Source organism: Mytilus galloprovincialis, chromosome 10, assembly GCF_965363235.1.
Source record: "Mytilus galloprovincialis chromosome 10, xbMytGall1.hap1.1, whole genome shotgun sequence".
NCBI lineage: Eukaryota > Metazoa > Mollusca > Bivalvia > Mytilida > Mytilidae > Mytilus > Mytilus galloprovincialis.
The window spans coordinates 18,558,915-18,631,003 of record NC_134847.1 but is presented as its reverse complement, the minus strand read 5'-3'; the positions used below and the strand labels follow the sequence as shown (position 1 = coordinate 18,631,003).

The 72,089-nt window shown below is 32.0% G+C and overlaps 4 protein-coding genes and 1 long non-coding RNA gene across 5 annotated transcripts in view; 4 read left to right on the top strand and 1 right to left on the bottom strand.

Annotated features, from left to right (window-relative positions):
* LOC143049965 (poly [ADP-ribose] polymerase 1-like) overlaps nucleotides 1–6,553 on the top strand; it is an 8,880-nt gene extending 2,327 nt beyond the window's left edge. Inside the window, exon 2 of the mRNA XM_076223744.1 lies at nucleotides 6,155–6,553. Within this exon, the coding sequence (XP_076079859.1) occupies nucleotides 6,155–6,441 (287 nt within the window). The 3' untranslated portion in view covers nucleotides 6,442–6,553. The remainder of the gene's footprint in view (nucleotides 1–6,154) is intronic.
* A 15,872-nt stretch (nucleotides 6,554–22,425) lies between these two features.
* Nucleotides 22,426–24,475, top strand: LOC143049022 (uncharacterized). Its single transcript, XR_012970000.1, has 3 exons — nucleotides 22,426–22,485; nucleotides 22,931–23,002; nucleotides 24,108–24,475. It is a non-coding gene; the product is annotated as an uncharacterized LOC143049022 (long non-coding RNA).
* A 3,469-nt stretch (nucleotides 24,476–27,944) lies between these two features.
* Nucleotides 27,945–40,549, top strand: LOC143049964 (uncharacterized). Its single transcript, XM_076223743.1, has 7 exons — nucleotides 27,945–28,085; nucleotides 33,966–34,063; nucleotides 35,045–35,065; nucleotides 36,358–36,609; nucleotides 37,578–37,817; nucleotides 39,335–39,382; nucleotides 39,927–40,549. The coding sequence occupies exons 1-7, from the start codon at nucleotides 28,015–28,017 to the stop codon at nucleotides 40,478–40,480; spliced, it is 1,284 nt and encodes a 427-aa protein (XP_076079858.1). The 5' UTR covers nucleotides 27,945–28,014; the 3' UTR covers nucleotides 40,481–40,549.
* A 1,223-nt stretch (nucleotides 40,550–41,772) lies between these two features.
* LOC143048885 (interleukin enhancer-binding factor 2 homolog) lies at nucleotides 41,773–56,048 on the top strand. The gene is made up of 13 exons (XM_076222754.1): nucleotides 41,773–41,795; nucleotides 44,283–44,348; nucleotides 45,125–45,167; nucleotides 45,802–45,858; nucleotides 46,718–46,846; nucleotides 47,614–47,716; nucleotides 49,902–49,967; nucleotides 51,456–51,572; nucleotides 51,916–51,994; nucleotides 52,944–53,031; nucleotides 54,770–54,831; nucleotides 54,990–55,192; nucleotides 55,903–56,048. Exons 1-13 carry the CDS (start codon nucleotides 41,773–41,775, stop codon nucleotides 56,037–56,039), a joined length of 1,173 nt encoding a protein of 390 aa, XP_076078869.1. The 3' UTR covers nucleotides 56,040–56,048.
* Nucleotides 56,049–63,526: 7,478 nt separating this feature from the next.
* On the bottom strand, nucleotides 63,527–65,599 carry LOC143048884 (uncharacterized). The gene has a single exon (XM_076222753.1). The coding sequence runs from the start codon at nucleotides 65,567–65,569 to the stop codon at nucleotides 63,527–63,529; it is 2,043 nt and encodes a 680-aa protein (XP_076078868.1). The 5' UTR covers nucleotides 65,570–65,599.
* Nucleotides 65,600–72,089: the final 6,490 nt, after the last annotated feature.

Sequence of the window (72,089 nt, the reverse complement as noted above, 5' to 3'; positions counted from 1 at the left end):
AGTGAAAGGGGGCGAATTTGAATGAGAGCGATCATGTTTTAAGGTGGACGGACCCGGATTCCGTTCATTTCCGATTCGTATGGGATTATTGCGGTCCTGTACAAGACGTCATACTGACTGATTTGTTAATTTTCTGTGTGAAAAAATATACCAATTTACAAACGTTCCATGTCTATATAGGCATACTTTTCAGATACAAGTGACCGTGCGTCGGACTATCGGGCTGTCGGATTATAGGACTGTCGGACTATCGGGCTGTCGGATTAAAGGACTGTCGGACTATCGGACTGTCGGATTATGGGACTGTCGGATTATAGGTCTGACCCCTCCCAGGCACTCGTCTTACACCTTTATATAATAAATTCTGAGACCAGTGCCTGTGTGTGTATTCATTAATTAACCGTAAAATGAAGAAAAAAAAAAAATACTACATAAACTCTAATTATACTTGAATGATTTTGGTTTATTCAATTTATATAAATCTGGGTTTAGTTGTCTTTTATTAGAACTTTTGGTTTCTCATGCTTTATCATGTCATAATTGATTTGGCCTTTCACTTTTCCAACTGATTTCGTTTTTGACGAAACCCCGTGTTTATTAGCAATGTTCTCGTTAGAAGGTACGCACACACGCCCGTGCTTTCGATGGACGCTTCCTAAAACACTGGCTAAGTCATAACTTTCCCTCAGCTTTTCAAAAGAAGCAGAAAACATGCTTCTATTTAATATTTTTACCGGACATTCACTTTCGTTTTAATTCAATGTATGTTATGATAAATCTCGAGCAATGCAAACAAAATATGACTAAATGACACACGCTAATTGGATAAACGCAGAGAAGACCGAAATGTTTTCAAAAACACGTGTACCTATTGAGCAACGGGAAAACTCCAACAGGGACCCATTTCAGCTACTTGATGCAGGGATCTATTTTTAGAACGAAAGGAGAGTTCCAATTATAAATATTATAAACATAGATTTACGCGACGACTGTAAACAGATAAGGGTAAATAACGCAAACAGTAGCCAATTAAAGGGTTGAGAACTCATGGTTTGGGCAAATAATTGGGTTTTCCTTTGAAATAATTGGGTTATTGAACCCTGCAATGGGCATTGCATTGGGTTTTTTTTATTATTTTTATTGCGTGATCACGCAAATACGCAGCTTATTTGGAGCTCTGCGGCGTCAAATAAAAAAATTATAATAGCCTTTCAAGATGTCATCATACACGTCAACCTCTGAAAATGGGAAATCATGTCATGACATGACATGACATGTCAAAAAGCGTGTGAAAACGTACGCGTGACGTAGATGCGGACTTGTTAATATGAATGTGGTAATGTTCATAATTTCATACAAATTTGTGAATATAAAAAAACAATATATATTCTACTGTGAACTTTTATTGTATTAAACAGTGGTCTGTTATGTTGCTTTTAAAGCACCACCACTAGGCACATGCATGTATTCAGTTTCAAGTTTAGTTACATTTATTTGGTAACAGCACACAAAACAAATGTAACATAGTCGAGTTCTGATCAGAATTCAGTGTCAATTTCTTTATAATTGAAAAGGCTCTCCCACAGTAGGATTTGATATTTGACTGAATTAGCTTCATCAAGATTTGAAAGAATGTCATAATGTTTTGTTTTTTTTTGGCAATGTAAAATGTCATCTATTATCTCTGCCATTGCTCCCATTGCTATTGCCTGGTTAAAACTGGGTAGTTCATCAGAAGAAAGCTGGTACTATGAGAGCTGATCCAACAGTTTTGTGATATTTTTATCCCCATGGCGTTTCGGCCAACCCACAGAAACAGTTAGGTCATATTCGATTCTTCTTATAAAAAATTGCAGGCCAGGCGTGGATAGTCCCATACAGTCATTTATATATATAAAAAAAGGAGAGGTGTTAACCCAGGAGGAAGGGGGTTCAACCACATGTCCCTATTCAAGTGCATAATATTGATTGTCCAAAAAAAAAGTGGGATTGCAACCTCCACCTTCTTTCAAGAGCCTTACCTATATGATATAAACCTATTGATTAATTGGCCTTTCAAAGTTTCAGTGGCGGATCCAGAACTTTTTATTAGGGTGGCGTGGGCACTCCAGTCATGTTTCAGGGATTCCCTACATAAGCATCAAAATTTTTCCTCCCTGGAACTGCCTATACCTTTGGCTCAACGACTAGAAATCTCAAGAAAACCCATTGTTATTTAATAACATGATTAATACCATATTCATTACTTTAAACAGTTACAGTCCTGTAGTCGCTGTCACATAAAATTGGGACCATGTTATTGGTTGAAAATTTTTAAACCAACAACCTCATTAACTGTGAGAGTGAAAATAATTCAATGAACACAACATACTGTAAATTAAAGTTACCCCTTTCACAGTAATTTTAGCCATATAAAATATGGGGTGCAGATTTTAATAATCAATGGAGGTGCAAATGGTTGAAAAAAATATGTTAAAACGAATTTTGAAAAAAAATCATAACATACAAATTATTTTATTTACTAATCACAGTGCCCATACTAGGGCAGAATAATTACAGTTTAATTTGTATGACTACAAGACATTTGACATAAGACTTAACATGATTTGAATCATTGAGTTAATTAAATCATTGAGCATATCTATATTATTTTACGAGAAGACCTCATTTTGTGTGTCGCTTCTCTTCCTTCCACGATAAATTAATCATCATGCATCTGTGTTCTATAGGTAACATGCATAGTCGCATTTGTCATCCATTCTTATGATTATTCAGATTGAGATAGATATATATTTGGAGAAAAACGACAAAAAAGGAGTCCGTATATTGATTCCGATATCAGACTGACTTTTAGTCATATTTAACATGCACAAGTACAACCAATCGTATGATAGATAACAAAAATGAAAAATAAATAAGCCAATCAGAGCATTCTCCATATCATGGTGTTAAGATCGCAAGAACCACAACTATTATACCTCCTTAGACAGGACAATTATTTTTCGCGTTTATCTACACGTAAACTACGATTATACGGCTTTAATATATAGACTCTCTGTATTCTGTCTACTGTTTTCTTTGAAATGTTTACTATTTAAAAGGGGTCATACCAGTTGCATATAATTGAAATAAGTAAAACATGTGGAAAAAAGAATGTGTTTGTAGTACACGGATGCCACATCGGCACTATATTTACTGATTTTCAAGTTGATTGGACTTCAACTTCATCAAAGACTACCTCGACCAAAAACTTTAACCTGAAACGAGACAGACGGATGGACGAACGAACGAACGAACGCACGGAAGCACAGACTAGAAAACATAATGCCCATAAATGGGCCATACAAATTTATTTTTGAAAGTTAAAGTAGAAATTTGGCAAAAACGAAAGCAGTGATTTGGCTAAAATGAAAGTAGGGTAGAGATTAGAGGGAGGCAAGACCTTTTTCGGGACGTCGGGATTGATTTTTTAAGCTCGGGATTTGGGGATTGATCCTTACGGGATTTCGGGATATGAATTTCTTCAAATTCTGCATCTCGGGTTTCATGTTTTTAAGCCCGGGATTTTTGGATCAGGACCCATCCGACCACCCCTCAAATTAGCCTTAGTCAGTCTTAATCATTTATACAAGATTCATATCCTACCATTGGCATGCTAATAAGGCTCTCAAAAGAAGATGGATTGTCCTAGAAGCATATTTTATTAGACTAACATTATGGTCTATATATAAGTAGTTACATTTATTTCATGTTTGAAGCAGTGCAAATTTTAAATTTAATTTGAATTTTACCAAAAGATGCATTGTAGCAAAAGAGAAGAATAAGGCCTAAATTAATATATTGTTTGTTTCCCCAATCCCGATCCTGCCTAGCAAGGTGTGGGTAGGTAGGTAGGGTAATAATTGTATTTTTCCAAAAAGCTGGAACATAATCGGACGATCCGTCAAGCCTGAAAATCAGAAATGAATAAGAGAATATTTGACTTAGATTTGACAATAAAATTTTATGAGTAGCACCATTTTTGCAGGGTCGGTCGGGATTGGGGAAACAAACAATATTTTATTTTAGGCCTAATTGTGGTCTGAGGCCAGAAACAAGAAATTAATTGAATTTAACAGAAAGGAAACAAATATCGGACTTGGGAAAAAGGGAGAGGGCTTTTGATACCTTTTATGAAATTCTCCATACATAATATCTTTTACAAAAAATCATCCTACAACAGTTCACAAGCTGTATATGCCCGCGATTTCGCGGGTGTGTTCTAATATACATTTAAAAGGGAAAAGAACTGTATTCAAAACTGGTGAATAAAACTCTGCAATATGGATATATTCCACCTGGAACACAAATTTTGTATACAATAATAGAAATATAATAAAGGCCCGTGAAAGTTAAAGGGGGAAAGGTCTAAGGATGCACACCTCTGATGTGGGATTTAACTTTTATCTTTACCTGATTTTTTGGTTAATATGACTAAAAAATGATTGGTGAAGAAAAAATCATGTGTTGGTGCACTTCTTTTTTGCTGTCTCCGGTTAACTTTTACGAAAATCTATTTCTGTAGGTTCAGTATTTTTGTGATTTTACTTTTTTCTCTGAATCTGATGGCCCAAATTTAACCAAACTTTGCCACAATTATCACTAGGGTATCTAGTTTATATAGTGTGTCCAGTGACCCCGCCTGCCAACCAACATGGCTAAAAATAGAACACAGGCCTAATGGGTAAAATGCAGTGTTTGGCTTACATCTCTGAAACTATAGCAATTCTGTCAAAGGGATAAAAATGTTCTGACATTAGGTTAAGATCTGTCCGCCCGGAAATTTTAAGACGAATCCAACAACCAATTGTTGGGTTGCCAGTGATATTGTTGTCTTCTTTCAAAACTACCTCTACCATTTTTTATTAACAAAAATGCATATTTTTTATTGAAATTGGGAAATTTGTATATTTTATTCTAAACACATTTCCTATTTTTTGCTGACCTTTGCTGTCTTTTTTGCACTGTTGTTTCATGTATATTTTGGTTGTCAGACATTTTTAACCTGAAAGTTACTTTTCCGAGAGGGGAAAGAAACAGAAGCAATGATGATACTTAATGCATTGAAAACCACACATGTTACAAACACCATGATGATTCTGATCAGAAAACCGGATCTCAAAAGTGCTTTCTAATATCAAAATAATAACATGAATACGATATTTACAAACATTACTACCAATGCCATCACTGTTTGGGGAAAATGTAAAACTTTTTAGGAGGAATTTAAAGACATTTTTTTTAGTAATTGGGAATTTTCTCTAGGGGTAAAAGCCGAATTTCGGCTGTAATTTGTGGCAAACAATATCACTGGTTGCTGCCCCTGAATTGGTTATTTTAAGGAAATTTTGTAGTTTTTGGTTATCTTGAATATTATTATAGATAGAAATAAACTGTAAACAGCAATAATGTTAGGCAAGTAAGATCTACAAATAAGTAGGCATGACCAAAATTATCAGATTTAGATTTATCTGCCCTGAAATTTTCAGACGAATCTAAAATCTGTTGTGGTTGCTCCCCCTGAGTTAGTAATTTTTTTTGGAAATTTTCATACTTATCTGACAACTTTTCAAAATGTCCATGGTGGTTTTGCGTGCAAGGTGGCTGTCATAGTCCAAAAAAAAAAACTTCAAAAGGGCCTTCAAATACATTTTAATGTTTTTTTTTGTGGCTTCTTCATACTATTACAAGCCTAATGCCATTGTAAATTGATTGTTTTGTTTAGAATTGTGGACAAAATTGCTCTTTAAAAATTTCAATTTGGGAGCCTCCATGGGGGAAATCCCCTGCAAATAGTGACAGTTGGCAGGTATGAATTTTGCATTTTTTTTTTATTATCTTAGATATCTAATACTTATAGTTATGATTTTAACCTTATTTTACATGATTTCCAAAGCATCAGTAAGTACAGGTGAGCGACACAGGCTCTTGAAAACCTCTACTTTTCAATTATTACCTATTTTCATGATTTTGATCTATAAACTTGGAAAAAAATTCTCAGTTTCACATTTATACTTTCTTCATACTTTCACTTGAAAGATGAAGTGGACCAATCTGAATAAATCAAACTAAAATAACTTTCATTAGTTGATATTACAAATTTTTCTTTTCCTAGGTGACCTTAGAATTGGTGTAGTTCATGATACTTGGCCTTGGACCCAATGGTTCCATTTTGATTGTTTTTGGGGAGATGACTTTGAAGAATTTTACAAGAATAATAGAGGTAATGTGATAGGTGTTGATATTGAGGATTTAATGGACGGCTACAGTTCTATAAGTGAGGATGATCAGCAAAAGGCAGTTGAATCTCTTGAAGAATGGATTGATATTTGTAAAGCTTTTTACGGCGGGGATGAGGATGAGGATGAAGATGATGGCAATTCGGTTTGCAACAGAAGTTGAAAATCAGGCTGAAACATCGGGAAATAACGAGAATGGGAATAACAAAAACAAAGAAAATGTACCAAACAATCAAAATTGGAATAAAATACCAGGAAATGACAATAATGGGAATGTCATAAACAAAACAAAATTGCCAAACAACCAAAATGGGAACAAAACACCAGGAAATGACAATAATGGGAATGTCATAAACAAAGAAAATTTGCCAAAGGTCCAAAACGGGAATAAAACTTCTGGGAAGGATGAAAAGAGAGTGTTGATCCTCAAAGGAGTTGCTGAAACTTCAACTGTAAATCAAGGATTGAAAAGAGCGATTGATCCTGTGCCAAAAGTACATGAAAAGAAAATTAGGATCCTGAATTCATTTGTTGGATTTCTTTAGATATCTATAGATGTAAGATTTGACCTGATCTAAAAGTGTTTAAATTTATTTAGTTAATACTTTTTGTCTGTATTATTGACGATGTTGTTCATGTACTAATTCATTTATTTGACTTGACTGGACAGGGTTTTCAACAGCTATATAAATGATTATCTTGTGTTTATATTGTCACAATACTTATATATTTAGCTGCAATGAATATATTTGATCACCAGTTAAATCATGGAAAATTGAATTAATACTATATTTTCCAAGTGTAAGGAGACGAGGATTCTAGAGGTTTAACCATGTGACTTTTCATAACTCAGTTATTCCATGATTTTTTTTATCTATTAATACTAAGGATTTGTATTGTAATATATGTAATCCTTTCTAATACATATGATACATGTATCAATCAGAAAGCTGTGCATATACAAATGTACCATTGGTATACATGTTTTGTATTTATGTAATGAGAATAATTTTCTATTGAAAAAAATTTAATCAAAGGAGAATTTTAAGTTAACTTTTGATTCTTAATCTTTTTTAAAGCATTTCCTCTACAATTAATTCTTGCAGAAGAAAAGGGGAGATAATTTCTAAATTTTTGTCTAGGTGTAAGAAATCTTTTTAAACTGTTATTTATTTTTTACAATTCAATGAATGCTAATAAACAATTGTAGGTTAATTTTCTTAACACAACATACATGTACCTTGATTTATACACCATTTGCACACTCTAACTAGCCATCTTTGTTCAGTGTTTGTGATTTGTGAAAGATGAAGTTCCTGACTTAGGAAATTCAGGCAGGTCCACCAATTCTGAGTGTATTTTGGGTTTCTGATGTCCAACTTAAAAGTTTGTGGTGGTATACTTATTCTTTTTTCAGGCCAGCTGGAATAAGTTTCACAAAAAATTTGCAACTAAAATTGGCCATTATAGCAGTGAGTCTTACTGTTACATGTTTCTAAATGCTTGGAATCAATTTCTGTTGTCACTTTTTTGTGAAACTCATTCCTGGTATTTAGTATGCAGATTCCATTGTATATTCATATCTGAGATGGAACCATATAATTATTGTGAAAATACTCCTCATCTAATTTATACATACATGTATGAAATAAATTGATGGCAAAAATTTTCTGCAAATACTTGCTGAAACACTAGATTTGCAGTCTACATGTTCCTAAATAATGACCAATAATTTGTAGGATATGCATAAAGGTGGTACTGAACACCTTTACTAGAATTAATTGGGCTCATTTAATTTTCATAATATTTGCATAAAATATATACATTGACCCTTAGAAAAAAATGTTTAAATTTCTAAAAATTTGAATTCCAAACTTTACTGGAAAAAAATCATTGAATATATACCAATTTGACAAACATAAATTTTGATCATTTTTTTATGACAGGAGCAACTGCAGCCTAAAGTAAATGGTTGACAAGCTTGTTCAGTACAAGTGGTAGTCATCTTTTCTGGATGAATTTTTCTGTTGTAATCTGATCTAGTGTGGAAAGCTAAATATTTCCTTAAACAATAGAACATGATTTAACATGCAGTTGATTTTTACAGAGTTATCTCCCTGTAGTGTTGCATACCAGTCCTTGATTATAACTTCAAAATTAGTTAATTACCAAAGCCTTTGATTTAAAAAGATGAGAAAAGAAATTGATATACATGATATACTAAGTTGCCAAAATATATTCAGATAATTTAAACTTTCACATTTCAAAAGAGCAGTATATTGGTTTGTAATTTTTTCATAAACCATGTACAATAGTAATCTAATATTAGTGTGTTTTTGATTGTATCATTGGAATGAATGTTGTTGTTTTATACTACAGAATAGACTGTTGCCACATGTCACTTTCAGAGAGCACATGGCTTTGGAAAGATAATATTTTCAGGTACAATGTTATCTGTTGCATTTATGAAATATATATTACATTAGGAATGTAATAAAAAAATGAATTAAAAAGCTTATATATTTATGCAAGGAAATAAGTATTCAGTAACTGTATCAATTTTTCAGTTTCCTAGTTGTATTTTTTTTAATTGTTAAAGTATTATAAATTATTATGATATGATATACAATGTATTTGTTTGTTTTTTATACACCTGCTTTAAAAAAGTGGGATTATACTGTTTTACCTCTGTCTGTCCCTCCATTGGTCAAGCCATTCCATGAATAATTTTCGTTGCATTTACAAGTACATAACAAGGATTTTATTTCAGGGTTTATATAAGTCAGGCTCAGCTTTACCATGTGATGGGTTTTCAGATTCATCACTCAACAAATTCCTATTTACCTTATGCTTTTAGCGGGAAGGAGTATCATATGTGATTAGTGGCTGACAGATTCACTTATTTTTCTTACACTTTTGTTCCATAAACACCAAATTCAAGTTCCTTAATCCTCATTGAATTATGATCAAAATAAGATGTGGTATGAATCCCATTGACACAATAAGACTACTATCCAACAAAGTTCAAATGAAGTAAATATAAACATTCATAGGCAATTATACCTTTTACAATGAGAATAAGTCATACCCTTTAGTCTGCTATGATAGACACAGACATGAAATTTAATATATAAACAAGAAAATTGAGAAAAAATTAACAGCCTAATTTATAACACATGGAATATGACAAAACATAAACCAAGGACAACCACTGAATTATAGGCTCCTGACTTGGGACAGGCACATACATAAAGTAGAGAGGTTAGATTAGTTTGCTGGTGCCAAACTCTCAGCAGCTAACCTGGTATAGTGGTTCAACAGTACAATATATAAGAACAAAATATAAAAAAATCAGTTGAAAAGGGCTTAACTTGACAAATCGATACAAAACAGAAAACCACACAATTACAGGCTCATGATTTGGGATACGTGACAGACTGTTGTAGGGTTAAACTTGTTTGTCTGCCTCCAACCCTCCAACACACCAGGAACAGAATTTACAGCACACCATTATGCCGAACTCCAAACATGTTTTGAAAGGGCTTGGCTCATGAGCTGGACAAAGTATAAAAATATCCTTAGCTAGTTTGTGAAGTTTCACAAAGGAACATTTGAGATCTTGTCACCACTTGATGTCCACCCTCATTTATCAAACACCATTATGCCAAACTCCAAATATGATTTGAAAGGGCTTGGCTTATGAGCTGGACAAAGTATAAAAATATCCCTAGCTAGTTTGTGAAGTTTCACAAAGGAAAATTTGAGATCTTGTCTTCACTTGATGTCCATCCTCATTTATCAAACAATCTTCCCCGAGACAACTTGGCCAAATATTTCTAAAATTCCCTAGGAAACCCATTTTGCCCAAAACAATGTCTATTACATTTTATGTAAAATTGGAAATATATATAAGAAGATGTGGTATCAGTGCCAATGAGACAACTCTCCATTAAAGTCACAATTTGTTAAAGTAAACCATTATAGGTCAAAGTATGGTCTATAACACAGAGCTTTGGTCACACAGAACAGCAATCTATAAGGTATCACAAACCTATTTTGGAGATATTGTGTATTTTTGTAGAAATTTGTCTGATCATTATCTTGATTACTATTATAGATAGAATAAAACTGCATAGTTTTAAGACCAGAACAATGTTACCAGTCCAGATTGCCAACTTGTCAATCGACCCCTTCTAGGAGTAATGGCCCTTGAATTTCTTGTTTTGCATGCAATAACTATGATGGAGAAAACTAATTAGCACAATAAGATCTCTAGATAAGACATCATGACCGAATTGACCCCTTATAGGAGTTGTCTTTTCTTTCATTTCTCTAAAAACTGTTGATTATGAGAAACTAAACCGCAAAAATGTTCAGCATAATAAAAACTAAAAATAAGCGTATATCATCAATTGCCTCCTTATAGACAGAGACATATAGACACATATATTTGTATAAATATCTCTGTTATAGGAGTGAAAATTTCTTTGAAAGACAATTTTATTTACCTTTTTCTGCTTTTTTGTTAGACATTATAAGACAAACAGAAACTGTAATGATAACAAAAACATGTTCGTCACAATAAGATCTACAAATAAGTTAACATGGCTACATATGTGACTTTATGATTTATACGAAATATGTCCTGGAAATAATCTTTTTATCAATCTTTGCGTTTTTGCACAAACTGTGATAGAAAGAAACTGAAAACAGCAAACATTACTTAATCTTCAAATTATTTAATCAACATGACAGAAATCGTCAATTTATACATGTACTGTATAGAGGTTATTGCCCTTTAAAGAATTTCCTATTTATATTTTGTTAAGTTTGTGCTTTTTAGAGAAACGGCTTACAATAGAGCGAAACTTTGATTTTATTTAGCACCATACGAACAGAATAATAGAGTATTCAGGGGCGGATCCAGCCATTTAAAAAAGGAGGGGTCCCAACCCAGGACACAGGGGGTGTTCCAACTATTATAGGTCCCCATTCAAATGCATTGATCGGCCAAAAAAGGGGGTTCCAACCCCTGGATCCGCCACCGGTATTCATGGCTGAAATAGTCAATCAAAACCTAATCGAATTGTTGACCTTGAAATACATGTTATAGCTATTTGCATTATTTGGTAGAGAACATAAGATATAGAGAGAAACTGTAACAATCAAAAATGTTGAGCAAAATGATATCTACAAATGACAAAACTTGTAAATAATCTGCAGGATTTGTTACCTTTGAAAGATTATTTTACCCGCCGAGTTTTTGTAAGACAAATCTATCGAGAAAACCTGTAAACGCAAACACGTTTGTATACATAAAAAATAAGATGTGGTATGATTGCCAATGAGACAACTGTCTACAAGAGACCAAAATGACACAGACATTAACAACTATAGGTCACCGTACGGCCTACAACAATGAGCAAAGCCCATACCGCAGTCAGCTATACAAGGCCCATTATCAATAACTATCGCTTGAAAGAAGTTAAAGTCCCTGAAATTTTTTTTTTTCGCTTTTAATAAAACTTACAAAAAGCAGGGACAGAACCTGTAAAATCAAAAAATCGTTAGCACAATTAGACAGTTATTGCCCTTGACGGGTGGTTTCAACTTTCTATCCAAACTTACAGATAGAAACAGGTTTTTAATTGGTAAAAAAGGAACAGCATTTTAAAATCAGATATACTTGTTCATCTCAATATTTGATAGTTTACAAAATAAAATTATGTCGGATTACCAGAAAATAATAGACACATAAGCAATCTGAACAGACCAATGTGAATTAAAATAATTAAATTCAATAGTGCATCCGAAGTGTTTGTCTGATGGCATTGCTAACACAGTTACTGGCCCCCACTAAACAAGTTTCTAACACGTCTCTGTTTTGCCACGTATCAATCGAAATCGTACCCTGAGAGAAAGGTACAATGTATAACTTTTTTGAACCACAATATTAAAAGTTATAACTGTTTTCTAAATCTCTTGTATACATGTTATTTGCTTATGGGTTTGCTCATTGCTAAAGGTCATAAGGTGGTTTATATTTGCTTAAATCAATGTCACTTTGTACGGTCAGGGTCGCATCCATACAGCCATTTTAAAAAGGGGTTCCTAACATAGAACAAAGGGAGGTTCCAACTACTTGTCCCCATTCAAATGCATTGATCGTCAAAAAGGGGGTGGGTGGATCCCCTTCTTGCATCTGCCACTGCACTGACTCTAATGAATTGTTTTCATTTTCAGTAATACCATATCTCCATATTGTTATGTTCTGTTTATTTGTATGTGAAATAAACCATAAATGAAATAGAAGATATCATGTGTATATCTATTCAACATGTTTAAAAATATTAGATTTTGAAACCAGTAAAAGAGGACCATTCACCACCAAACATGTATGTTCCTGTTCCTTGAGTTTTAATATACACTTTATCCTTGTCTACCAGTTGTAGTACAAGACTATGCGTAGCTGACATCTGCTCGGGTATGGCGGAAGCTTGTGCATGCTTGCCTACAATTACTTTGCCATTGTGAACAATTTCTGTAACGAAGTTAGTGCCTTCATTAGCTAGTATTGGCCAGGAAAAGTAATATAGACCGTCACATGGGGCTACAAAGTGTCCCTTGGAAGAATCATATCCACTACCAGTATTAGTGACAACTGAATCAAAGACCACTACTCCTTTTACATTTTGTTGTGATTTGGAACTCTTAGCTAGAAATCCAACCATTTTGTTATTGTCTAAAAAATAAAATATTATAATTGTTTTGTGAGAATGAAAATTCAAAGTTCAAATGTTTACAACAAAGAGTTTATTTTTAATTTAATAAGTATATAAAAAAGAAGATGTGGTATGATTGCCAATGAGACAACTATCCACAAAAGACCAAAATGACACAGACATTAACAACTATAGGTCACCGTACGGCCTACAACAATGAGCAAAGCCCATACCGCAGTCAGCTATACAAGGCCCATTATCAATAACTATCGCTTGAAAGAAGTTAAAGTCCCTGAAAATTTTTTTTTTCGCTTTTAATAAAACTTACAAAAAGCAGGGAGAGAACCTGTAAAATCAAAAAATCGTTAGCACAATTAGACAGTTATTGCCCTTGACGGGTGGTTTCAACTTTCTATCCAAACTTACAGATAGAAACAGGTTTTTAATTGGTAAAAAAGGAACAGCATTTTAAAATCAGATATACTTGTTCATCTCAATATTTGATAGTTTACAAAATAAAATTATGTCGGATTACCAGAAAATAATAGACACATAAGCAATCTGAACAGACCAATGTGAATTAAAATAATTAAATTCAATAGTGCATCCGAAGTGTTTGTCTGATGGCATTGCTAACACAGTTACTGGCCCCCACTAAACAAGTTTCTAACACGTCTCTGTTTTGCCACGTATCAATCGAAATCGTACCCTGAGAGAAAGGTACAATGTATAACTTTTTTGAACCACAATATTAAAAGTTATAACTGTTTTCTAAATCTCTTGTATACATGTTATTTGCTTATGGGTTTGCTCATTGCTAAAGGTCATAAGGTGGTTTATATTTGCTTAAATCAATGTCACTTTGTACGGTCAGGGTCGCATCCATACAGCCATTTTAAAAAGGGGTTCCTAACATAGAACAAAGGGAGGTTCCAACTACTTGTCCCCATTCAAATGCATTGATCGTCAAAAAGGGGGTGGGTGGATCCCCTTCTTGCATCTGCCACTGCACTGACTCTAATGAATTGTTTTCATTTTCAGTAATACCATATCTCCATATTGTTATGTTCTGTTTATTTGTATGTGAAATAAACCATAAATGAAATAGAAGATATCATGTGTATATCTATTCAACATGTTTAAAAATATTAGATTTTGAAACCAGTAAAAGAGGACCATTCACCACCAAACATGTATGTTCCTGTTCCTTGAGTTTTAATATACACTTTATCCTTGTCTACCAGTTGTAGTACAAGACTATGCGTAGCTGACATCTGCTCGGGTATGGCGGAAGCTTGTGCATGCTTGCCTACAATTACTTTGCCATTGTGAACAATTTCTGTAACGAAGTTAGTGCCTTCATTAGCTAGTATTGGCCAGGAAAAGTAATATAGACCGTCACATGGGGCTACAAAGTGTCCCTTGGAAGAATCATATCCACTACCAGTATTAGTGACAACTGAATCAAAGACCACTACTCCTTTTACATTTTGTTGTGATTTGGAACTCTTAGCTAGAAATCCAACCATTTTGTTATTGTCTAAAAAATAAAATATTATAATTGTTTTGTGAGAATGAAAATTCAAAGTTCAAATGTTTACAACAAAGAGTTTATTTTTAATTTAATAAGTATATAAAAAAGAAGATGTGGTATGATTGCCAATGAGACAACTATCCACAAAAGACCAAAATGACACAGACATTAACAACTATAGGTCATCGTACGGCCTTTAACAATGAGCAAAGCCCATACCGCATAGTGAGCTATAAAAGGCCCCGATAAGACAATGTAAAACAATTCAAACGAGAAAACTAATGGCCTTATTTATGTAAAAAAATGAACGAAACTTGAACAAATATGTAACACATAAACAAACGACAATCAATGAATTACAGGCTCCTGACTTGGGACAGGCACATACATAAATAATGTGGCGGGATTAAACATGTTAGCGGGATCCCAATCCTCCCCCTTATAACCTGGGACAGTGGTATAACAGTACAACATAAGAACGAACTATAAAAATCAGTTGAAAAAGGCTTAACTCATCAGATGGACAAAAATACAAGTGGACGTGGCCCGGTACTTATACATGGTCATTGTACAATTGACTCTGTGCTTAGTAGTAATGGTATATATAACTAATGGCATTGTCTTGTCATTTTATTTTATTTGGGAAAAGATAAAGAAAATATGGATGAAAATTTTACATGTGTTGATTGCATTGTATTAGACATATTTACTTACTTATGTCCTTTGATCCACAGTCACATCTACCATCAGAACTCTCAACCAACTTTAGTTGATATTGGATACTTTTCCAAAGGTTGGCATTTTTAGAACATTGTTTGTGTGCAATGACCGATGCCAAAAGGGCTATCCATGCAATTATTTTGGGTAGACTGAAAACAATAAAAAAAAAAAAAAAAAAAAAAAAAAACACTTTATTTTACGTTAAAAATGAGCCAGCTCTATATTCATGATATAAACAAGTTTCTACATAAAGTAATCAACTCAATGTGTTATACTAATTACTATACTAGACTTGAGAAAAAAATGTTTTCTGAAAAAGAAAAAAATGTGTATAAGCCTTGAAAATATTTCATCACTGCAATACATATATAGATAGTTTTTTTAGCAGACTTGCTTGTCTCAATTTGGTTGGTCAAATAAGAAAAGGAAACAGTTTAAGGACGTAGAAATAAGTCTAACTCAAATTGAGTTATACACTTATCTCAAATCTACATTGTCAGGGTTGAAAAATGATAGTCATGACATTATGATTATATTTATAAAGTACATTATAATTTATAATAATTAAAGACAAGGAAAATTATAACCGTCATACTCTCGATCCAACAATCGCATAAAATAATTTAAAGGAATATGAAATAAAGGGAAACAACGTACATTTCTACGTTGTGATGTTACACTATTGTTTCAGGTAAGGGTGAAAGTTGGTACCTATTAAAAACATTTAAACCCGCTGCATTTGTTTGCACCTGTCCTAATACAGGAACCTGATGTTTAGTTGTTGACGTTTGTTGCTGTGGTTCTCGTTTTTTATATACATTGGTTTTCCGGTTTAAATGGTTTTACATTTTTTGGGCTCAATGTAGTTGCTGTTAGGTGTCAGCCAAGACTCCGTGGTGAACGCCGTAGTTGACCTATCATGGTTTACTTTTAAAAATTGTGAGTTGGATGGAGAGTTGTCTCCTTGGCACTCATACCACATCTTCTTATATCTATTGCAGACTACTACCATTTATTGTTTTCATTATTTTATAAATTTCTAAAATTTCATTCTTACCTCATAGTTTCTTTTGAGTGTCAGTTCAGGTTTTAAAATTGTATTGTTCATTCTTACATTTTCAGGTAATTTTATATAGTGCCATGTACTATGAAACCTTTGCAGAGACACGCAAGTTTCCCATTATTGATATTCAATACTTCTATCTAACCTTTTGGTGCCCTTCTTGGAATTTCATAGTTTTGTTGTTTTGAAAAAAGTCTGTGTATTCTAAAGTACACATTTAGATAGTTTTATTAATAGTTATAGCATGGGAAAGATAAAATTCATGCAACTAATCATGCTGAAGATTAAAGTATAAATTTTTAGATAGATGTGTATATGGCTAATATATAAAAAAGAAGATGTGGTATAAGTGCAAGTCATAATGAATTATTCAAAATAGAAAAGATTACAGTTATATCAACTGTTGGCTATTTATATAAAGATCTTTAGTAACTTCTACTCAATGCTTTAGACCCCTGCAGTAGCGGAGGGAGCATCAACTTTTACCCTTGTATGTCCCATTGTTGGTGTCTGTTCTCTAACTTAAGTTTGACTCAACCAAATGTTATGAAACTTATACACAATGCTTATTACCACAAAACACATATCAAATTTGAATTTTGAATCACTATAACCGTTCAAGAACTATATATTTTTTAAATGAAAAAATTACTACTTCTTCTCAAAGCTGTAGGCCCCTGCAGTAGCGGAGGGATCATTAAGTATTACCCTTGTCCGTCTGTACATACGTCCGTCCTTCCGTCTGTATGTCCCATGGTTGGTTTCTGTTCTCCTTACTTTAGTTTGCCTCAATCAAATGGCATGATACTTTTATATAATACTGATTACCACATAATACAGACCAAGAAGGATATTGGGTGCAGTCACTTCTGTTCTTGAGTCATGCCCCATTATAAACATAAATATTCCATAATTTTTCATTTCCATTTAGTATGAAACTTATAGTACACAATGCTTATTACCACAAAAATACAGATCAATTTAAAATTTTGGTGATGGGTTACAAATGAAAAATTGCTGAATTTTTCGTTTCTGTTCTCTAACTTAAGTTTGCCTCAGACAAATGAGACTCATACACTATACCTTTTACAACAGAACTCAGATCAAGTAAAAATTAAGAGTATCGTCACTTTTATATGCAAGCGGGAGCATCATCTGTGTCCCATGGACACATTGACCATTTATTTTGTGAGTGATGAAAAGAAGCTAGAATTTTCTTTTACATGTAATTCACCTTCGTCTGCATAGATGATACTCTCTAAAAAAATGTATATTGCCTCGAACAAAAGTGTTGAAAGTTTAACATTAGATAAATTTTTTATACAGATTAGACCGTTGGTTTTTCCCGTTTGAATGGTTTTTAATTTACACTGACTTGTAATTTTTGGGGCCCTTTATAGCTTGATGTTCGGTGTGAGTCAAATCTTAGTGTGGAAGGCCGTACCTTGACGTATAATTGTTTACTTTTATAATGTGCTATTTGAATGGAGAGTTGTTTCATTGGCACTCATACCACACCTTCCTATATCTATTAACCAGAATTTAAAACTTTGTAGAGTGATTTATCCAACCTTTCCAATTTGTACCGAGTATTAGGTTAATAATCCAATCTCCAAGGCAACAGTTCTACAGTCCACATGACTTATCACAAGTTTCCTTGCCATTCCAAATTAGTCTGTTTCCCGGCCGTTATTGAAATTCTTGACAATACCTTATTTGTATATTCCAAAGGCATACTGAATGTTCAGTTTACGGAGGGGACCAACCTATTCAAAATTTACATTAAACTTTTCGGGAAAGTATGTTAAAGCAAGAAGAAGGAATAAAATCACGTCTGTGACGTACATCCTGAATCTCAACGTTAGATTCTTATCGTGATCCATGATCGTTCACGGACAAAGTCAATATGGACAAGAGGATTTTTACTAACAGAATGTTCAGGAGTTGGTCCTGCTCGACGAGACTACGGGAAAACTACATAAGGTTATGTAAATTTTATTTATTTTATATTATTATGCTATTGATTTTTTTATATATCTGACAAGAAACTGTATATAACTTACAACTGCTGTCACTTTTATTCTACCAACACTTCTTATAAATATACAAAGCAAACCAACAAGCCTGGTAAACAAAATAAATATACATAGGAACTAGGTGGGAAAATAATAATAAGAAAAAATAACCGTACTCCCGTTCGTACGTTGCAGTTGGAAAGCAAGTCCTTGGAAACGTCCGTTGTCGTCAAGCTTTATCAGCAACAATAGCAGGGGGGATTAATTAGGTGGCGCTACAGTCGTCCGTAACGTCAAAAAGTCCGCCAAATCAATGGGCTAAAAGATTGACGTTTAAAGTATTTTTTGCAACTTGTCATGCTTTTATTACAATTAAATTTTTAAATTTGTAGATTTTGTGACCAATATAATTTCTTTACGACATACAAACATTGCAAAAAATAGCTTGTTATTGCTATTCCTTTATCCTGTCAGTTCTAAAAAAAAATAGCCATCTTTTTTGTTCGCCAAAAAAATCGATTTTTCCTAATTTGACGTTTGCGTATCCAAATACAGAAAAGAACGGTTATAATCTTAAATGAAACCGGGAAACCTATTTCAAATTTATACACTGTTTTGAAGCCATCATTTTTTACTTTTATACATCAATTTTAGTGACCACCAGCCATGTCAATTTTTATCTGGTTTTAGCTACGTTTCTACTTCAAAACAGTAAAGTTTAGCTTCTTTTCATTGTACTTGTTTCAAAGTGCTCTAAAATACTGATTTTATTAAAGACATGAATGAAATTTTGATTAAAAGTTGTGGATTTTCATAATTCCATACGATACTTGTATTTTAAAGTCACTAAAACCCATTTTGATCCCCTACACAAATTGACGGTGACATTGTTTTCTTTTTTCAACATACGTCATGTAACGTTTATAACAAAATATGTGTCAGGGTCATGTGCATAGTAAAAATTTACACATTGGAAAAGTGAAACAACAAACAAAGATCTTCTTTATTGCGTTTAAAGCTAAACGTCTTGGAAAATTCTGACAGATCTGACAAACTATTGATGGACAAAAGCACAAAAATAGCAATAGAAAATGCATTGCAAAGAAAATTCTGTAGGAAAAAAACATATGAAAAAAGAAAATGAAGGTCAGTTAATAAAATCTTGCTTATATTATTATCTCTTTACTTAGCTATATTTCCATTCTGAATTTTATAGTAATAAGAGCAAAAACTAGCTTATCAAGCCAAGTCAGCCAAACAAGAAGTTTATTCATAGAGATGTGTTCTTACAAAATTGAATTTATTCAAATGGCAAATTCTTGTCAAATTTAAGCATCTTTGATCATTATTGAAGTAAAATGCACAAAATTTGTCCCACCAGTTTCATTTCATTTCCTATTACTAGTATTCAGGTAAAGTATATATACAATACTTTGTTTATAAATATGTAATTATTTAAAGAAGCTGATACAGCAACCTGTTCAAGAGAAGAAGCCCCATTTTTTCCAAAAAGTTTACTTTCATAATCTATAAAATACCCTGAGAAATAAGACAAACTGAAAGGGCTACTGTGCAAGCTAATCTAATAGTTTTTAGTTTTACAATAATAATGATTCTGAAATTCAAAATTGTGTCACTTTCACTTATAATTTAAAGCATATATTTTTTTTACAGAATTTCTGTCAATATTTTTGGTATAAAACTTAGAAATCCCTTTTTTGTATTTTACTGTTCAACTAGATTTTCTAAGAAACATAGGCTTGAGTTTAAAGGCTCTCTTAATTTGAAGAAATTTGTTGAGACTCTTGGTCACACTTTATAGAATATAAAATATATATATGATCAGTACTATTTATTTAATAATTATATCAATTTTCAGAAAGATTATTGAAATTGTATAAACTATGTTTTATTGCATTAAATATAATCAGAAGTGTTTAAAAAAATTCTGCATGTAGTATATTTCATCCGCCAGATCTAATTTCTTAGCTAGGTTTTTAATGTTACATGTAGGTGTCATTATATCCACATTTCTGAATTGTTTTTTTTTTTTACTGCAGTAATATTTTGTCTTTTAATATAGATCTATACATTTAATTAGTCCTTCTCTGAAAAATAGGGGGAAGTATCTCTTCTTTATATTGTCATAACCTAGTTATAAATCGAGTTTCGTTTATTTTCTTTCTAATTTTTGTAAAGTAAACTCCTTTTTTAATTTTAATGCATTTTGCTGGGTTTTTATTTTTGACTGGATATATTAAGGGGAGATAACCACTTGCACAAATCGGCATAAATACCACCGCTTCGGTTTGAAATCAATTTGACGTTTGCGTATCCAACATTCTATTGCCGAGATATTCATATCGAGTGTTTGTCTTAATGAGATGCTTTATTAAATTTAAATTCAGCTTATCATTTTTAGTTTCCTCGTAAATATTTAGATTTTTCGTTCAGGAGACTTGACAATTTTCACCCAAACTCCAAGTTTGCAGATAAAATAAAGAATAAAGGACTTTGATTTGATGTGTGAGCTTTGACGAGAATAAACTATGGCTACTCAAGATTAGTTAGGTCAATAAGTTTTTATTACGACAATAGTATTCAGTGAGTTAAAATGAGGTTTGTCTCATCCGTTTTTTTTACTGAATTTTCACGGTCACGTGACTCTATTGTTGCTGATAAACTTGGGGTCAAACCGTGACCTGCTTTCCAATTGAAATAACGTCAAATACCGGGAACGTCACAACTATTGTGCTCTGTATCTACATAGTTACGCCAAAAGATCGTGCATAAAGTGGCTCCAAATTCTCACTGCTAAATATTCCTTCTAAACCTTGAAAATGTTGCAAAAGCTTGCAGATTTCTGGACTTATAAAGATTGGGAAGTTTTACAAGTAAGTATATAGAAAAAAAAATCGTTTTATTCACAAATTACTTAAATTTGATTTGTAGACCTGTTTGAGTGATATCTGCCTCGCCCACCTTCCCATTATAGCTTTAACATATTCATTGTAGCACCTCGCTAATCTTATCGTTGTAATAGTTGGTTACCCAAATAAAATATGGTTTCCTTATATGAATAAATCAAAACATTTGTGTTACGTTTCCCAAGTAGCATGATAAATGGCTGCTGAACGTCCAGTGGCAAATTAAATGCATGTTTTAATCTTACATGAATATCAACTCTGCAGTGTACTAAATCGACATGTTAAGTCGGAATTTTAATTTGACAGCACAAAACGAGTAACTGTCTGTACAGGAAGACATGTCATCTTGCCTCGACACATCATTCTAACTTTGAACCGAGAAGTCTTTTATTCTTTCATGTCGCGTGTTTGATCGACAATTTTAAAGTCTTTAATTGCCCCAGATGGATCCGAAAACCTACCAACTTCACAATCTAGTTGGACATTCTACATTTTTACCATGCTCCAATAAAGCTACATTATCATATATATCAATAACAATGACTCTAAGACTATTTATTTATCGCATAATTCTGTCTTTTTGTTTCAGAACAAAGAAAAGAGACCAAGATTTGGTCCGTTACGAAAAGTCCAAGATTCCTCTTCTGATAAACCAACACCGGTAGAATGGCTGAATAGGACTACAAAACATCAAGATTCAGTTAGATTCGCTGGTGGGTCGGGAGAGCCTGTGAAAGACATCCATAAAGGTTTGGTAAGGATCTTTGTTTAAAAAAATAAAATGTCTGTACATCGCATATGCATAAGGGTACTATTATGATAAAAAATCTTTCACCCAACTTGATTAAATTCAAAGCAATTACAATGTCACTTAATTGCTGTTCTTTATCCTAAAAATAATTTGAGGCTTTCACCACTATGGTAAAAACTCTTACCTCATTTGAAACATTTGTTTTGAAAAAAAAAACACACTTACAAACATAAAAAAGATGTGATATGATTGGTAATACAGCCAATATATATACCAGAGATAAAAAAAAACGAAGGTTTGTGCATCTATATATGACAAAAAAGGCTACATTAATAACAATAGACAAAAGTGGTATCGAAGCAGTCATTTTATGTAATTTTGTTAAAATGTTGATTCATTCATTTTATTTTTGTAAGATGCTGATTTCAAGAAACTTCCCAATACTTCTAATGGTCAACAATCAAATACTAACGAGGTAAATAAATTTTTGCTGATATGTATATGTAAAAGTATATACATGTAATAAAATTGTGAAGAACCAGTAAACTTTCAACAAGTTGTTTCCTCTTTTTGTATACAATGTACTACAAAAAGGTCACGGACACTTCGTTATTTATAGTAACCCCCTGTACTTTTGGCCAGTAAACTTTCAACAAGTTGTTCCCCCTTTTTGTATACCACCAAAAGGTGTCCATTCGTGAAGTAGTAACCCCTGTACTCTTGGCAAAAAAAATGTGTGTTCCTGATTTTTGACGACCCAAGTTTTAATTTCCTGGAACCGCGACTTCTTTGTGACATTTTTTATACACATACATATAAAACGACCATTTAGTTTCTGTCAACGATTCAAAATATAAATTTTGAAAATCCATCTTTTCACGGTCTACATATAGCATTACAACAAGATATATTTGTTTCAGACTAGTGACAATGTTGCTCCAGGCTTCTTCAATATCCAAAATTGGAGAGAAACTTTTGAAAGAAAAATGCAGGTATTTGGATAGAAATGTCATTTACTTTAAATTAAAATAATATCACAAAAGCACAGACTGGATATTGCCCGTTCTAATCTATATGTTTGAGCCTCAAATAAAGTGTTTTTCTTGGCTGCTATGACGGTCAGGATTGATGTTATTTTGTTTCTTTGTTCTTTAATTTTGAGACCATGACTCTCTTATCTTGATTTTTATTTGGCTATTTATTCTCTATTCTTTTTAATTTTGCCTATTTTATTCTCCATTCTTTATTATTTTTGTCCTCTATTCTGCACATTTGCCCAATATTCTCTATTCTTTATTTTTCGGCATATTTTTTCTCCATTCATTATATTTTTTTTGCCCTCTTTTCTGTTACCCAATCCTGACCCTCTTTTAGGCAACTTTGGAGATTTGAGGGTTTATATAGGGAAATAAAAAAAGAATAGAAAATTGGCTCAAAATTAAAGAAAAGAGAAAAATGGCCTAAAGTATACAGAAATAAAGACATCCAATCCAGACTCCCATAAAACATTTCTTATCACTCGGACACGATTTTTCATTTGTTTCAATCAAGTGATGATTTTTTTGCTGTTTCTATTGTATTCAGTCATCATCTTTATTAAAAAATGTAATCGTATTTATAATGAAGATGAAATTATGACCAGAATCTGTGTATTAAAATTATATAATGTTCAACATTCGTAGTTTATAATTCTTAGACATATAGAACTTGAAAATAAGTTAGTTTAAACAATATTTATTCAGATAAATCAACATTAAACGATATTATACAATAATGAAATAATATTAAGGATTCAGAAACAAGCTATTTGCTTTCACAAATCTGTCTCCTTTTAAAAATAACGGTTAAAAGTTAATAAGGGTAGGTTGATACCAAAGTCATTAATCGAGAGAAAAAAAAACACATTGCTAAAACATGGCAAATAACCTAACGAAAGGTCAAACAATATTCCAGAAAACAAGATTAGGCAAAGCGACACCACAAAAAAAAAACAGTTGCACTCAGGTGCTTCGAAATTTTATAAATATCAAAGTGTTCTGAAGAAGTGTTTTTTTACATAAAAAAAGCACCAACAATAAATGACATCTTTAATTTCAGATGCCAACGTATACTGGCTGCTGCACTTCATACACCGACTATTCAGACCACCTTGATTCTCACTGCAAAGATGTCTCCCTCGAGGACGACTAATCAAATCAAGAGGATCTTTACTGGAAAGAAGAATTCTATTACCGGTCTGCACAGGAAATCAGAGAACATAACCGAAAGTCCGATATATCGAAGCTAAATCTCGCTTCCGGAATAGATAGCGATATAGCAGATATTGCTGCTCAGTTGATGCAAGGAGATTCTGTTCTTGATGTCGTAGACAAAATGGCTGCCAAAGACGACTGGAAAAGCAAAATTAGTTTCAGTAAAACTGATTTTCAAAGTCAGCCTGCCAAAACAAGAACCTTGAAATTAAACGATTGCTCTGAAATTCTCATCAACCTAATCGAGAAGACCCATCCCATGCTTCACAAGAAACCGATTTCCAACACCAAGACGCCATGTCAAACGCCATTTTTGCCAGTTCATCGACAAAACGCCTTTAATCAGATTCCGATTTCTACAAACTCGCTACTTCAAAGGTCAAATGTCAAACTGAACTTCCTGTCAACAAAGCAGAAAGCAGATCCTTCCACTCCACTTGTTCGATCAAAATCAGACTGTGAAGTGAATTTCAGCAACATCTGGGACGGTACGCATCAGCGTTTTGTCGTTTGCTCTGCCTATGAGAATAGAAGATTAACAAGGGAAGTACCAGTATTTACTTCCACGTCATTGGCAACTGTACTAACAGCGGTAGTCACCGAAAACCGCAAACGAAAGTCTTCAACAACATGCATTAACCAACCAGCTGCAAAACGCCAGAATAGCGGTAATAAAAAATCTCAAGCGGCATCTCGACTGAAGCAGGCCGCATCATCATCATGTAATGATGTTTTTGCTACACCACTTTTTATTCCATCCAAGTATAACCAGACCGTTTGTGTTTCATCTGTAAATAAATCGTCAGTAGCATATAGACATCAATGATCGAGAACAAATGACTTTATATGACAATTCTAAGCTTAACTGTGATAAATTAATTTGACAATACGGGTAGTTTTATAACATCTATTTTGTATTATTTTTTTATTTTTTTATAGCATTCACTATGGCTTTTATGGTTTCACTATGATTTTTGGATAAAGGTAAGTATAGAAAATTTATAGTCATTGATCATGATACAAATTCATTATAAGGATAAGGTCTTTATTTAATTTGGCTGCGAATTTCTTACATTATATATCATTTTTGTATATATGCATGAGTGTACGATTGTGTGGTTGTTTGAATGGATGAATGGTGTGTGTGTGTGTGTGTGTGTGTGTGTGTTACATTTTAATGTTGTGTCGTTGTTCTCTTATATTTTCGTCAGTTTTAGTTTGTTACTTCTTTTTTGTTATTTGTCCATGGATTTATGAGTTTTAACAGCAGTATACTACTGTTGCCTTTATTTATTCCAAAACCCCACCTAAGTACATCCTTAATATGACATTGAGGTCTTATTGATGGAAAACGCTAGTATTTATCTTACATAGGCAACAATACTAATATTTCTAAAATTACTTCGTACTTTTTATATAGTAACAAATTATTTATAATAATGACAAGTGTATATCATATTAAACAATGTATCAATAAGCGGTTGTTTGGGGTACATAGTCTTAAATATTTGCCATATTTTATTCAAAATATGTACAAAATAACATAAAGGGAATATACCAAGTAGACAGCAACGAAACGATATAAAAACCTAACTATATTGATTTACAATAACTGTGTGTAACTAAAAAAGTGGAAACTGTGAACCCTTCTTGGTAATTAGTCTACTCCCATTTTTTGACCGTGTTGTGAAGGTTTAGTTTTTGTGCTTAGGTCTGTGAACTGTTGTTTGTTTGTTGTTTCGCTGTTGTCTTTATTTCTGATCATGATGTTGTCTGTATGTTGTTATGTTGTTATCGTTATCTATTGCTCCTAGTACCCTTTACTTTATTTATTACCCTCTGTATGGATCAATACTAATACATCCCGCCATTGCAATATTGTGCTTTTGTCAAATTTGAGTGTTTGCTTTGAGTCCTTGTTTATGTACTTTGTTTAAATGATTTGTTTTTCTTTGTTAAAACATGTTTTATAGTTATTAAGATTATATTGCAATGGGTACTGCTGTACCTCAACTTTTGACGTTGTTACCTATTTTGTCTGTTTGTGTTGCTCACATATTGTTGTCAATATAATGGAAGTCATTGCGACTGTCATACAAGTGGGAGATTTGCCTAGCTTTTAAAAAAGTTAAATCCACCATTTTCTACATAAATAAATGCATGTACCAAGTCAAGAATATGACAGTTAAATTTCCATTGGTAAAATATGTTTTAGCTTTGATTATGTAATTTTATAAAGGACTTTTCGTTTTTGACTACCTTTTGATTTGGTATTTTGATGTTTTAATCTTTATTAAGTAGATAACGAATCTTGTAAATCCTACATTATCGCCGGTGTGAGAAAAATGAGGTGTACTGATATTGATCAAATATATTTTTAAAATGTTTAATTGATCAAAATATTACCGCCATTTAATCTATATTTTTTACATGATCATTAATAAGAGAAAAAAGATACACATAGAGTCATCAGAAACCACAATTCCAGTTGACTGTGGGAAGACGTTCTAACCAAACATTGGACTAAATGATATGTGATATGCACGAAATTACAAATTAAAACCAAGGGAAACACTTAAACTATAAGAGGAAAACAACAAAACAATAGAAACACTGGACAACAACAAAAACAAACATATATAGAAACGAGGCCCCTCATGGGGGGGTCCTAGTAATCACATAATCACCATTTTTTGCCAATATAATCACATAATCATTAAATATTTGCTTATCTTTAGTAATCAAATAATCATAAACTAAAAATACAGTCCTAGGTAATCAAATAATCATGAAATATTTGGCTTAATAATCAAATAATCATTAAAAAAACGGCCAAGTAATCACATAATCAAAAACCCCATGAGGGCCCTCAGAAACCGACTGTATATAACACCTGTCATATTCCAGATTTGGTACATGACATTGTAAGAAAAGAATGGGGATTGAACCTTGTTTTTTTCACAAGCCAATCGCCTGCTCATATGGCAAATGTTAAACATTACTGCTAAAATGAATAAAAAAAAAAGTAATTGACTTAATGATGTATTATTGTTTTGCTGTTATCCTGGAGTTCAGGACTTTTATACACCACCTGTGATAGTAGATGCCATTACTTATTCATATTTATATGTTCGTTTGTCCGTCCGGGTTTAGTTTTAAGTTTTAGTTTCGGTTAGTTTTGGGTCATATTAAGATGAAACTCAGACACAGTTATGGTTAGTTTACATGAATGGACATTGGTCTACATTTCTCTGTTCACTCGATATAGAAATGTATATTGTATTTTGTAAATCTGAATATTGTGTTTGGTTAATTATGTAGTTCACAACCTTATTGGTCAAATCAGTTAATTTTCTGTAAATTAATGTGCATGTGCAAGTTCCTATCTCGATTGTTTTATTTTTTATTTTGTATGACGTCATCTTTATATTTCATTCCGATTTCCTACGTCTTCATAATAACTTATAAGTAGATTAGATGTCCGATTATTAACTTATTAACATGATAAATAGATGCACAAAAAAACCCCGACCAGAACAATTAAAAATCAGGATGTTTAAAACACTATAAAAGGCAGATCAGGTTATAACTTTCCCATCACATTAATACACCTGATATATCTGTTATCTTTACGATATTTGATTTGTTTAGTAGATGCATACGAATTGAATGATAACAAACTTTCTTAACCTTAAAGAAGAGGTTATCTGTAATATCCTGTTCCTTTATTATTTGTATTCCAAATTTGAAAGATGTGGATTATTTTCTTTAACAGAGTGTTTCTACTTGTATTTTCATCAAAGCTTTATATATCACGTGCAGAGTAAGTTTTAAGATTTATTATTTATATAATTCTTGATCAGAGTCAGTTTTATTTTCCACACTAGGTCGTCTGTGAAACATATACGGGTACTTTCAGATAATTACTTCCTTGTTCGTTTTCCTGTAAAATCATCAAAGTTCCAATATGTACTTATAACCAGTGTTGAAGAAACCAAATACACAAACAGACAACATATAAAACAACAGGATTAAACAAATACAGCAAATCCGTCGAAGTCAATTTTTACCCGAGAAAGGTACATGCATAATTTGTGCATTTTATTCTTCTGTATTTTTCTACGAATTTCCTTTTTGAAAATAAAACTTTGTTTTGATCATTAAATGCACATTAAATTAACATCAAATGTACGCTAAATATTAAATTACTATTAAATGTACACAAAATATCAAATTACTTTTAAATGCACATAAAATATTAAATTAATATTAAATAAAATTGAAAATGGAAATGGGGAATATTCAATAAGATGATAAACCCGACCAAAGAGCAAAGAACAGCCGAAGGCTACCAATAGGTCTTCAATGCACATTTGATTTATAGATACCTGTTTTTCTTTCGAAATTCCAATGTTGACCTTATATACAAGTGTATCACTATCATTCTATTTAGTATACATGCATATATTTTTTGTATACATTATACGCATTGAATCAATTATGTTATCAAACATGTCAAACTTGATAACCTATTTCCGGAAATTTTAACGGGGTATCATTCCTATAAAATGAGTGATTGTAGTCGTATGCTAAGCCTAGTATTCAAATAAGTGTTACGAATTTACAGTTTAAGAAGGTTATAATATTTCTACAGTTGTGTATTTATCGAAACCTCTTTGAATTTTCCATTTGATCTCTTTATTGTTGAAAACGGCATTAAAAATCATCCCTTTATCCCTGGTTGCTATCAGACGCTTTACCTGTATAATTGTTGCTAGGGTGCTCTCTTCGAGGTCCGCGTTCGAAGTATAAATAGTGGGTAGCTATTCAGTTCAAATCGTCATTTGTACCGAAGACAGCAGACAGTAAACATCGGAAAGGAAGTAGTTTATAGCAGGCAGAAGGTTTAGTTTAAGTAAAGTGAAGTGCTTGGAACCTGCGGACAGAATATAGAATGGGCTGAGACTGTTGGTTCGGTACAGATTGTCCAAACAGGGCTGGTGCTAAGGTTTTGCGTCTCACATCTCTCACTATTGCAGTGAGTGTTTGCTGACATACCATGCCTTAGTGCTACCCTGTTGTTCCGACAGTTATAGACATGTTTATTAAATAAAGTTTTATACCTTTTAGGTTCAGTCCCGTTTTATACATTTAGGTTTCAGCCCGTTTGATACATTTCGGTTTCAGACCAGTTCCAAACATTTAGGTTTCAGACCAGTTCCAAACATTTAGGTTTCAGACAATAGTTCCAAACCGTCAGACCAGTTTCATACATTTAGGTTTCAGACCCGTTCCATACATTTATGTTTCAGACCAGTTTCATACATTTATGTTTCAGACCAGTTTCATACATTTATGTTTCAAACCAGTTCCATACATTTAGGTTTCAGACTATAGTTTCAAACAGTTGGTTTTAAACAGTATTAAATTGGACTGAAAGTGTTTTAAACAGTTTTCAATTCAACAAGTTCGGGTTAGGTTGATAGGTGTTGGAATTCGTTTTATGTAGTATAGTATTTGTTTCATATTTGATAGTGATAGTGTAAACTTTTTATTGACTTTAGAACTTTTGAATTGCTTTTCAAATCCCAGGAAACTGGTACGAACCCGAGGATAAAAATATCTAAACGTCCCCGCCCGGTTACACGTTACATAAGCATGTGAAATTTTGAACTAAACATATATACAATTGTATTTCGTCGTTAAGGTAACACGATACCGAATGACGTTATGCCATGAGTTATCGTTTCTGACGTTATCGAATAACGTTCACACATATAAGCCAATGCAGCGGGTTTTGTGAGGCATTTTTAACGGTATCTTTCCCTAGATGCAGAGTGCCGAGAGTTTTGATGCAATACATAGCGGTTATTTGACATAGATTGTTTTGTCGTTTTCCGGCAATCATTCTGCTCATTGTTAATCTTTAAAAAGTATTTCTTTACTTTTTAAATATTCTGTTTCTTGAAGACATCAAGAAAATCGTGACTAATGCTAATTGGAATAGTATCTTTACACTTCTTATTTGTAGTTTTAGTAAACGTTGGAAAATTTTGAGTATGTGTAGTATAATTGTCACAGTAACATTTCAGTCTCTTGGTAAATATTAGTTTATGTCTTAAAACTTTTGCTCTTCTCTAGAAAATTCAAACCATTATGAAATATAAGGAGATGCGGTAAAATTTCCAATTAATCAACTTTCCACCAAAGACGAAATGACGGAAATGCATATATCCTTCTTACATTGCTACTACATTTCAGATCTCAAAATTACCATTCCATTATATGAACTGCATATTCAAAAATATGCATTGTCACCAAATTAATTATAGAGCACGTATTATCATATTGTTTTACATCTGTCCGTTCGACCGTTAATCCCGCACTTAGTATATATATATAGGGCTAATTTGGCTAATTATTTAGAACTACAGTAGTTTTGCTTCAGCTTTTAAACTATGTATACCTGGTGTTACTACTCATATTATAAGTGCGCATATCGTCTGGAGTTTTTTTTTTGTTTTCATGACAGGTTGCTGGATTTTTTGTGTTATTAAAATTTGCTGTTACAAAATATTAGAAATTATTTTAAATTAAGGAATGTACAGTGGAGATCACTTCTAACCTCTCATTAAATCTGTCAGAATCTGTCAGGAGAACTGTTCTAGGACAGTACGTAGAACTGTCAGCCTGAAACCTTTTAGGCAGATCTAGGTTAGAACTGTTCTAGCTAGAACTGATTTGGTCAGTTCTACCTAGAACTGATTTGGACAGTTCTACCTAGAACTGATCCTGACAGTTCTACCCTAGAACAGTTTTATACAGTTCTACCTAGAACTTACCAAATCTTTGGTCAGTTCTACTTCTAGAACAGTTCTGCGGTTAGAATTGATTACAAATTCTACGGCCAGAATTGATTTATAAATTCTACGGCTAGAATTGATTTATAAATTCTACGGCTAGAATTGATTTATAAATTCTACGGCTAGAATTGATTTATAAATCCTACAGCTAAAATTGATTTATAAATTCTACGGCTAGAATTGATTTGGCTTGAATTTAAGAACTCTTTGTCTAAATATAAAGGCTTCGGCAAAATAGCGATTAATATTATAAAGAGTTTTGCTATTTTGCCGGTTTTAACCCCGCCATATTCTGCATGAATGTGACTGTTCCAAGTCAGGAGCCTGTTATTCAGTGATTTTCTTTTGTTGATGTGTTACATAAATTATTTGTTTTTCTTTCATTTTTTTAACATAAATTAAGCCGTTAATATTGGGGGGGGGGGGGCATTATTATTTCATTTATTTTACATTTGTCATTCGGGGAGTCAGGATGACTCGTTTTACATAACCATATTATCTGACCTTAATGTAATACGTTATTCCGGCCCAAACCACCAGGGATGGATCCAGCAGTTTAAAAAAAAGGGGGGGTCCAACTAAAATTTATTGTCCTCATTCAAATGCATTGATCGTCCATAAAAAGGGTGCTGTACAGTAATTCAGTTATAATTTTAGGTCAAGAGGGACTGTAATATATACAAGTTATAGCAATATTGGAAAACAATGACCTCAAAATTTTGTACGCATGAATTTATATAATGTCCTCTTTTTATTCAAAGTATTGAATCGTAAACAAATATCAGTAGTTTTCATACTTCAGACTGAGTCGTGTAATAAAATCTTTTGACCTCATCAATCTTAACTGACCTTATTTGCTCTTTCGTTCTGCAAATCTATATAGCTGTTTTTTAAAATACTATCACGGGATGCAGTAATGATACCACCATTGTCTAATATGATGGAGTTAAAAATCAGTAATTCAGATGAATCTCACGTGAAATGTTTCATTTAATGTTCACGTAAACTTAACAAAAATCTGAAGGTATTTTTTATGGTTTTAATCAAGTTTTAGAACAAAGATATTATTTAAATAATTTTATTTCAAATATTTACGTGAATTTAACGGGTACAAAATTCCGGTGATTTATGCATGAACTATTATCATAAGATTCACATGGAACCTGTTCACGCAAGTTTCAAGTATATGCTCGTTTGATGTGAAAATCGGACGATATTGATATTAATTCATATGAGTGAAATTCCATGTGCAGGACGAAATAAGATTATATCTGATTCAGTAGAATTTTATATTGCATTACTAGGAACTTTACGACAGTCGACAGGAGAAATGAAAATAAAATATACTTATTCAGATCCCGACACATATTTTTTTCTCCATTTCTCTTAGAAGGAATAACGTTATATTCCGTTCACCATAACGTCACACGTTTTTGGTCAAATTCTAGGCCTATCGATCAACTTTGAAGACATTTATTTCAAAAACAAGGATAGTGACATATGAGTTTCTATACGTGTATGGATTCACTATGCAATCCTGGATATTATGTTAGTTTTTTGTTTTTCGCCGTATATAAGAAAATAGCCATCCATTCGAAAATCTAAAAAGGTAAGCCGAAAAAAAGGCATTTCCCCTATATACCTAAGTAAATTTGTCGCCAAAATAGACGTTTTCCTATGAAAATTACAAAAAAACAAAAATGGTGACCCCCATTTTTTATTACATATTCCGATGTAACTCGATTCAAAGTACACGTATGCCAAAAAATTGGAAATCGGGAGATATGCCATTCGGTATCGTGTTACCTTAATTGTAGTTTAACCTGACATTGAAATAAATCATGTTATGAATTATAATCGACGTTGACAATCACATGCAAAATTGTCAAAAAAATTAAGATATTGGTTTTAAAAAAAAAAAATTCATAGACTTGCATGATGTTTAATAACTAGGTGTATATTTCAATAACTAACGTCAAAAAAGGTATAAAGCAGGATTACACAATAATATTACAAAAGAATTCGATATTTACAAAAGATAAATAAAGTGCCATAAACTACAACTATAGAAATGAAATATAACTTTTAAAATTTACAACCCTTCATATTATTGATTACTTTCCGAACAACATTTTCCCCACACATATCATTACTTTGTACCAAATAATCTTTATAGTTGAAATTTTTATCCTATTCTGCTACATGTGTGTCTTCCATGTCATTTATCTAAATCAAAATATTTTGAAGACAGAACAATGCATATATTTTACCAAAGTTTTATTAATAAACCTTATGTTTTTGCAGTATTTCAAAATAAAAATATTTCATCATTGAGAGTGGATAAATATTATACTTCATTCGTTAAATGATATTTTCGCTTATAATAAATCGAGAACATCCGAGTATTATGTGTAGAAAATTGCTCGAAAGTGAAAGTGCGGCAGAACTCTCAACTATCAACCACTATCACAATTTCATTGATTGTAACAGGTTACTTAAACGAAAACATTGACTAAACAATCCTTTTTTCGATTTGGTTCAAAAGTGGATGGCGGAAGACAACCGAACTAAAATATAAAACCAAAAACCCGCCCCCTGCCTCCCAGTAAATTGATTATTTTGTAAATAAAGAAGTGTTGACTCAGAGTTGTGTCATATGATTGGTCAATTTAAAGATTTGTTTAGGGGTATGCTTTCCAATGAGACAATAATCGTTTAGATCAAACGTGAAAGATGTAATAAATTAAAATATAAGCAAAACCAATCTTATATTGTAAGCTTTAAAATGCCCCGGTATGACGAAAACGGGTTTCCAGTCCTATAAGTGTTCTTATTTTCAGGGATAGATGTGAATTAGATCCAAATCGTTGTCCACCATCCAACTGTGAATCCGAATGCTGTGATGGTTTTACTCTAGACGATGACGAGGACGATGTTTGTAAGTCAACTTTGTCAAGTTAAAAAATAGTGATGTCAGGTCAACCTTTTCTTATCACCCCCTTTGTTTGGTCTCCTTCTATTACAATGTTGACTAAAACATGTGAAATTTTCAGTGTTTTGGAATTTGATTACCCTCTTTACATTATGTAGAATAAACCTCAAAGAAATGTCAACATGATACGAGATTTACCTAATTTTGTTATAACTGTTTTAATTTTATATTTGACAAAAAAAGCTAAGCCAGGTTCAACTTTAATGGGCCATACAGTTTTAGCGTAACTCAAAATGTATAAATTTAAAAACAAAAATCTGGAATTAAAAGCACAATATACTCTGGCTCGACAAAATGTTAAGTGTAAAAGTGTTGATGAAGCCGGATAGCTTCAGTGGATAGATGAACATAGATAAGATGACTTATCGCCTGGTTTTATATCTACAAATCTGTAAATTCTTGCATGACCTTGTCAGAGAGTAGTTGTTGCCTAGTAGCTTTTGCCGGCATTTTAAAATGAAAGACCAACACAACGGCCCTATCCTCGGTAACGAATGAACATTGTTCATTCAACTTAAACTAATAAAGTACAACTGCGAAAAGTGATGTCCGGCGTAAACTACTTTATTGCTGAGAGATTTGTAATTCGTTCTGGTTGTCATTATGAAAGCGATATTCTAATATCTCAAAGCCGAGTATTATTTAATCGGCATAGATGCGACTGTCATACAAGTGAAAGGTTTAGCTAGCTATAAAACTAGGTTCAATCCAACATTTTTTTACTTTAAAAAAATGCATAGACTAAGTTAGGAATATGACAATTGTCGTCCATTCATTTGATGTGTTTGAGCTTTTGATTTTGTCAATTGATTAGGGTCTTTCCGTTTTGAATTTTCCTCGGAGGTCATTATTTTCGAAGTTTACCTTTTAGAAAATTTTGTTTTGCTCAATTTTGGATTTGTTTGATTTTAAATTGATATATTTCAGGTGTACCCAAAAACTACACAAGTGAGTATACAGCAGATTAGTAAACCGGTTATTTTTTTTACATTTATATAGATATTTATATAGGTGACCTATATTTTTTATTATTATTTTCAAATAAGCTGTAACACTTTAGCGATTTCTGTAATTTAGTTCTTTTTTTATTTCGATATTACCTCTTTTTCTCCTATTAGTTCAACAGAAAAAAAGTACTTTTACAAAAATGTATCCTTCTTTCTAAGGAAGATTGTGAGCGTAAATGAACGGTGACCCAATTTTTTATTTTATTTTCCTATTAAGTATAAGATAAAGTTCATTTATATGAAAATATAGCGAAATCCTATATTAAGATTTTTTTTTATTTAGACTCGCGAACCCCCTTAAGACAAAAACAAAGTTAAGACAACATAAACAATATATATATAACTGCATGTTTGCTAAAATATATCTTAAGAATTATTTAACATAAGGTGTGAAATGGAAATTTCAGGAAAATGGTTTTAGGCGTCCGTTGCATAATAATTTCTAATAAATTGACTTGGTACACGTTTTTTGATTTTCTTGAACTTGAATAGACTTTGACATGAAATAAAATGGCACGTTTTGTTTAGCTTAACTACGATCGGCAAATGTTTTATAAATATTTACGAAGAGAACAAAGTACGGGACGGCTGTTTCATTTTCTCGAAGATATAGGATTATGTCTTTATATTCTTTAACTTTTAGTTAAAAGAATATTCCAGTATGTAAAATGTTCAGTGATTTGCAGAACAATTGTTAATTTTTATCAAAGAACGACCTTCAATCATATATCATGGACATTGATTTTCCCGCCTTCTTTAATACATTAATATATGTAAAACTTGGAAGAGACTTAAGAACTAGGCAATATTTGTAATCGATATATGTGTTGGGGCTTCGGAAATTATGTTAACCGAAACTAACCAAAACTAAATAAACTTTAATGAGAATGATAAACTGCAGTTTGCATTCTACCTTTAATGTACCGAGCCATTGTTCTGATCAGGAAAACGAAAAAGCGACACACAATACAACGGTCTCCTCATTTAGTGTCAAAGAAATACATTATAACAATAAATAATTGTATACATACGTATATATGTTATTACAAAAGTAATATATTACATGATGACAATGTTTTCATCACACTGAAATGTAAATTCTACATATACCTATATAGCTACTTTCAAAATTTAAAAACGTCAATCTGTATTTATTTATTGTTAGGAAATAAAAAGGCCCTGCATTTAATGTGTTTGCTTCATCAATTTCGTCTATATAAAATTTTGTTTCAGGACCAATGTTTCACGACTGTCCAAGGGAAGGTCAAATTATAAAGCGTTACGTTAGTCCTTCTATCAACCTGATATTTCTGTACAAACCATTTCATGTTACTGATTGGAAAGGAAATAAACTTCAAACAACATTGTCAAAAACTGTTTTCAGTCGATGCAAGTGTTCAGGCCCTCAGGAGGAGGAGGTTGAAGCAACAGCTATAGATGAGTTCGGAAACGAGGCTGAATGCCTGTTTACTATGTCAATTATTGGTATGAAAATAAAACATGTGATAAAGTTACAACCATCATCACAAGATTTATACTTTTTGAGAAAAAAAATCATAATTATGCATTTAACGCAATGCATTACAGCTATTAATTGTGAAAGGTTTTTTTTCGTAGTCATTAAAAGATTTTTCTTACTGCACTTGCATGTTACACCTAAGCTGAAAATGAAAGAAATAATGCATTAATCAAATATATTTATTCAAATTCGATTGAATAAACGTCTTTTTCAAATAGGGTGCACCTTTTTCGTAATTTTTTTAATACATAATATGTCACATTCCAAATTCAGACATTGATATATTTTTCGTACCATTATAAAACATAGCAAATCATCAATCATATGGTTACCTATTGTGTAGTTTTTGGTGAAAAATTGATAAAGTGATACAATAGGTTAGGAAGCTACTTTTAAGAAAACGATAGGAACTTAAGTTACGGTTCGTGTACATTTGAATACGATTGGTTTCTTGTTTTGTTAAAAAAAACGAAAAACGAAAAACGAAAACGTTTTCGTTTTTGGTTTCTTCAGGTCAGAAAGACGAAATCACAAAAACTAAATAATAAAAAAAAACCCACGTATAGACTCAATTTAACAGGAATTCTGTGTTGAATTTTATATTTTGATTTCTCAAACCACAAAATGGAATAGAATCAGATTTATAGATTACATGAACGGTGTTTAATCATTGTGAATTGAAGATGTTTACAATATATTCTTCAATGACAATGAGTTATTGCACATTACTCATTGTGCGTATGTTTACTGACCAGATTTATTATTTGATACTTTTTTATATAATTTGTTGATAAATGAAGAAAAATGTGATATATTGTTTTCATATACAGTACATTTTCTATATTTATTGTTTACCTAATCATGTTTCAATAAGAAATCATTATTTTCATGATGAAAACAATCGCTGAATTAATGTCTACTCTGCTTTACACAGATGATATTCCACCAGTTATAAGATATTGTCCTCCTAAACGTCAAACCGTAAATGAAAACGACAACATTGTGTGGACAGCTCCAACAATACGAGACAATGTAGGAGTAGACACATTATATACACCGGACCGGTATAACAATACAAAGTTTCTACCTGGTTTATACACACTTATCTACAATGCCACTGATTATTCCGGTAACTCAGCAGCGTGCAGGTTCCAAGTCTCTGTTTACAGTACAAGTGAGTAAAACATTTAAAGTGCAATTCTCTAACTGAAACCGGCATCAATGTCTTTGTATTATAATATTATCTCACAATTTTGTGTTTAATAATACAAAGCATCTTAATTCTCTATCACTGCATAAGGGTTTGAAAGATTATAACATAGAGCTGCAGAAAATCAACGCAACATGCTCCTCCCTCAACTCTTAACAACATCACTATCAAAACTTAATTGCCTCGTTATAGCGATTAGTATCTATTCCACTATTTACACCCGTCAGTTTTCCATCCACAAGTAACCAATCTTTGTGAAGTCAGTTTCGATAATCAGTGATCTACCTTTTCTATATCAACTATCCGCTTTAACCATTCTGTTATTGATTATCTGATCTTGACTAAGTCGACAACGCAATGACATTTCGATAAGATTATTGCACTGCATAAAGATGGTTTGCAATTTGGAAAAGGGGAAAATTGATAGTGTTTAATAATTGCTGCTCTTTTAGAAACATTCTTTAATATACAGATATATATTTGAACTACATAGTATCTTATATGGATTAATATGATTTAATAATTAATTCATATAACTTTATGTACATGAATAACAGTGCATCATATGCTTCTAAAGGCTGGTTGGTACAAATATACTTGTTTTTTTGCTGCATATGTTTAAAACTGTAATACTAGTATATTGTATTTCATGTATGTGTACCAAGTTGTACTTTACAATAAATGAATATCTATCAATCTATAAATAACCCTAACATGGAATGTCATAATTGAAGATTTCAAATTAATATGAAACTTTCAATATGAATCAGTATAAAAGATAAGAGAATTTGTATCCAATTAAAACTATTTTTGACCCCAAATCATGAAGAATGTACCTTAAAAAAATAAGGGTAATACTATTTCAAAAAGTTAATGTATTTCGCAAACCAGACGTTTTTTGCTCAGTATTTCAAATGGAATTCATATAATAAACACGTTTTTGTTCACAGTGATCGGTTCAATTCGTTTTTACTTAACGATAACTAATAGGAGTTTAGTTATAGCGGATAAGCTTATCCCTCATGACCACCTGCTATCAAGGTTTTGATTTGGTTTGTATTGCTCAGTCTCTGGCTTTCTATGGAAAATTTTGTGGACTTTGTTTTTTTTTGTCGTCCATCATTTTTGGTCATGATGTTGTCTTCTTGGTATCATCTTCCTCATTTTTACAAACCTGGTACAGAAAGACTAAACATAAGCATGTTAAAAATAAAGATGATCACGGCGAAGTTCGTATTAATTGACAAAGGGACATTCAAGCTCAGTTGCAAATAAACTGACAACGCCATGGCTAAAAAAGACAAAGACAAACAATCAAACAACAGAACAGAAAACACAACATAGAAAACTAAAGACTACAAATGACAAACCCCACCAAAAGTGTCGACGATCTCGTGTACCCTGGAAGGTTGAGTAACTACAAAACCGGTGATTATTATATAAATAGTATAAAACAAATGTATTGTGTTTCTCTTTTCTAGATTATTATGTAAAGTATACAAAGAATACCGATCCATCCATGGTTATAAGTAAGTGAAATGATTTTTTTTTTAATAATTGAGACTGTATGTATTTATGAACTTTTCATTTGCGTATTGAAACAGCAATGTAGTTATTCTTCTAATATATGTTAGCAAAATTATTGAAAGTAAATTAAAAAAAAATGATTGGAAAATCTATTAATATTATAAGAAATGCATATACGAATTGATTTATTGAGACATGCATGTTAGATATGCAAATTAAAGATAAGAATTTGCATTGCGTGATGAGAAACCAATAACCTTTCTTGTACATAGTAAACATGAAAGTTATAATACGTTATATAAAAGAGTCGCAACCAATTTGTTTTATTTCTTATTGTTTGTTGCCATGACTAATGGATATTTCAATTTTAGAGAAGTTTTCTTATGAATCAAATAGTTACTAACTTTACAGTTGTTCCTCCGTCTAGATTTTGAAGTATATCAAATTCTTATGCTGTTTTTCCCCGATAGTTTCTTTAGAGTACATTATGTAATTTAATAATCCACTCAGTCCTGCATTAATTCGTAATATTTTCTCGTATTTCAGGTAGTGCAATTGTAGGAGTATTATTTATTATATTGATAGCGATGGCCCTAGCAATGTACCGTCTTCGTAAAAAACGTCGCCAGCTAAACAGTACAGGCGGGCGATCTAATAATCGAGTACGAAGGTCGGCCTCTACACAAAGAGAAACACATGACAATCCTGTTTTTACTATTTACAACAATGATCCTCCACCATATGACATTGCTACTCATGATAAGCTACCAGACTACACCCCACCTGCATTTCCGCCGTCGTATGAAGAAGTTCAAAGTTCAATGCAGATCAATGCTTGTGAAGATAACATTGTATGTTTGTTTACAGAATGTTCTAATGAGGAACAAGCTGAGGGAACTTCTCAATCACTGATAATTGTAAACTCTTCACATGAAAGTAATAGTGCAAACCATGTCAATATTGTTTCCAAAACGAACGAAAATAACACTTCAGTGCAACACACACTACAGAGAGAACAGCATCCGGAAGTACACGAAAACATTATGTTGGATCAGATGAATCTCCAGATAAACACAAATAGCATAGAAACTGATATCTAATAGCATTTAAATTGTCGCTTCTCACATTTTTTACGCAGATCAAAGTTTGAATAAAACGGGCACAATTCACCTTATTTTTATTGGTTAATATAAATCATACAAGAAAATGTTTAAGAATCTCATTTAATTGAACATATGTAAAACAGTGCATAAAAAATCTTTCACATCAATCATTATCAAATGCACCAATAGAATAATACCTTAAATATAACAAAGTTATTTTCCTGAAGGTGGTAACAAAAATTGATTTTGCTCGTTCAATTTTTATAAAATTTTGACAAAACATTTACTTTGACCCTTTGACGAAAAGATTAGAATTTCAAAAAACTTGAACTGCACACCTTCTCGGAAAAATTTCATTGGATATATAGCAGTTTGACAATCACCTATTTTAATCATTGAAAAATTGAGAAGCTTAATATTCCCTAAATAATACAACGTGAATTAATAGATTTATTATCTCAAAAAACGTTTATCAGTATTTTAATACAAATCATGTTTATTTATTATCCACTATTGTATTTTATTTCGCAAATATATATTCAATTGGTGTACATATTCAGAAATGTTTGCATAATTCTTATCTAAATTTTTACAAAAATGACAAATATGGTATTTGTGTTGTGGACAACAACGGAACGATATGAAAACAGACGACAACATGATATAGATTTATGATAAATGTGTGTCACTAATAAAACAGGAACTGCTACACCTTCCGAATAAGTTTACTCTTAATTTTTGTCGATGTCACGTTAGTGATGCTTTAGTTTTTAGTGTTTAGTTCTGTAAAAATTAAATTGATAAAAATGCATACTGCAAAAAACAACTGTCATTTTCCTGACCTGTTTCCGGTATTTTAATATGTAGAACTGATGTGTGTATGTTGCTTTTTTTTTTTTTTTTTTTATGTCTGGTCAATATTTTGTCTGTATTTTGTCGACTTGTTAGTCTTTGTTGCCCTTGGTACTCTCTCCTTTATTTACCACGGTTTTGAGACAATCGATTTGTATTGATATAAACTTTACAAAGATTTGATTGAACAAAATATCATCACCATTTAATCTGAAAGCTACATTATATTAGACTAAGAATAAAAAGTGAGAAGATACACAGGGGGTAATAAAAAAACAACGATTCGAAAATAAACCTAGAATCCCATAACCTTGCCATTAATTTTTTTTCAACACAACCGACAGTCCTTTGCCATGACACATCAGGCTTAATAATGAACCACAAGAATTTCACCAAAAAAAAAACCGCGTTAATTCAGGTGCTGTGACAAATTCGATATGCGGCTTCTCCAGTTACACCGGTAAGTTACATTTTGATATAAAAAGTAAAATAACAAAAACAAAGACGTGCGTATGAATGCCAATTGAGACAGCCATCTTCTAAAGTTCAAATTAAGTGGTCATATTTGCAGATTGGCTATTCATTGTAATCTATCACAAGCATTAGCCTTTCAAAAAGGGCTAGTCGACTCTTAGCTGATGAAAATGGAAAGCGCTCTCGCTTTGTAGATTAAGTCATTTACTAGAATAGCCACGTGCATTAATCAACAAATTTTAACACACACGTGAGGTCACACGTTATGCAGTAGTATATATCGTTTAACGTTGTTGTTTACGAAACTCCAGAAGATTCGACTATTTATAGATAAAAGTTACTTGTGTACCAATATCATGAATATGCATGTTTATTGACCAGGCAAAATCTAATTGCTAAAATAGAGAGGACAAATCCGATACTCTACGGGATTGAAAGACATTTACTAGGTTTGGATTGTCCTAACCAATCAATAAACTTTGATTATACACGTCTCGTAATATCTTCCAATCAGGTAGCAAGAAAAATTCACGCACTAACTGTGCATCGTTCAATTCTTAATATCGACTCCTAGGAGTCGATAATAAAGTTATGCAGGCTTACATTTGTTGGCCGAAAAAAAATTTCCACTTTTGACCACAACTGTTTCCTGCACTATGTTTGTTTTAGCCAGGCAAGGGTATATTTTTCTAAATCTTTTTGCACCCCCCCCCCCTCCCCAAAAAAAAGAAGAACTCAAATGATTGTCTCATTATAGATGAAAATGACAAAAAAAAATACTTCGACTTTTAAGCTACAAGTCTATTGAGAAAATAAAATTACTTTTGATTTGACTGTTCATTTATCTCTATTTATTTTAAGTTGATTAAATATTGGAAATGCCCTCCTGTGTTAACAATAAGTCAATAATATAACATTACATTTTCTGGATAAGAGTAAACGCGATTCCGTTTAAGAGTAATAAGTTGCAGTTGTCTCCCATTCCATGAAATTAAATTTTTAATATATTCTCCCTTTGCAAAGAAGAATTACTTAAATATTAGTGCATTATTCAAAAATATCGAAATACTCTATACCAATAAACATGATAAATACTTATTAATTAACTGTAAATCTAATTAAAAAGAAATACTTAACAAATTTTGCTTTGTTGAAAAAATATCACAGAATATGTTTCTTCCCTGGTTAAGGGTAGTTGGATAAAGGTAAATTTCCGGGTTAAGAGTAATTCCTGGATAAGTGTATGACAGACGTGCTCAAATAAATATTTAAAACGGAAAGTCACGTAACAAATGGCAAGATCAAAAGCGCAAACACATAAAAAAAATAATATCACAAAAATACTGAACTCAGAGGAAAATGTAATCGGAAAGTCCATAATCACATGGCAAAAAAGACAAAACACATCAAAAACGAATGGACAAGAACTGTCATATTACTAACTTGGTACAGGCATTTTCAAATGTGGAAAATGGTGGATTAAACCTCATTTGCACTGTTTCCTCGTGGTCACATGATTATTTTTGAAAATGAAAGGCAAAATGCACAAATCAATGGGTCAGTGTGAAAACTGTCTAATTATGAGAAAATAAAGGCTGGCAGGTAGGTGAAACTTACACAGATGAAGAGATAAGAAAAATGAAGAGATTGATGCCCGATTTATATAATTCCAATGCCCTCAGTCGGCTCCAGAAGCGACGAATCAGTGCATCTATTTTGGGTGGGCAAATATCCAATTTTGATTTGGGACGAGCTCTGACGTCCCACAGCCCCAGCTTGTCTGGCATAACAGCCGTCGGACGTCAGAGTAATCTCGGACTATATATCATTGTGTCATATGTTTTCGTATCATTTAAATTTCAAACACATACATGTGACATGTTTTTCGGTTTCTATATTCATGTTTAGTACTGTAAAGAATTAATAACCCTTTTCAAGTAATAACCATAACCACAGCTTGAAAAAAACACTCATTTTAGGATTTTTTAGTAATTTTCCTGTTCGTGTACTGATTCATATATTACTTCAAATGAAAACATGTGACACCGTTTTTTGACATTCAAAAATCGTAAAGTTATCGGACCCAATAAAAAATCATAGTAAGCATTGACAAAGCAATCTAGATACCTAAAACCAATTGACAGAATATAATTTAAATTTTGAGTAGACTCTTGAATAAAAACTAAACACAAGAAAAAACGTAAGAAGTGAAAATTGTTATTAGTACGAAAACACATCAAACGATGATATACATGATATATCTCCCAATAAAAAAGCCTGGAATATCGATATCCCCAGGCTTCTATTTCCTATCATGATTTCCTTGATATGTTGTTGCTGCTCTTAAGGAAGCTAAAGTGTTGGGTCGTGTTGATTAGACTTTAGTTTTCTATGTTGTGTCTTATGTATTTCGTCTTTTTTCTTTTTTAGCCATAGAGTTGTCAATGTTTCTTAATTTTGATATATATTTTAGACACATGAGAGGAAGAGGAGGACCAATGAGGGGAGGTATGATGAGGCCCATGGGACCAAGACCTCCGTAAGTATACAATGGTAATTATTCAGGTACTTGCATAATACACTAGATGTAAACATTTTAAGAAATAAATTTGAAGTACATGTGATCCAGTATGTCAAATTCAGAATCGAAAGTTCAAGTACCTTGTACTCTAGCAAAAAGCCCGTGGAAGAAGACAAGGTACCAAAATATAAACTGAAATCCATCTTTGTTTGTTACAGAGCCAAAATAAATTACAATTTCACTTATACCACCACCTTGACTATGGAAAGCCAATACATTGTACCAGAGTTGAAATCTGGAAAATCTGTGACCTGTAGTTAATATGTAGAAGAGGCCAGAAGAAATTTGAAAGTTTTTTTTTAAAGAGGAAAGAATAATTATAAACATGGTAAAAAGTATTCACTAGTTTCATCAGGAATAGAAAGAGTGAAATTCTAGATACAGATAAAAGGAATTATATTTGTTATTTGTCAATGAATTTACCATTCAAGACAGCAAGTGAAAACAACACTCAAAAAGTAAAACCTGTGTTGATGTCAACAATGATCATGATGATACATTCCTAAACAAAAGACAGATGCCTAAACAATAGTTTTGTTGTACATGTATCTATTTTTAAATACATAACTAAAACTCATGATGAAATTAAAGTTTATAAGCATACATGTGTATGTTTCAGTTTGAAACAAGTGCACATATTTTTGAACATGTTTAGTTCTGAATGAATTCTTTTCAAATGAAAATACATTATTCATAAACTTACTAAGGGATAAAATATTTCTTTCTTTTTACAGATTCAGAGCCTTCATACCACATATCCCATTCGATCTAGTTCAGGTAAAGGTCCACAAAATAATGAGTGACTGTTTATCATGTGTATCTATAAAAAATACTTATAAGAGAGCAAAATACTGTCTTATAAATTAACATATATGTCTTCACAATATTTAAACTTACTATTCTATGTAAAATGCCAATAAATTTCACAACAGAAAGAGACAAAAATATGCCAATAGAAAAACACTCTTAGTATCAAAATAGCAGAAAGCTTTAAGATATGACAGACCACAACTTCTTATGACGTTTCTGACTTTATAAGCACTTGAAAATTTGACAGTATATCATTGTTCTAGGATATTTTGGCTGATGTCCCTTGCTATGATAAACTTCCTGGTTAATAATAACATAATTTAGAAATTGTTTCCTTAAAAGATTTTTTCAATTAAAAAACTGTTGAAGTTTCATAACTGTCTCCAAATGTGTTTGGTTCTATGCTACAGGAAACAGGAAATTTTTATAAAAATGACTATGATATTCATGTCAACACGGAAGTGTTCAGTACTGGGCTAAAAACATCAAAATCAAATATCAATGAAAATACAATTTTTTGCTGAAACAATGAAAATTTGAACATTGTACCACAAATTCACAATATATTACACATGTGTATTTTTATATTTTCTATTTACAGTGTGAGACTGTTTTTACAAGAGCTAAGCCAGCACCAGATGATAAAAACTTCACAGATGTAAGTATGCCATGCATTTACAGTCAACCATAAAATTGAGAAATGGGGAATGTGTAAAGAGACATCAGCCCATCTAAAGAGCAGAAAACAGCATAAGGCCACCAATGGGTCTTCAATTCAGCCAGAAATTCCCACACCCAAAAGTCACGAAAAGTGTGCTTCAGTTGGCTCCCAAGTAAAAATGTGTACCAGTACTTGTTTGGTGAAAATTATGTCATACTAAACTTTGAAATATATAAATGAACTAAATTTTAAAATCATACAAGACTATAAACAAAGACCTGAGTCTCCTGACTTGGGACAGGCGCAAAATTTTGACGGGTTAAACTTGTTTTTTTTAGATCTGAACACTTAACTTCTTTTTGCTGATTCTTTTTTTGTGTTTACTTTTCTTGATTATTTCTGACAATTTATTTTCACTACTATTCTGAGTACATTTTTTTTATATTCATGTAATAGAAGATCCAAGATTGACAAGTTTTCAACCATTTATATTGCATATTCTAACTTCTTGGGTAAGCTGCAAAATTAAGGTGCATTACTGATATGGCTTGTGAAAATTGTTGAAGCTGACAAGTTAATTTTGTAAGTGCATGCACATTTTGATATATATGTATTTTATTGATGAAACAATTTTTTGCTTGTGATATTAAAATTTTAAAAGCATGATTTGACAAGTATGGTTTTGTTTTAATTGTGCACCATTGATATATACAGAAACTTTGTTTCAAACAAAAAATTTTGGAACTATAATATATCATCATAATGAACTGATAAATACTGTTATTCTTTCTTTTATTGGACCTAATTTGAATGTAATAGTGCACTATTTCAATGTTGTACATATTATCTTTTTCAGGCTCTGCTTAAAAGACACAATGACTTAACACCATCAGCTACAGAACAGTCGGCCATATTGTCCTTAGTAACAAAGATTCAGGGTGCATTAGATGCTTTAGTTCTAACACCAGCAACATTTGAACCTGCAGTATGTAAATATATGTACCTTTTGATAATTAGTGGGACAGAATCCCAAACAATGAAACAAACACATTTTAAAATAACAAAACAAAAAATTAATGATGAATGGTAGTTTTCTCATATTGTTCTTGTTAGAGTGTTGTGTAGCAGGTGATACCAAATCATATTGTGTTTTGTAAGAATAGAAAGCTGAACTGTGTCCTTTTATTCATTAAATCCATATCATTTGAACTCTGCTTGGTAGTTGTCAGATTATAAAGTATGTTCCCTATTGGAATTTTGAAAACAAGGAGTTGTCACATTGGCAATCATACAACATCTTATGTTCATATTTAGGTATTAACGCTGTCATTCCTTCTTCTACAAATGACAAGGGTCTTTATGACATACATGTTATATCATCCTCCAAATTCTCTTAAGTTCATATTTGTATCAAATGTAAAGACTACCAAAGGCCTTGCCATCATCATTGAATTCTTCCATAGAAGCAGCTATTAAATCATTCTGTAGGGAATTAGAGGATGATCTGTGAAATTTTGCAGAAAAAAATAATGATTTTAAACAAAGCTTTATGTTATGTAGTAAAGTGCTTAGGGTAGTGTTCTGTTAGACATACTTTAGAAGTACTGTATAGTAAAACTGACAATTTGTTTTTCAAGTTTTAAATTTTAATAACAATGATATGATCTTGCAAAACAAGAATCACATGTGTGTGTAACCAAACTATATTCAACTGCAGTTGCCATGTTTACTTTATATATATTGACATTTCAGCAAATAGAAGAGGTCCGACAGATTGGATCATTTAAGAAAGGAACAATGATGGCTGGACACAATGTAGCTGATATAGTTGTTATGTTAAAAACTTTACCTACCAGTAAGTATGAAGGGGCCATACTTATTATCCAAAACTTAAAGGTTCTGTTTATGTTAAAAACTTCACCTACCAGTAAATATGAAGGGGCCATACTCAGGGGCGGATCCAGTCGTTTTAAAAAGGGGGGGTTCCCAACCCAGAGTAAAAAGGGGGGGATATAAAAAAGGTTTGTTTCACAAATGTATTGGATAATTTCTAAAATCTATGTGGGTACATGTACTATTTTTTAAGAAGTTATGCCACTTTTAATTACATTTGGAAAATTGTATTGTTTTCTCTTTCGAGCATATATGTTTCTTGTAGGATTATTTTGAAATTTATATCAAAGGTTTATATCAGCCATACAAGATCTAGATTGATTTTAAGCTTAGATTTATTGTGTAGAGACAGAATGCTCCTTGGAAATAAAAAAAATTATGAGGGGAACAAATTTTAAGCACATCTTTATCTTACACTTCTTTATATTGCATAGAAAATTAATGAAGGAAGTTTGGATAAGATAAACCTAAATATTATTTGAGTTATTTCCCTTAGACAGATAAAGTATACAGTGCATTGGTGATAGACCTTGCAGTGCTGATCTTTTTTCTTATTTCACCTCTTGAGATAGAAGTCAATTTAATAAGGATTTTATACAAGTTATAAGGGTTTTTCATATCCTACCATTCTTAACTTTAGAAATCAAGATAATCCTGACAGCTGTACTTGACCAAGTAGATTGGCGGAAGGTTTATAATATTTATGATATGGCCCATATAACATGTTAAACAGTTTTATATACACTTAGTTTTTCATTTTTATGCCCACCTACAACAGTAAAGGGGCATTATGTGTTCTGGTCTGTCGGTCCGTTTGTTCGTTCGTCTGTTCGTTCGTTCGTCCCGCTTCAGGTTAAAGTTTTTGGTCAAGGTAGTTTTTGATAAAGTTGAAGTCCAATCAAATTGTAACTTAGTACACATGTTTCTAATTTTAATGCTAAATTAGAGTTTTTACCCCGATTTCATCGTCCACTGAGCATAGAAAATGATTGTGTGACTGGGGCATCCATGTATATGGGACACATTCTTGTTCAAACTGACTTAACATATTGAGACTTGAAGCATTAAAGATTTTTGGGGTTAGCATGTATCCTTTGCAAACTTGACTGATAAAGATGTCATCACTGTCTATTTATCATTTACAAAAAATAAACATCAAATTTTAGTGCATTGAGGTCTCAGTATAATAACAACAATTATTGTAGACAATATTTTGTTAAAACAAAATATATGATATAAATTAAAAAGATATTATAGAAGTTGCTGACATTTATAACATTTGATCTCTGGTGGATAGTTGTCTCTCTGGCAATTATACCACATAATCTTATTCTATATATTATTTAAGCTTTTCCACTTCTTTTGAAAAAATACAATTAAGTAACATAAATATATGATAAAGAGAATAATAACCACTAAGTGTAGGACAGCATTATTTGAAGCATGTAAATATGTGTGTCTTTATCATGTCAAGAATATAAAATTAGTAAGTAAAACCACAAGTTTTGTTTAGTTTATAATGTTAATTAGTTAAATATGATTTAAAGTGGAGCAACATGCACTATATACATGACATATCTATAAAACCTAAACCATTATCTGAATTTACTTTGAAAAATAGGAGGAGTTTTAGAAATATTGCATAAATGTAAAAGAAAAATTGGTCAAGTATACAGAAATATTTATGAGTCGCAGATTTCTTTACAGTAATATGTGCAAAAAATAATAATACAGGCTTTGAAAATTATGTAATGTCTCATGTGTTGCTTCATTTTTGTGTTTTATATTATGATCTTTGAATCATCTTTTTGAAATTCTCTTTTAAAAATGTTTATTTTAGTTGTTGTAGTTCCTTTTTATGTTTCAAAAAAAAAGTTTTATGCCCATATTTTGCAGAGTTTTTTTGTGCGGAAATAGTTTTAGAATGTGGGGAATTGCTTAGTGATGAAACATGGAGAGTAAAATTATTGTTTACAATTATTTTTGGTACTCTATTATTCTATTAGTTTATAAATCATTAAACTATCATTTCTGTTTAAAAATATTCTTTTTTTCATTATTTCTAACTTTAACATTTAACTTTGCAGTGGTAAAAAAAGTCAAACACACGAAACTATGATAGAAAAGTTGTTTTTAGTTTTTTGCAGAGGAAGCTGTAGCTGCACTTGGAAATAAAATCGTAGAAGATATGAAATTAACAGATCCACAAGAAGGTTAGTGTTGTTAGTAAAGGAGAAGTCAATAAAATAAATGTATTGGCTACTTACATACATTGTAGTGAAAACCAAATTGGTTAGGAGTACGGTCAAAGTTAACATGACATATGAAACAGTTTAACCGCACACAAAAGACTTTAACATGTTTAATGGTTTACTTTTATAAACTCTTATTTGGATGGAGAGTTGTCTCATTGGCACTCACACCACATCTTCCTACATCTATTTACATTTTGTAAAATCATAAAACCAAAAGGCAAATAACATTTTAGTAAAAATTTCATGATATTCTTTATTTTTCTACAAATTCTTTTTATATCATCTGTGTGATTTTTTCTGTCATGTTGGTACCAAATTTCAGAAAATCCACGACTTGACAATTTTCCAAATGTTTTATGATTTCATACATAACTATTAAAAATATGGAATTTTGAAGAAATACCACCCACAACTGTTTATATTACATTGTGGATATGCAGTACACATGATACAAGAGAAGACTAAAGTAATTGAAATAATTTACATTTTTTTCTTATCTATATTTCAAAGGAGTAGGTCCGGTAAGGACCGATTTTGGCCTCAAATTTCAGTTTCATCTGACGAAAGATTTTGACCACTTTTTAAACACTTAAGTGTCTATTTTATATGTTTCGATTAATTTATGTGAAAGTTTTTAACTTATTTCGTCATTAAAAATGGTCCGATTCAAGCTCAAATATGAAAAATCTACCAAATAAGCGAAAAAATGTAACTTTTCAGATGGTTTTTGTCAAAAACGAAAGTGGCCGCATCCGTGTTCATCCTCAACCTTTATATATGTTATGTATTATCATCAAATACAACTTCCATTTCAATATTTTGGATGAACACGAATGCGGCCACTTTCGTTTTACACGGAAACCGTCTAAAATTTAAGTAAAATGCTGGAATTGTTAGGTTTGAATAATTTAGCATGACTTTATGGTGCTAGTACCAATATATGTGCATTGTTTTGTAAAAAACAGCCCATATTTATGTAGCAGCACCACTTAACTATCCAATAAATAACTACAACTTTACATGTTAACGATTTTGTAAAACTGCCAAATTTTTACTCCTTTATGTGACGTATAAAAAAAATTCTGACGTCAGACACCCAAATCAATCAATGTGTTTGTAGATAGTAGATGTTTTTGTGTTCTTTGGAATTGTTTCTTTTAAAATTGTTATACGATGATGACTGATGTACTCATATTTTGACTATTTTATTTATTGTGGTTGTTTATTTAAAGCATCAATGTAAATATAACGGAATTGGATGAGACTGTTATTAAACTAAAGTGAGAGGGTTAGGGCTATAAAACCAGGTTTAATCTGTACCAAGTCAGGAATATGACAGTTTGTCCATTCGTTTTTGATACGTTTTGTTATTTGATATTGCCATGTGATTATGGATTTCCGAATTGGTTTTTCTCTTAGTTTTTGTGATTTTACTATATATTTCAGTGCTGAGTATGCTGAACAATGATACAGGATTTGAGATAAGTTCAGCAGACGCCACAGTAAAATGTCTTATCACAACTATACCACCTAATCTGAATAAATTAGAACAAGATTTACATTGTAAGTGTTTGGAGCTTTTCCAGCATCAAATTACATGCCAGTCATGGCAGTCACTTATTTTTAGAATCCCTCATAAAAATTATATGTAAATACCATTAATGGTCTCCAATTTTGTTGTTGAAATAAATAACAGGATTACGAATGTTTGAATTGAATGTAGACATGTCTTTATGATTTGTTTTGGAATTTTGATACACTAAGTATGTTCATTACACACTAAAATCGTAACAAACCTTCTATCTCCTATCCTATGTATTGAAATGAACTAGAAAACAGTCTAATTGAGTGTTGGGTAGGTGCTCTTGCTCATTTAAAGATTTTATTTTTTTTTATTTTTTTTCAGTGGATGGTAAATTAATGCAGGCACACTTAGCAGGAATCCGACATGCCAGATGGGTGGAGGAAAATGCTTGTCATTCTAGGTAAAATTGAATATTATACAATTACAAAATTATAGGTCAATTATACATTGTTTTGCTGTTATATAGAATTAACAAGATGTATAATTGCTAGTGACCAAATTATTCTCCAAAGATGATCCCCATATGATTTTCAACATTGATGAAAATAAAACTGAAAAGGCAATAGCAAAACATGAATTAATACCATGTTCACAGTTTTTTTTATGTTTTGATAATTTTTTCCTCATAAAATATTCATATTTTCAATTTCTCGGCATTATTGAAGTGAAATTCTCAAAATTCTGCTCATTGACCCCAAATCATAATTTTTTAACCCAAAACGGCAAAATTTTGAAAAATTTTATGAGGCTGTACAAATTCCTCACACTGAACGATGTCCATTCCAAATCTTTTGTACATAAAAAGACATTTTATGTCTAAAAACTATACTAGTTTGGATTCAATTCTTCCATATTCTTTCCAAAAAAATGTTCCCTCATTTCAGATTCTCGTAAATTCCGTAAATTTCCTCTGATTTTGACACGGTTTTCAACAAACGGAAGCGCAATGTTTACACTTTCATCCGGGTATTCAACAAAGAAAGATAACTCATGTTTGCACTGTTTTGAGCGGGAAATATAAAAGATGTATTCCGTTCCCAGTAAACCGGGACTCATCGTCGAAACGGTTAAGTAATCATTTATGCCAGATGGAAAACAACATCAACAAACCACTGAAAAAATGCTCCCTTCTTTTGACAGACACATAAAAAGCGTTATAAGGGTTCAACTATTTTATCCTTCCTACCCCTTACTTGGTATCAAGATGTCAAAGTTCAACAATAAAACCAATGTTTATTTTAGTTGAATAAAAAAAAATATCTAGTAGAAACAAGAATAAAACATAGAGATTTTGATGTCATTATTGAATAAGTGTCCATATGTTGAAAATTTCATTGTTTACTTTTCAGTATAAAAGTATTGATAAGGTTATTACGAGATTTGAAGAACAGATTTAAAGGATTTGAACCTCTAACACCATGGATTATAGATCTTCTGGTAAGGCTATTGTTTATAGCATAGATTTGATAGTCTGATGTATTGCTTTTTGTCAATAATACTAGAAATTAACTTAAGGCTTTTTTTTTATTAAAACACAAAAAAAAAGAAGATGTAGTAGGAATGCTAGTGAGACAACTCTCCATTTAAGTCACAATGTGTAAAAAGTAAACCATTTTAGGTACATTTTAGGACTTCAGCTAAAGCATTTAGTCACACCAATTAGCAAGCTATACATTATACCTATGGAAGATTGAAAAAAGAGCTACCTCATGTGGAAACCGTTTTGGGAGACCTGGATGAGTTTCAAACTCTTACAAAATATTATTTCTCACTTATCTATATTTAGAATTTATCTGAGTCCCATGTATGTTTTAAGGATTTTGATGAACACATTGAATAAAGGAAAAATTAATCTGTGCCAGCATCATCAGGGATCTCCACGACCTGTTTAACGATGGCGCCCCGCCATCGTTCAAATGTCTTGCGCCATGGTCAAATGACTCGCGCCATAGTTCAATTGTCTTCCGCCATCGTTCAAAACTGTGGTCGTTTTTATAGCCTGACGCCATTTTTGTAGCAATTATAATCAAATACATGTAATTGCATAACCCTCAGGCTTTTTTTTTATAGTATAATCCAATACAGTTCTCACGCCTGAGGGATATCCGGATTAAAATCGCTAATCACTTGTACCTGAGCTTGTACAGGTAGATCAACAAACCAGAAAGGAGAATATTATCTGTAGATAGACGATTCATTTGTCGAATTATTTAACTAAGTTTCTGCAAATGCTTATGATAATTCAGATTAAATAAATAAATTAATAATCCAGTTACAAATTTTAACAAGTCAAACACCGTACACGTGCTTTTGTTTTGACTTACGCAATCAGCATCCCCCTTTTTAAGAATTACAAAATAAAACGTAAAACAGTAATTATTATTTCATTTCAAATAACTCGAGTACTGCTGTATTGTAACGATAATATAGAATTACTTTAAAAGTTAAAAATAATAAACTTTTAATATTTCCTGTGAAGAAATATCGTATCGTAATTCCGAATTCATTTCGTAGTTTACAATGAAAATGATACATCCGCGTTTCCGGTTTCTATTCAGACTCGAAAGATGCATGTTGCATAGCATCGATTTGCTAAGTAAAGTCATTAAAAACCTTTTCATTTGACAATGTTTGTTAAAAAATACAAATCTTTTTTTACCTTTTACTTAACCCTTATGACTCGTTTTGTCGTTGCTGCAAATCAGCCATACTGGTAATGGTTTCATAACTTCTGAATTTGACAGTGTCCGTGAAAAACAAGCTCCACATGATTTTTAACCCCCATACCAATTACCAAAAATAGCAAGAAACTACATGGTGACCTTTGTGATAGCTATTGGTCATTCTAAGGGAAAGGGAGGGGACATGAGGGCTTGTCCTTTGAAGAGTTACAAACGGCAATTATGGAAAATATATATTCTTCTATATATTATTTATAATGAAAATTCATATAAATATAATTTTAATAAGCAATGAATTAGCATGTTCACCTATCCTTATGTGGAGAAATGAAATACTTTCGATCACGCTACACTGTACGGCGTAGATACAATTTATGATGGTGAAAGTTCCTCCATGGTTCAATTTTCATCCATGGAGATCCCTGATCATGCAGTACCTAACTCTTGCTTTAATTTGAAATTTAGAAACTTGTTTTTTTTTTCGTTTTTTTCAGGCTCACTACTCAATAATGAACAATCCAGCAAGACAACCAATCTCAATCAACATAGCTTTTAAGTAAGTTTTTTTGTTATTATAAAAAATATGCATGTAGTATTTGCCACTCGATGTTGAATTCTCATCATCGCCCATGTTGTGTAGGAGTCTCCATATACTGCTGTCTTTCAGAGATTAAAGAAAAAAAATGTTGCAATGATTTTATGATATAATTACAGGAGATGTTTACAGTTAATGTCAGCAGGATTTTTCCTTCCTGGTTCTGTAGGAATAACTGACCCCTGTGAACAAGGTGCAATCAGAGTACACACAGTGATGACCCTAGAACAACAAGATCAAGTATGCTTTACATCACAGACATTGTTACGTGTCCTCACTCATGGGGGATATAAACAGGTTCTAGGATTAGAGGGAAATGCTAGTAAGTTATTGTTGATGCTAATAAACATAACTAAGCTGTATGTATACGATTATAAGAATTATTGTGTAATGTCAGGTGCTTATTCCAGACAGAATGGTGTATGCATATTTCTACATGTATTGGGGTAATTGGGAAATGTTGCGTAATGTTTTATGAAAGAATTCTTTTTTATCTCCCTTTGATGTTTTTATTGAGTAAAATTAAAATGAACAATGGCCATCAAAGACCATAGTGTAAGGACGTAAACAACAAGAGGTAATCGTATGGCCTTCTACAATAGGAAATACCCATACCTTATAGTAAGCTATAAAGGCATACAGTAACAAACAACATCTACTTGTTAACAGCTTTCTGGTTGGGGACATAATGAATGTGGATTGGTTTAGCATGTTTGTGAGGGCTCAGCTCTACTCCCAAATTAAACAACTGTTGCAACAACACAACATGAGAGATATTTGTATACATTAGGTTGTGGCTCAACAGATCAACAGAAAGGAAATAAAAAAAAAGGACAAAATACACAAAGAGTTGTAAGAGTACTCACGGTTATATTATGCAGCAAGTCAAAAGCCAATTTTAATCTATAAAAACACCATGTTTTTTCTTCTATAGACCAGTTTGATTGGGAAAATAAGATTTCTGTATTTTTTTCTTTTTGTAATTTTTTGGCTTATCTGGACCAAATATCAATTAAGTATATATATTCACAGGTATAGCTACAGACATGAGTGTATGGGAAGGAGTGGTCGTTACACCATCAGACAAAGCTTATGAAAAGCCAGAGAAGAAGGAAGGAGAAGAAGAGGAGGATGAGGAGGACGAAGAAGGAATGGAAACACAAGAATAAAACAATGTTGGAATATTGTATAAGAAAACAATAATGAAGTAAAACTCATAATGAGGTCTTTTTAGTTAACTAGGACAGCAATGATGTTAGCCATCAAGATTTCCAACTTTAAAATGAAAGCCTGAAATTAACTGTGTGTTTTGTTGCTATCGCTATGACATATATTCTTTTTTTTTTTGCATCTATATTGTCATTGTTCATCTATCATGTTATATGTGTATGTTAAGTCAGTAAAATGAATGTAATGTTTTGTACTTTTTGTTGTTGTTTTTATTTTATCAATGTAAAAGATATTTCAAAATATGTAGAGTTTGACGACTTTCAGCAGCTTTGGTATATAGTAAACATTCAGTAAACAGCCTTTCCCCATTGTTTTAAATGTATTGGAAATATCAATTTTTGTTTCTTTATTTATCAGAATCAAGCACTGAGGTTTTTCTTTGATTAACTGATTTTTCTACTTCAGCATGTTTTAGAATTAAGTATATAGACAGTGCCGTTATATTTTGTTTCCTGGATGGAGTTCCAATTTTAGCTCACCTAGCCTAAGGACCAAGTGAGCTATTCTCATCTGTCGTAGTCCATGGTCATTTATATCTGTCTTTGTTAATTTTTACAAAAATCTTCTCTTCTTAAACAACTTGACCAAATTTAATCAAAGTTGGCCATAATCATTATTGGGGTTTGCAGTTGAACAAAATGTGCTATGACACCACCTGTCAACTAAGATGGTCTATATGGCAAAAAATAGAACATTGAGGTAAAATGCAAGTTGTGTCTATTATTTTGAAAATCATTATAAATAGTGAAAATCTGATATGGGAAAAAATGTTCAGAATGTTGGGTTCTACCTATAGTTTAGATATGTCATAACTGTCAGACAACTTCTTATACGAGTGATTGAGATGGGATGATTTTTTTACTCTTTTTGTATGAAGCTTTTTATTTTTGATTTCAAAAGACCTAGATGCCTCATGCCTTATTTACACATGTTTTGTGATGACATTTCCGTCTTAACATGTATGTTATTAAGAGTTTGCCCAAAAGCTATACACTTTTTTGTCAGAATAAAATTGAGAAAGTAAATGGGGAATGTGTCAAAGCAACAACAACCCGACCATAGAGCAGACAACAGCCGAAGGCCACCAATGGGTCTTCAATGTAGCCAGAATTCCCGCACCCGTAGGTGTCCTTCAGCTGGCCCCTAAAAAATATGTATACTAGTACAGTGATAATGGACGTCATACTAAACTTAAAGAATATTTACACATATGAGTAATAGGGTAAATATATTTGGTATATGGGATCCTTGCAATTTCTATATATCTTCTGAAGGAGTTTACCTGAGCTATGCTCATTGCACCAATCATGTATAAAGTCAAGACTGTATGTCAGATATTATAAGCAGTAGATGGCATATGTTTGGTGTAAGCAATGATTGTATGGGCAACTGTTTCGACGGTACAACCTGTACCAATGTTCATAGTTCAAGGGTCAAGTTTTAATGATTTTGTCTCTTTCACAGTTATCATAATCACTAAGTCAATGTTACTGAATTTAGTGGTGTATGGAATGATTGTAAGATGGACATGTCTGTTTGGTAGGTTTAATATGACCTTAGCCGTTTGTTTAATGAACTGTCTGTGTCTGTTTTTCAAAAACTATATTTAACAAGAGGTCAACAATATTAACTGTATTGATTGATTTTAAGGTGTACACATTTGGTTCAATAATCAATTATATTTAGTTTTAAGAAAAATGTTTGTTTTTCAGATATACTTTAAGCAATGAATGCATGGTGTTCTTGTCTGATAGAGATTGTCTTTCCTGTACCTTTATATGGTTCATTGGTTAAAGTTAAGTCTTCTTACTTTAGTGTTTCTCCAATTTGCTATTATTTTACTATATTGCAAAGGTTGTAAATTGAACATGTCTGTCTGGCAGGTTTTATCAGACTGAAACGTCATTTTGTAGATAAATGCATATATTTAGGTATGCATTACTTGTAGTAAAAATTTCCTTTTAAAAACTCAGCATATGGTCAATCATGATAAGTGAATCTGGCAATACATTGAAGCATGCACACTTGTGTTTCCTTGTTCAAGTGGATTGTCATATTGTTGGTAGCTAAACTGTTAAGGTTTCTGATCATATTGCGTGTTTAAAATGTGAGCTTAATATGTAGGAACTAAGTCTGGCTATCTTGACTATATATTGTTGTGTTTGTATATGTTTGCATGATAACTTTTTCTGAGAAAGCCGGTGTTACTGGTTGATGTATGTTTACTTCTTAAAGAATACTGAGATGATAAATTGTTACTTGATTTTCCAATACAAGCAATATTTTAAAATGCGGAATAATGAAAGACGTAAAGTGCTGCTTTTCAGTGAATCTGGTTTATTTTCTCTTATATTTGAGTGTGAGTTCACATTACTTTAAGACGAGTCACTCTACTTTTCTATCCCAAATTAATGTATTTGGTTTTGATGTTATATTTGTTATCTCATCAGATTTTGTCTTATGCTTAGTCCGTTTCTGTGTGTGTTACATTTTAATGTTGTGTGGTTGTTCTTCTTTTATATTTAATGTGTTTCCCTCGGTTTAAGTTTGTTACCCCGATTTTGTTTTTTGTCCATAGATTTACGAGTCTTGAACAGCGATATACTACTGTTGCCTTTATTTAGGGTCATTTACGATGAGTCTTTTGTCGACCAAACGCACGTCTGGCGTATATACAAAATTTAGTTCTGGTATCTATGATGAGTTTATTTATAGCCACACAAAACCACTTTGTTATATGTTACTTCAAGCAAATCACTATTAAGAAGAAATATTTCGAAATATTAAACATTCAAAGATTAGTCCTATTGTCCTAAATTACAACAAAAGGTATATCAGAATAATATATATTGCAAGCAGTAGAAAATTGTGAACTACAATAATGAAAGAATAAAGAAACACAAACATACTACAAGTATAACAATTAATACAAAATAACATGCTAGTAGTATGCCTTACAATTTTGCAACTAAAATTATATTGAAATGTACTTCTTTTTAATGAAAACATGACATTTATAGATTTCTCGATGTACATTATATTCTTTGTGTTCAGAAAAAAATAAAAAATCCTTTCTATAAAATGCAAGTATTGATTTTCTCGTTACTGCTCTGTTAATGGTTTTGATTTTCACCCGTGTCATATGGTATTTTGAACCTCCTAAAAAATTAACCCAGGGACAAAATACCATGCGGTGAAAAGACCCCGGGGTAGTTTTTTCCCCTGCAGTATATTGAACCCCGCTGTTTTAGATAAATAGTATTGAAGATTATCTAGTGTACAATTTGTTGGCTATTTTTTTTAATTGGAGGTTTTTAATAGGGGGTCAAAATACCATGGCAAAGTAAAAGTTTCAAAATATCTTTTCCAGCATGTTAAATACATACAATCTACTTATTTGAGTATTATAACTATACAAAGGAGTTAAAATAGCTAACATGCTAGAAAGGTTATTTTGACAATTTTACTTAAACATGGTATTCTGACCCTCTGCAGTAGATTGAATCCCTACTAAAGTCCTTTTATATTTAAAAAGAAATCTAGATACATAAATACTACTTATTGGAGTATTATAACTATACAAAGGAGTTAAAATAGCTAGATTTAAAAAAAAGATGAGGTCTATAGTAGGGGGATCAATATACTGCAAGGGGGTCAAATTGCCATGGCTAAGTAATTTTTTTCAAAATATCTTTTCCAGTATGTTAAATACAAACAAACAACTTTATTTTTGGAGTGCCGGTACATGTATAATTACAACAAAAATGAGTTACTAAGGCTAGAACTTTGAATTTGGAGGTTTAAAAGGAGTGAGGGGTCAAATTACCATGGCAGGGGGGTACAAAAACCAAGTTAATATTTCAAACATTTTTTCAAGCATGTAAAGTACAGACTTACTATTTATTGGAGTATGTTTACTTTGTAAATGAGTTGTAATAGCTAGATTGTTTTTTTAAATCAGAGGTCTACAGTAGAGGGTTTAATATACCGGAGCATGGGGGCGGGGGTTCAAATTACCATGGCTAAGTAAAATTTTCAAAATATCTTTTCAAGCATGTTAAATACTTACTAACTACTCATTGGAGTATTATTACTATATAAATGAGTTAGAATAGCTAGAATTTTTAAAATAAAAGGTCTTAGAAGGGGTTTAATATACTGCCGGGGGGTCAAACTACTCTGTCTATAAGTAAAATGTTAAAAATATCTTTTCCAGCATGTTAAATACAAACAAACTACTTATTGGAGTATTATTACAATTTGAATGAGTCACAACAGGTAGACTTTTTAAATAAAAGGAATATAGTAGGGGGTTCTATATACCACAGGGGGGTCAAAATACCATGGCTAAGTTAACTTTTAAAAATATCTTTACCAGCATGTTGAATACATACATACTACTTATTGGAGTATTATTACTATATAAAGGAGTTTGAATAGCTAGAATTTGTATTGCCCCGCCACGAAGTTGTCGGTGCCATATATTATTACCCTTGTTCGTAATTTTGAAATTCGGAAATTCCGTCATTCCGTCAATCCGCAACAAACCATTATACAGAGGTTTTTTTCCAAACGTCTTAAGATATTGGGCTGATTTTTGGTTTCGTTTAAGTTTAAGTTTCGTTCCGCTCCGATAATTCTAGCTGAAATTACGGGCTTTGGACTTTGATAAATTGTTGAAAATCACAGTTATGCAGACTTTTGTTTTTAACTTTTCAGATATTGGGCTGATTTTTGGTATGTGAGTTAACCACGATGTAGCAAATTTACCTACCGATATCGGAATATAGGTATTTAGTCGGATCTTAACATGTATTTGTGATTTGTTTAAGACCGGTTTTGATCAAAATAATCGAAGAAATGTCGAAATGTTCAGGACTTAATTAAATCTGTATTTGGGTAAGATGATGCAAGCATATGCTTTTTATTGCATCTTACACTTTGAGAAGCGAATAATCTTTAAGTACTTTATTAAAATATTGTGTAAAAAACGTTAATTATGAGCTATGAAAGTCGAGTTGCTCGATCATTTTTCTGAGGAAGTTTTAAAAATTGCACAGAAATATTTTTACAGTGGGTTAGCTTTCAATAGTTTCACTATCCTATAGATTAACAACTTTTGGTTATATTTATAATTTAGAATCAGCATTGAAGGCGGAGCACGAATGCACAGTTAATTAATTGTATTGATGTGCCATTTGTATGCGAGAGTGGTATTCCTTTGTCTTATGTGCTGATTCTAAAAAGTTATGCGATTATTGTCTACCTTTAACAGGTTCATTATTTTGTAACTAAGTTTAGGTCTCTGATAGAACTTTGAATAATCACAAAATGTATCAATTTAATATATTTCAGTTTTTGTTATTGGTGTATCAAAAACATTGATGTACGAATATAATTTTATAAATTTGAAACGTTTAAAATGATTACATAGGACCAACAATATAAAGAATCGTTTATCATTTTTGAAAATAACTATTAATGAAAATCAAATTATTTATCTCCCCTGCATAATAGATTGATTGGGAAATTAACCAGAATTGTCTAATATTAATCACAGAGAGGGACTAGCAAGCAATTTTTAAATGTAGATTATTTAACGTTAAAACAATATTCCACTATAAAAGAATGTTACTTTATACGAGTATAAGGACTTTCTTAGCTAAATCTACAAATTTCATAAGAAATTATAAATTTTTATTACAACAAATTAATATGCTACATGATGAGTTATTAAGGTTATGTTTCATTCCGATCAGCTATTTTTTGCTGAAATTACGGGTTTGAACTTTGATAAATGGTTGAAAATCACAGTTATACAGACTTTTTTTCTAAACTCTTTCAGATACTGGGATGATTTTTGGCATGTGAGTTTACCAATATGAGTTACTGGTCAAGTTTAAGTTTTGTTCTGCTCGGCGAATTTTTGCAAAAATAACGGGCTTTAAACTTTGATAAATTGTTGAAAGTCACAGTATATAGACTGTTTTCTACATGTTCTAAACGCTTTCAGATATTGGGCTGATTTTTTTGTATGTGAGTTACTCATGATCAGTTACAAATCAAGTTTAAGTTTTGTTCTGCTTAGTTAACTTTTACCAACTTGAAAATTAATGGTTTACTACTTTGAAAATTGTTGAAAGTCACAGTTATATAGACTTTTTTTTCTATACGCCTTCATATTTTCAGCTGAATTTTTATATGTGAGACTACTATCATCTTTGTGTTCACATGTGTTATTGAAATTGCATTTTTTTTAAAACTTTTTGAGACGGGGCCATACCTGTCGCTTTGACACATCTAGTTTTTAATATGAGGTTTTAGGTGAATTAATTGTAAATACAGCTGTTTCCAAACCACGCCTCTTTTGGGGATGTATGTATTTTAAGTGCTTAAAAAGATGTTTTGAATTTTCTTCTAAGCCATGGTATTTTGACCCCTGCCTTGGTGTATTGACCCACCCCTTACCTCTTTTACACCTTCAAAATCAAATTTCTAGATACTATGACTCCTTTTCATAGTTATTATACTTCTATGTATAGTTTGTAAGTATTTCACATACTAAAAAAGATATTTTGAAAATTTTACTTTGCCATGCTTTTTTTTTTACCCCTCCCCTGCCATGGTATATTAAAACCCCATACTATAGATCTATAATTTAATTTTTTTTAGCTGTTATTATTCCTGTTCATAGTTATAATACTCTAATAAGTTGTTTGTATATATTTTACTTGCTTGAAAAGATATGTTTGAATTTTTATTTAGCCATGGTTTGTTGACCCCCTGCCATGGTATATTGAACTCCCTACTACAGACCTTTAACTAAAAAAAATCCAGCTGTTATTACTCCTCTACATAGTTATAATACTCAAATAAGTTGTTTGTTTATATTATACTTGCTTGAAAAGATGGTCTGAAAATGTCTTTTTAACCATGGAATTTTGCGCCCCCCCCCCCTTTTTTGCCATGGTATGTATTATTGACCTAAATGAGTTGTACAGGACTTTTCAAATTCGTTGTCAAATTTTGATTCTTATGTAGACTTTTATTTGATCTCAGTATGTATTTATTGCATTTTTATTTTCTTTACAGACATAAAGCTATTATTTAATTTTTTTAATTGAAGCACTAATTTTGATGAATAACTTTAAATTTTCCTAAAATGGAATAGTATTTTTTACGGTTTCTATTTTGATTCTATTGAAACATTGACACATAGATTTTTTTTCATTATTATTTAAAAAAAATATTTATATACATATATGTACTCGTATCATTGTTTTTTTTAATGCATTTTAAAGCCTTTAGAGTACATGTTAATTTAGATAATCGCTATATAAGCACTGTAAATAATAATAATAATAATAATAATAATAACAGGTAAACTGAAATCATGTCTATAATTCTTTTATCCAGTGTTCTTAAATTAAGAAAGCAAGCATGCTTCTTCTTGTTGCTTTATCTTTTCTTGCATTTTCTCATTTTGTCGTATTAATTCCTGCTTTTCCTCCAAATGTATTATATCCCTTTGTCTTTCTTCTCTTTGTCTTTTATCCCTCTCGCTTTGCTCTCGAATAATTGATTCCGTTTTGGCATCCATGGATCTTCTGTGTTCTTCCTGTTGTCTCCTTGCAATCTCTTTTTCCTCCGCAATTCGTTTTTCTGATTCATGTTGTTGGTTAAGAAACTTTTGTTCGCTATCGTGAATTAGTTTTTGCATTGATGCATTCTGTTGTGCCAGTTGTTCCTGTAGTTTATTATAAGCTTTATTATTTGCTTCATCCTGGTCACTCCTTTTTGTTTTATCCATTTCTCTCTGTTCTAGTAAAAGAGTTGTTGTGGCTTCTATAGACTGCTTTTGTTCTTCAAGTTGCCTTTTAAGAGTTTCGTTAGCTCTATCTCTCTCCTCCTCCATTTGTTTTCTATGTTCTTTTTCTAGTTTGTAGAACTCTTGTCTTTGAATTTCATTCTCTTGGTCTTGGACACTTCTTTTGTCTTTCTCCTCCTGTATTTGTTTTCTATGCTCTTCTTGCTGTTTTTGGGCCTGAAAATGTTTTTCACGCACCATATTTTCCAAAGTTATATTCTGTTCAGCCAGTTGTTGCTGAAGTTTATTATAAGCTTTATTATTTGCTTTCTCTTGATCACTTCTTTTCGTTTTATCCATTTCTCTTTGTTCTTGTAAAAGAGCCTTCGTTGTGGCTTCTATAGACTGCCTTTGTTCATCTAGTTGCCTTTTTAGAGTTTCGTTAGCTCTATCTCTCTCTTCCTCTATTCGTTTTCTGTGTTCTTTTTCTAGTTTATGGAATTCTTTATCTCTTTCGCACATCTGTTTATTCAACTCCGTTTGCTGGTGTGCCATTGTCGCCTGAAGTTTCTCATAAGCTTTATTTTTCTCTTCCATTACCTTCATCATTTCATCGTACTTTAGGTTATTACCATCAAGTATTCGTTGCATTTCAGCTGCCATTATTTTATTATGATCTTCTGTCACTTTCGCAAGCTGCAAATCTTTCTGTCGTTCCAGATTCTGATATTTGTTATCCATATCAATTTGTCGTTGTTCCATACTCTGCACAAATTGCATTTGCTGTCTTTCTTTTTCTTCTAAGAACTTCGCCTGTTTTTCTTTATCTTCCTTTTCCTTTTCCTTAATTTGATATAATTCTTGATTATGCTTCTTGTCAAATTTTTTTAATTCGTCCGCCATTCTATGGACATCTTGCTGGGCTTGATCTTTTTCCTTCTGTACCTGTCGTTGCGATTCTTTGTTACTACGAACCTCTTGTGCTAATTTGTTGTTTTCCTTTGTAATGGAATCCATTTTGTGAACATATTTTGACTGTATTTGTTCGATCTCTTTCTTTTTCTCTTGTGCTCTTTCATCCTCGACTATTTTAATTTTCCTTTGTAAGGCAGCTTCAGCTTCTTTGTACATATCATTTGTATAACACTTTCCCCCGTTCTTGTTTACAATGGAATCAATAAGCTGAATAAGGGATTTTACCTTCGCTGTCTTATTTTCCTCAGATGATTTGTTATCAATTGCAATGTATCGACCGTTACAACGATTAAGGGACTCTTTCAACTTTTCAGGAGCCATTTGTATGTATGCTTCAATAGTGGATTTTTCTGTTTCTAGATCACCAAGCCTGGTAAAGGTAATGATGGCAAATTTCCCCATCTCAGCTCCAAATAGGTCAAAAAGTCGATTAAACGTTTCAATTTCTTCTTCTGTAAACCTAGCTATCTGTATAACAAGAAGGAATACATGCGGACCTGGTGTAGACATATTTACACATCGTATTATCTCCTTTGATATCTGCTCAAATGGAAGTTTCGTATCGAATAACCCAGGTGTATCAACAAGCACTAGCTTACGTCCTGCTTGGGTGCATTCTCCCCTTTTACATTCCCTAGTGACCGACCCGCCTGCTAATTTTGATTCAAAATGATCAGCTTTCGCCATAATTGTGTTTCCAGTTGCGCTTTTTCCAGAGCCTGTCCTACCTCTCATAACCAATCTGATTTCATTGTCTTTTCGTCTTCCTGCCATAAAAAGTTAAACATGTAAATTATTTTTGACATTTTGTGTATTTTATTTTCATATAATCGCCATTGTGTCAGAATTATGTCAGCATTAAACACCAAATTGTCATTTCTAATATTTGTTTTATCAATGATAGATTTTTGTGGATATCAAGTTTGTTCAAAAACAACTTTACTTTCCTATATTAAAAGGCATATAGTCACGCGTAGATGTCCTAATAAGTTTGGTAATTGCAGATATATATTAGAAGCCTTATTTAAAAGACCGTTGTAAGTCATTTGAAACAAAAATAATAAATCGTGAAACCAATCTGGTTAGGGTAACACTTAAGCAAGCAGAAACACATTAATTTTTTATGTAGTTGCTTATCTTTATTTTTCGCTTATTTTAACGTCACTTTTTCATTTTATCAGTTGATAAAGAAATTTTCTATAATTTTAACGGTACCTTCTTATTCATTTAGATAATTCATTGACCGCTAACCAAAATTATGGAAAATAGTGAGGATTTTTGTTTGTAGCATGAGACGATTACTGATTGTTTTATAAAAATATGATAAAGCAACAATGTTTTTATACAAGAGGGTTACCGACTAGAAAATTATGATAAAAACAAGTAAAGAATACAAAAAAAAAGACCTTTGTCCTGCAATTACTCTTTAGAAAGTAGCACATATTTAATGCAAAATAGTTCCTACGCATGAGTGTAACTTTCTAAATATGTAGAATATTTATGTATTTTTGGGATCAAATGAACGCTGAATGACTGGTGATCATTGTTTAACACTTTTTGACTCATACTTTTGGATATTTAAAAAAAAAACTGCACCAAATTTTAAAGAGAGGGACATTTTGCCTGTTTGTCAGATATGACGTACCAGTTTTGGTATATCCGAAGTTTCGAGAACCAGTTATTTCTTATATGCTATTAGGTATCAATACACAGTTATGACTTTAGTTTCGCATTTCGGCGATTTTTCAAAAATGAAAGTCGTAAAATTCATTTTTAGACAGCTGAGTACTAAATCAGCCTTCAAAAATGATTTATAAGAAAATCTGTGTTTTTTTTACATGTTTTATGGGTTATTTTCTGTTTGACTCTCCGTATTTTCATAGCTAGACCGACCATCGGTTTCAGAAATTAATGTAATGTTTTACAACCTTTTTTTTTCTACACGATGTTTTTGACGCAATTTTCCAAAAAATGAGACAAAAGACATGATTTTCATTGGATTTATTGAAAGATATATGTAAACAGTTTCAATAAAGGTATTACTCAAAGCGATTAAAATTCTACTTTTAGCCAAATGTTTGGGGAAAATGTGACATCTTTTCCCCCCTTTTTGCAATACTTTATGATATATAAATGCAGAGCGTTGCCATGAATACACCCAAAAGAAATTGTGTTTTACTAATTTATATACTGGAATTATATATCTATGGAAGATTCTGGTTAAATACAAATGCAGATATACGACAAAGACAGTACGCTTTATATTGCAAGAAAGCAATGAAAAGGTGGTAAAATTTATAAGGGCATATTGTAATATTTTGTCCTACCTGTTTATTGCTACCTTATGTTGATTTTGCAGTACTAGACATCATAAACTATACCTTTGACATGCAATGAATGCCACTTTATTCGAACTTTAACTGAAAAAGTTGTGTTTGCTTGAAGTTGAGGAGTTAAACATCGAATGCAATGTTGCCATGAATTAGTGATATACTTCCTGCATGAAATTGGATTTTTTACATACAAATAACACACACGCAGAGAAAATTATCACAATAGTGGCGCTCCAGTTTAATACAAATGCAAGTTATTAATCTAAAAGATATAGTGACTGATATCGAAGCTAACCCACAGTAAAATATATTTGTTTGAAATTTGGTAAAACCTAAGAATGTTCGACCTACATGATTTTCATAGCTCAAAATTAGCGTGTGCACAGTTTAATTAATGATAATGTTTTAAACATTAATTTTCTCGAACAGTATAAAAAGATATAATACAGAACATTTGCTTGCATCAGCTTGCCCAAATAAAGCATGTAAAGATTGAATAAAAACCTGAACAATTTGACATCGTTTATTTTTTGTTTTATTGTTTTATTTTTAAATATCACAACATCCTGTTATGTTTTTCCTAAGAACCCATATCCTGATATCGAAATTTGTTATGTAACTTTTGAATATCTTTGGACACATAATTCAGTGTTTCTTAAGTGGGGTCTTTAATTTTGACATGTTCGTCTCAAATAAATAAGGACCCCATTTCCTAATATGTGATCATGGATACAAGTAAAGTTGTCAGCAAAATTAACTTTTTTCAGTAAAAATCCGAAAACCAAAATGTGTCTTTGACTGTAAAAAAGCAGACTGTGGAAAAGCATTTGATGACACATACCACATGATATATATATTACAACAAGGTTAAACGGAGAGTCTGTTTTGTCTTAATATCAATCCATCTAAATTTACCATATAAATTTGCAATTTGCTTTCTTTTGTCTTCATCATGTTCATTGTCCGTCCGATTTGTATCTGAAATTTATGAATCAACGTTTTCATAGCATATGACGGATTATATATATTCATAATATTATTAAAGTACATGGACATAACATTTAGAAGATGCGATATGATTGACAAGGAGTTAAATCTTCACAATATTATTACTTCGTTTTGTGTATGATATTTTAATTCCAATATTGAATTGAGTTAATGCAAATGTAACCACACTTTCGGCCTATCTAAGCCTTTTTTATATACTTTCATATTGTTGTTTTTATTTAAAATTTATAGATCTTGCTCTTTCCTGCTTCATGTGAGCTAATATTACCATTAATAAAGCATCAGACTAGTAGTTAGTGCAAGGAGGCTTATTTGATATATAACATATTATTTCAAATGATTGATTGTTACTGTTGAGAGATGAGAAGTTCAAAATTTGAAAGTTGAATTTAAATTATCATGGATTATAGCATGGAATCGTCCAACTGCGTCGAAATATAATAAAAGATAATGACGTGCATCGAACATTCAAGTAACGTCATAGCAAACATCTCAAAACATAGAAAATATAACTCCTAATTTGTAGGCTTTACATAAAAACTAGGTCATAAAATTTAGCCAATATTAAAATCTTTTTGAAGATTACGAGGCTGTCTTTTACTTTTGATGTATTTTCTGTGGGAAAAGTTTTTTATATTTTTTTTTTTTGGTAAACTGGCAACTTTGCTTTTATGACGTTGAATATGTCAGCATTGTATGGGTTATGAGTACTAACACAGTTCAGTTGTACTCTCTCTATGTGCTTGTGGACATGAGATCCGTCATTGATATTGCTCTCTTATCTATAAGTTGGTTTGGATAAGACACAGGGTATGTTCTTCTCATGTATGATATGATGGTATGATACTACTAGTATATTCCTAACGGGAAGGGTTGTGCCTGACATTCATTTGATGAAGACATAATCTTTCAGCTGGCATGTCAGTTAACTGCTAGTAGTCTGTTTTTATTTATGTATCATTGTCATTTTATCTTTTTTCTTTTGTAGCATCTTCTGACATCAGACTCGGACTTCTCTTGAACTGAATTTTAATGTGCGTATTGTTATGCGTTTACTTGTCTACATTGGCTAGAAGTATGGGGGAGGGTTGAGATCTCATAAACATGTTTAATCTCACCGCTTTTTTGCGCCTATCCCAAGTCAGGAACCTCTGGGCTTTGTTAGTCTTGTATTATTTTTAATTTTAGTTTCTTGTGTACAATTTGGAGTTTAGTATGGCGTTCATTATCACTGAACTAGTATATATATATAGACAATAATAGTGCATTGACTTGATCTGTCAAGTCAATGCACTATTGTTGTCTTTATACTGCAATCTAAAAACAAACATTTTCTATTGTTGTTTAGTGTTAATGTTATTTATTTGATATAAATATTGGGAAAAATCCCCCTTTAAAAAGGCCTCATATCACACAGGCGGAGATATATACAACACGTTGAAATGTACATCATTACCTGTGAAAAACCGCAATCAATGGTGAACGAATTCCTTTGTTTACAGAGACTAAATATCAACAATTAACATAAAACATAATGATTTAAAAATTGCAAACAAAAAATATTAATAAGTGAAATATGTTTTCCCAAAAATAGTAAAAGAAACAAGTTTGAGACGTTAAACGCTTCGTTGTTTACATTGGAAACAAGAACAGGTTGAAGAGGTCGTAGGAATAATTAAATAATTTCGACAATTGTATTAAATATTCATGAGGAAAAGTGATATCAGGTCAGTGACTGTATATGACATAGAAATATACGGTCAACGCATTTTGACTGCTCAAATAGAACGAGTGCAGTATAAATTTGTTTAAGGGCCAGCTGAAGGACGCCTCCAAGTGCGGGAATGTCTCGCTGCATTGAAGACCTGTTGGTGACTTTCTGCTGTTGTCTGTTCTATGGTCGGGTTGTTGTCTCTTTGACACATTTCACATTTCCATTCTCAATTTTACTTTAGTTCATTCAAAATAAAATCCTTCGTGGACTCATCACTAACAACTTTTCATACACGTCTTGCAAGACAAAACGGGATGTTTCTGATCGTATGTGAAGAATAACATGAATGAAAATTCAGGTATTGGTGGGTGTCCATCTTCTTATAAAATATATCTGTGGTTAAAGTTATACCGTTCTATTTAATTTAGGTAAATCATATAGTCTTCCAAGTTCCGTTTCGATCCCTAATATATCACTGAAGAGAAATTGTTGAAATCCGGATATGATGTACTTATTTTTGCACCTCGTGTTTGTGGTTTACCGTCATTGCCGCAAGTTTATTGTTTGCATAAATCCAGGTGTTCAGCTGTATTTATGTTTTTAATCAAATATACTCGAAGTGTATGCTTTGAAAGACAATATACCTGCGATTTTTGAAGGCTGCTGTTTTTCAGGAAGTGATGATTTTTCTGCTGACATCACAGTTTCATTTTTTTCTTTTAACACAGGATATCTGCAGGTATCATTATTATCTGAAAAGGAAATACAGATTCTAAAATGACTACAATACTAATATTTTATTTTATAAATTTATAGATTACACTATAAATACAGCTATTTCAAAAACCTTTTTTGGTGAGATGTATATATATATATATATATATATATATATATATATATATATATATATATATATATATATATATATATATATATATATATATATATATATATAATTAGCTGAGTATAAGATTCATAGATAGTTTGTTTTGTTTTATGTATCATCTCATATAGACATATCTTGGTAGTGTTACTATAAATAAACATAAATAGCAGCGGCTTTAAAAACTACAGAAGACCCAAAGTGAGCGGAGGAATAGTATGAATTAAAGTACAATAAACTCTTAGAATTTTGGGGCAAAGACATGACGAAAATGTGCTGGACAGCCCTATATTTTGACCTTTGAAAACAAATAATAGAAGTGCATATGAGCTTTTTATTCTAGAATATATATTTTTTTAACGAAACTTTAAAGAAAGTTGCACAATTTTAGCTGTAAAAAGGGTTCCTATGGGAATACAACTTATAAACGGACATCTTATAACGGGTTGTTATAAATCACGTCAGTTCCGAATTACTGACTACAAAGCCGATAATACCATTCAGGAGACTGAGTGCAATAAAAAATTAAAGCAAAACGTTATAAATGTCCTGCGTTTAAAGCGCCTGTCCGAATTGACCGTCATTAGTAGCGTTCAAAGATAAGGATGTATAAAATCTGAAACAGTTGAAAAACTATTCAAACTAAAAGAACATAAAAAAGACAAATCAAAGTAAGGTTAGTTTTGAGGGAATTTATTGTTGTATGTATGTTTTTCCAAATTTATAAATAGAAACCTTTAGAATGTTTGTTAAAGGTCTTGCCAGTATTGAAGTATTGACTACTAAACTAATGATACCCTCGGAACTGATCGTTCACAGATGATTGATCGATTGTTGGTTGCTTAACGTCCAGTGGCAAATATTTCATGCATATTCAGGACGAGAACAAGTTCACAATGGATACAATAGGAAGGTTGATACAATAGAGGCCATCTGGGATGATGGTCGGAGAAATTTGGACTGCCACCGGAAAAGGAGGGTATATTGGATAGGGACAGACATTTTGCCTTGCAACAGGCCACCTACGGACCCCTCAAAGAGTTGTTGCAAGGGTTCTTAACGTGCAAAGAGCGTGGCACTCTTTTTACACGAGGCATCGGGTTTAACGTCCCCCTTCTGACCGGACGTGACTGCGATACATCCCGCACAACCAAACGGACGCCCCACTTCGGCAAGCGTTTTAATGCCGGTCGGGAGAAGACCAAGTGACCATATTTCTATACCCCAGTCACCCTTGGGGATCGTTCACAGATGAGATGTCGACAAGTG

Bases quoted from the DNA above. Each gene is read 5' to 3' on its own strand.
- LOC143048884 (XM_076222753.1), bottom strand. From the start codon at position 65,569: ATGGCGAAAGCTGATCATTTTGAATCAAAATTAGCAGGCGGGTCGGTC.
- LOC143048885 (XM_076222754.1), top strand. From the start codon at position 41,773: ATGCGGCTTCTCCAGTTACACCG. The intron at 41,796-44,282 runs GTAAGTTACATT...TATATATTTTAG, and splicing joins CGGCTTCTCCAGTTACACCG to ACACATGAGAGGAAGAGGAG. The intron at 44,349-45,124 runs GTAAGTATACAA...TTCTTTTTACAG, and splicing joins CCCATGGGACCAAGACCTCC to ATTCAGAGCCTTCATACCAC.
- LOC143049964 (XM_076223743.1), top strand. From the start codon at position 28,015: ATGTGGATTATTTTCTTTAACAGAGTGTTTCTACTTGTATTTTCATCA. The intron at 28,086-33,965 runs GTAAGTTTTAAG...TCTTATTTTCAG, and splicing joins CTTTATATATCACGTGCAGA to GGATAGATGTGAATTAGATC. The intron at 36,610-37,577 runs GTATGAAAATAA...TGCTTTACACAG, and splicing joins GTTTACTATGTCAATTATTG to ATGATATTCCACCAGTTATA.